General features: G+C 38.9%; 1 long non-coding RNA gene across 1 annotated transcript; it reads right to left on the bottom strand.

Moving 5' to 3' along the window:
- Positions 1-27,307: 27,307 nt before the first annotated feature.
- LOC138356501 (uncharacterized) lies at positions 27,308-33,296 on the bottom strand. The gene is made up of 3 exons (XR_011224483.1): positions 33,221-33,296; positions 27,880-27,986; positions 27,308-27,402 (listed from the first exon to the last, which is right to left on the bottom strand). It is a non-coding gene; the product is annotated as an uncharacterized lncRNA (long non-coding RNA).
- Positions 33,297-70,232: the final 36,936 nt, after the last annotated feature.

Genomic DNA, 70,232 nt, shown 5'->3' with positions numbered 1-70,232 from the left:
CTTAAACATAACACTGAACAATCAATTATGTGCCACCCCACCTTCCTTCATCTGCAAAAAAACTAATCAAAAGACATATGTACAAGGCTAAAAAAATTCAGCAACACTTACCATACTCAGGCTAAAAGAATTAAGCAACACTTACCATACTCTTTTTATATTCACTGTTAACTTTTAGCTCATGTGACAGACTTTCCACCTGCTCAACAGTTTCAAGTGGGGATGGAAGAATGTCTTCCAGGATTGGTATATCTCCATGTGTTTTTGACATATGGGTTTCCGTCATTTTGACAATATTCAGGATATCCCCTGATAAAAATGTCAATTTTGATAATTCCTTCATTATGTATTCCATTTTTTCTGTTACTGCAAAAAAAAAAAAGGCTTACTAGAACAAGCATTTAGTGTTGCACATATATGATATATGTATTGATCCTTAGTGGATCCTATTTTAGTGACAGACACATTGGTGTCAGGTCACTGTCAAATGGGCTACTGTCATGTAGCCTTCAATTATGTAACCTCTCCCATTCTATGATAGGGGTGACACAGGGCAGCATCCTTAGACCCCCTCCTATTTGTTATATACATCAATGATCTGCTTTATGTCTCTAACATGATTAAACCTGTATTGTTTGATGATACTACCATCATCTACTTAGTTGCTTTACAAGAATGTAAAATTTCAAGTCTGTACTCTCCCTCAATGTATTTTCTTGTATGTATAACAAAAAATAATCAACACATAATAAATCGGTACTTACTAGATTTTTCGAAAGGAGAGCTTTCAGTTCTGTCTTGTCTTGGAGTTTGAGGGGAAGGTTTTGTACTCGGCCTGTAGATAGACTTGTTGGTCCCACAAGATTCTGTCAGGGGTGGAAGCGTATTAGCATTGTATAGAAAATATTTACAAAATAGTTTTAAATACATAAAACTACAAATAGAAATTATTGAATTATTACATTAGCTTATAGCTTTTATGAATGCATTAAAAAATTTTGTTTCACACAATGGAGCGACACCATTTAAAGTGTTTCCATCACCCTGAAGGCTGGTAAAAATATATTACATTAAAATCATACACAAGTACGTTACTATCTGTGTATGTAAATGTTTCTCCAGTTACTTAAAGCTTACCAGTTCTGTCTTGTCTAGGAGTTTGAGGGGAAGGTTTTGTACTCGGCCTGTAGATAGACTTGTTGGTCCCACAAGATTCTGTCAGGGGTGGAAGCGTATTAGCATTGTATAGAAAATATTTACAAAATAGTTTTAAATACATAAAACTACAAATAGTAATTATTGAATTATTACATTAGCTTATAGCTTTTATGAATGCATTAAAAAATTTTGTTTCACACAATGGAGCGACACCATTTAAAGTGTTTCCATCACCCTGAAGGCTGGTAAAAATATATTACATTAAAATCATACACAAGTACGTTACTATCTGTGTTTGTAAATGTTTCTCCAGTTACTTAAAGCTTACCAGTTCTGTCTTGTCTAGGAGTTTGAGGGGAAGGTTTTGTACTCGGCCTGTAGATAGACTTGTTGGTCCCACATGATTCTGTCAGGGGTGGAAGCGTATTAGCATTGTATAGAAAATATTTACAAAATAGTTTTAAATACATAAAACTACAAATAGTAATTATTGAATTATTACATTAGCTTATAGCTTTTATGAATGCATTAAAAAATTTTGTTTCACACAATGGAGCGACACCATTTAAAGTGTTTCCATCACCCTGAAGGCTGGTAAAAATATATTACATTGTGACATTACAAACTGTGAACATTGTAGACTAGAAAATCTTTCCCATACAGATCACCACACCTTGATACAAAATTCAGCAAAAGGTCATGAGCATATTTGCCGTATTTTAAGGACATACATGTGGGCGAAACAAGAAAACTTATACCAACACTGAGAGTAAGGAAATGATCATACATCTCTTGGGGTAGAATACCTTTCAATACAAGCTTTCCTGTGTAGAGAAGAAACTGTCTGTATTCAGTTGCCTTCCATCTGTCAATTTCTTCCAAACCTCGTGGTTTACGTGCAAAAATATTGGGCACAAAATCTTTTATGCTCACCAATCTAGCACTAATTTCAGAAATCTGGCGGCTACATAATTTAAATGTGTTTTTCCGTATCCAGGTGACAAGAAGTCGCTTCATAACACCAAGGCACACCTGGTGCATATAGTCAATGGGAAACGCTGCAATTAAGTCTATGTTCAAGTCACAGAATGGTGATTTACCATGATGATGTTGCGAGTTAGATTGATTACGGAAGCGTGTGTCTGTTCTAATGGTTAAATTTGTTACTTCTGGATATGTCATTTTCCCCATCCAAGTACCTTTCTGTTCACATTTGTCACAGCCATAATAACCTGAAAACAGTTTTATGGACTTCACCATAGCCTTAGCAGGTGCATCACAAATTACACATTGTAATTTTATGTTGATAGTTCTGTTACCATACTGAATCCCATGCAACAAAAGGTCATCCATATCAGATATAAAATCATATAAGAAATTTAAATCATTTGGCTTAGAACGTCCATACATGAGGACAACTGGAAAGACTTTCAAAGGTGTAATATTCATTACTGCACAGAGAACTGGCCACAAAGCATCATTTTTGCTTCTAAATATAGGAAGGCCATCAATGTTACATGACAATAATAATTGTCTCAGTCCTTTTATAGTTGCTTTTGGATATCTACTTATGTTTTTTAACAGTTCCTCTTTTAACCCAAAGTAGACATATTTCATTCCAGATTTTTGCTGAGTTTCTATGTACCTTTCAGAACTGATTAGTGTCCGAGCTGTTTTTGGTAAGTAGTCAATTCCCATTTGCCTCAAAATTTTTAATAATTCATCAACAGCATTGTGTGTAACACCATTCTTGTTTACCCACTGAATTAATAAATTCTGTGGGTAAACAAGTGAATGATGATTATCATGGTCATCATTCTCCTCCTCACTTTGAGAATTAGATAATACATCATGAATATCAGTAAGATTCATGTGTAAATCATCAATTTCAGAGCCTAATCCATACTCTTGATTTGACTCAGCTTCAAAAGAACTAATGTCATTGTCTGACGACTCAATCTCTGAACTTGATGCTGCCTCAGTAAGATTAATGGGTTCACTAGTGTGTACAGCTGTATTTGGATGCATTTTGTGTATACGTTTTAGCCTTCTTGATACTTGCATCCATCTGTTGTTGTATTGGAGTCGCTTTTTTCGCTTATACTCGTACATTCTGTTAAAGAGTGTCAAATTTCTACATTAGACTACCATATTACCTATATTATTGTTAATAATGTATTGACAGATGCAATATGTATTAAAATTCTAAAAATAAGTCATTCATTATATACAATGTGTGATAATTAAAGCTGGTGCATATAACATCCTTGTCAGGCACATGCAAAAGTGAACACTTCCAGAATTGGAGACATGCAGAAATGTAACATATGGAAATAGAGGCATGCCAAAACAAAGACATGCATAAATTCAAATTCTTATCGAAATAATTTCTAGTGATTATTATATAAATTATTCCATCAGTACTAGATCAAATATTCAATACCATCCTCCCATTGGAAAGAGTAATCATGTCCTGTTGGACATTAATTATATGTTGAGATATAATCTAAAAGAAAATAGGGACATTGAAATTGTTGTTAAACTCTATTTCAATAAAGGACACTATAGGGAACCTAGAACCCTGTATTACAAGTGTAAGTGATAATTTTGGAAAATTTAATTAAAGCTAATTGTGTAGGACACCTGGAGATATGGTGCCCATATCTAAAGAATCACATCAACTGGTAAAGGTATAGACTTGCCAATAAGTGGCTCCCAGGTTAGAGGCATAAAATGCCAAAACTAGATGGTAGAATAAAAAGAAGATATTGTAAAAGGTAACTAAACAAAGATGCCACAGAAATATTAGAAAATTAACTTTCGCAATGGCTAATGGCTGTTAGTTATGGAGCTAGGTTAGACTATGTATGTTTAAATCTCTGATTTAAACAGAGCCAGTGTTCAGTCAAATAACTGAATTTATCAAATCTTATCCTTGTATAATATACAAGCTGATGTGAGATCCCTGTCTACAGGTGGACTGGAACTATTATCCAGTAGGCAGTCTACTGTATTTTATCAAACCGTTATTAGTATAATAGATCTCGTAATAATTTTGCAAAAATAATGGCATTTACTATTTTTAAAAGATTATTAGCAAATTTACAGAAATGGTGCATTCGGAAGACAAAACCAATTTTTCACTTTTGACAATTGAGCACCTGCTACATCCAGATTCTAGGGAGGAAAGGAAGGACGATCTTACTGGATCCCATAGCCTCTCCGAGGCACAAACCAGGCTTTTACATAACCCCCCCCCCCCTGCACCCGAGCTTTTTAAAATAGTAAATGCCACTATTTTTGCAAAATTATTACGAGATCTATTATTCTAATAAGAGTTTGATAAAATACAAACCCTGGGGCCTTAGAACGGCTATTTAATCCCCTTGAACGGACCTGTGCATGGGCCACTGAGGCATCGAAAAAAAACAGACCGGCTTGGGAAAAAAGCAAAATTGCCGGTCTATGGCCCAGCTGATGGCTGTGCATGAATGGCTAATGGCTGTTAGTTATGGAGCTAGGTTAGACTATGTATGTTTAAATCTCTGATTTAAACAGAGCCAGTGTTCAGTCAAATAACTGAATTTATCAAATCTTATCCTTGTATAATATACAAGCTGATGTGAGATCCCTGTCTACAGGTGGACTGGAACTATTATCCAGTAGGCAGTCTACTGTATTTTATCAAACCGTTATTAGTATAATAGATCTCGTAATAATTTTGCAAAAATAATGGCATTTACTATTTTTAAAAGATTATTAGCAAATTTACAGAAATGGTGCATTCGGAAGACAAAACCAATTTTTCACTTTTGACAATTGAGCACCTGCTACATCCAGATTCTAGGGAGGAAAGGAAGGACGATCTTACTGGATCCCATAGCCTCTCCGAGGCACAAACCAGGCTTTTACATAACCCCCCCCCCCCCCTGCACCCGAGCTTTTTAAAATAGTAAATGCCACTATTTTTGCAAAATTATTACGAGATCTATTATTCTAATAAGAGTTTGATAAAATACAAACCCTGGGGCCATAGAACGGCTATTTAATCCCCTTGAACGGACCTGTGCATGGGCCACTGAGGCATCGAAAAAAAACAGACCGGCTTGGGAAAAAAGCAAAATTGCCGGTCTATGGCCCAGCTGATGGCTGTGCATGAATGGTTAATGGCTAATGGCTGTTAGTTATGGAGCTAGGTTAGACTATGTATGTTTAAATCTCTGATTTAAACAGAGCCAGTGTTCAGTCAAATAACTGAATTTATCAAATCTTATCCTTGTATAATATACAAGCTGATGTGAGATCCCTGTCTACAGGTGGACTGGAACTATTATCCAGTAGGCAGTCTACTGTATTTTATCAAACCGTTATTAGTATAATAGATCTCGTAATAATTTTGCAAAAATAATGGCATTTACTATTTTTAAAAGATTATTAGCAAATTTACACAAATGGTGCATTCGGAAGACAAAACCAATTTTTCACTTTTGACAATTGAGCACCTGCTACATCCAGATTCTAGGGAGGAAAGGAAGGACGATCTTACTGGATCCCATAGCCTCTCCGAGGCACAAACCTGGCTTTTACATAACCCCCCCCCCCCCTGCACCCGAGCTTTTTAAAATAGTAAATGCCACTATTTTTGCAAAATTATTACGAGATCTATTATTCTAATAAGAGTTTGATAAAATACAAACCCTGGGGCCATAGAACGGCTATTTAATCCCCTTGAACGGACCTGTGCATGGGCCACTGAGGCATCGAAAAAAAACAGACCGGCTTGGGAAAAAAGCAAAATTGCCGGTCTATGGCCCAGCTGATGGCTGTGCATGAATGGCTAATGGCTGTTAGTTATGGAGCTAGGTTAGACTATGTATGTTTAAATCTCTGATTTAAACAGAGCCAGTGTTCAGTCAAATAACTGAATTTATCAAATCTTATCCTTGTATAATATACAAGCTGATGTGAGATCCCTGTCTACAGGTGGACTGGAACTATTATCCAGTAGGCAGTCTACTGTATTTTATCAAACCGTTATTAGTATAATAGATCTCGTAATAATTTTGCAAAAATAATGGCATTTACTATTTTTAAAAGATTATTAGCAAATTTACAGAAATGGTGCATTCGGAAGACAAAACCAATTTTTCACTTTTGACAATTGAGCACCTGCTACATCCAGATTCTAGGGAGGAAAGGAAGGACGATCTTACTGGATCCCATAGCCTCTCCGAGGCACAAACCAGGCTTTTACATAACCCCCCCCCCCTGCACCCGAGCTTTTTAAAATAGTAAATGCCACTATTTTTGCAAAATTATTACGAGATCTATTATTCTAATAAGAGTTTGATAAAATACAAACCCTGGGGCCATAGAACGGCTATTTAATCCCCTTGAACGGACCTGTGCATGGGCCACTGAGGCATCGAAAAAAAACAGACCGGCTTGGGATAAAAAGCAAAATAGCCGGTCTATGGCCCGGCTGATGGCTGTGCATGGATGGCTAATGGCTGTTAGTTATGGAGCTAGGTTAGACTATGTATGTTTAAATCTCTGATTTAAACAGAGCCGGCTAATGGCTGTTTGTTATGGAGCTAGGTTAGACTATAGGCTAGGCTAGGTTAGAGCCAGTGTTCAGTCAAATAACTGAATTTATCAAATCTTATCCTTGTATAATATACAAGCTGATGTGAGATCCCTGTCTACAGGTGGACTGGAACTTCTATCAACTAATCCATACATCAAACCTGTCCCTTACAGCCCACAATCTATCATTAGGAAAACCATGTGAGAAATCTTTAAGGAATTCTGATAAAGAAAGAGATCTAGGAGTGATTCTAAATAGAAAACTATCACCTGAGGACCACATAAAGAACATTGTGTGAGGAGCCTATGCCATGCATTCCAAGTTCAACAGCATGTTGTGGGGTGCCGATATTGTGTGCCATCACATGTAAACCAATCAAGCCCACAAATACGTCAACATGGACCAGCATTACACCGTCTAACATACTCTGTCAGATGTAACAACTAAATTTGTGAATTCAAGACCTAATCTATTGCATAACACAGTGTTAGTACGAGAAAAACATTACTTACATTCGAAGCCGTGTTTTAAAATGGCGCGGACCTTGGTCTACTGACGCTCCACACTGTGTGTTCGTTTGCGTATGATGAACGTGTGACAATTTACTACAACAATTATTTAATTATTCTTATTCTTTATTTTACTCTTTTTAGGGTACATGAAATTTCCAAATTATTTGCACACAATAATATAATTGCATTGTCATAACCTTTATATATTACGGAAAATACGATGACATGAAAGAAGTCAAAGTGAAGTTGAAGTCAAAGTCATTCGCCGAACGTATTAGTCATTTTTTTTCTCCCAAACGATAAGGGATAACAAATCCACAGAGCATATAAGTCTAGAGTAAAGTCAATTTTATTCAGGAAAGTACATACATAGTTGATTTACAAACATAATGTTGGATTTATAGATAGAGCTAGTGCATACAATACCTAAAGCCAATATAGTAGGCATATAGCATTTCAGGCAACCGGGCAGTATATATGGACCCCTTACTCAAATCTCTGAATATGTTAGATATTAAGTCCCTGCACATACTCTCATGTGTATTTTATATATATAAAACGCTGCACTGTAATGTCAATCCTGACCTTAAAAGCTTCGTAGAAGGTTGTAACAGATCCCATGAGCACCACACCAGAAACAAATACCTATTTGATATTCCAAGAGTACGACTTAGTCAAACTAGAAATGCTTTACAAATCAAGAGACCTCGAATGTGGAATGACCTTCCCAATTATGTTAAAAACTGTACCTCTCCCAACCAGTTTAAGATAAATAAAGATAAATTTATAAGTTAAGAAAAATTCCACAAATCAACAACCCTGTTACTGACCCTGTATTTACCCAAGTCTTTCCTAAATCTAAACTTATCCAATTTATACCCATTGTTTCGTGTTCTATCTTGTGTTGACAATTTTAATACCCTATTAATATCCCCTTTGTTATATCTATTCAGGAAATTGTGGTTGATCTCGAACCCATTGATAATGTGACGACTTATACAGAATTTTGTAACTATATCATCAAGATTGTAACCAGCTTAGCTAAATGTAGTGTGGGGTTCAGTCCCTAAGCCCATATATGTGCCTCTCTAACCATTTAGGTTACAGGGCAAAAACATAAAAACAAAGGTAACTGCAGAAGGCCTATTGGCCCATACCAGGCAGCTCCTATCTATAACAGATAAACACTAAGTACTACCTAATTAACTCAATGTAACCTACCAACCTAACCCCCAAAATGTCAATCCATATCTTTTATTTTAAACAATGCTGTTTTGTTGACCAAATTGTATTTTTACTCTTTTTCTGTCATGTTTCTCCCACCCCTGTTTTTTCCCTTTTTTCTTATTTTTTCTCAACATAATTCATACTTTAATTATGCGGATCAGGACATCACCTGATCAAACACATCAAACATCGTTTGACCACCATCAAACACACACATTTCGTGTGTGTTTGACGCTCACTGATATGTACCAGCGTTGTTTTATATATGGTGCTATTCTATCTTACGCTTTGTTGCTCTTTTTTACCTACGGGCTCATAGAACATTCTATTGCGAAAACATTGGCACAAAAATGAATGACGTACATACAATAATAATGTCAGGACAGTGATATAATTATAAACTTTCAAAGCACTGTATCGCCCATGTGTCGTCTTGTCACCAATACTGGGTAACAGTTCCGCCACTTCCCACACTCTTGCGGGTGGGCAGCGACCATTATTCTACGTTTATATTCATATCACCGTGTTGGGAATTTCATTGCGAGTACATTGATACCAAAATTAACGCTGTAGGACAAGTGTGGAAGTGATAACAATCCCAAGAGTAAAAACATTTTGTTGCTCTTGGGCACTCACGGCGAGTCATCTACGTAGGTATTTATTGGGTGCTGGTATTCATATAACTTTTGGTGACCGTTTTTGCTGATTTTCTTCTAGAGAATGTTATTGCGAACACGTTGGTACCAAAATGAAATACATAGCTCGAGAACTAAGGTCAGGAGAGTAAAAAGAGTATACACATTTTTGTTTTGACGCTTAATTAAGGTTATTGTGAGTACTCATCGCCTGCCTAGAAACTGGAACTAGTAATTCCATCTATCATACATATCATACAAGAGGAGCCACACATCTATGGATCATCCAATAAAATCAGCAGACTTCTAGATGTTACTACTGCTCGGCTTAGACTCGGTTACAAGTATCTCTGGGAATTCTCATTATCTGCTGATGTAGACCTGACCAAATGTAAACTGTGTCAACAAAATTATTCGCACACCCTCCGTCACTATGTGATGGAGTGCGAAAAGATACATGAATTTAGAGACAATTCTATAACCAATGTTCCAGCGATGTGTCAATATTTCATTCAAAATGATCTGCTACCAGAAATTTTAGCCAAATATCCCCAGTTTGCTAACTGTAGATAACAACTAAGTGATTGTAACCTATCCACCGCTGCCCACTGGATGGGGGACGGTGTGCAGGACAAACATATAAATTTTGATACTAGCTCTCCACATATGTCAGTTGCTTAATTTAGAACCTGTACTTGAGGTCGATCTCGAACCCATTGTTGATGTGATGACTTATATTGAATTTTGTAACTAGCTCATCAAGATTGTAACTTGCTTAGCTAAATGAATTGTGGGGTTCAGTCCCTGAGCCCATTATGTGCCTCTGTAACCCTTTCCACAACCGCCCACAAGATGGGTATGGGGTGCATAATGGGGTGGGGTGTCTTGGCCAAACGTGCCACATCAAAACCACAAGTTGACATTGAATGTGAATTAACAATGAGACAAGTAAGATTTATACTAATACATTTATACTAACTCTGTTGAGCGTTGACCATTTATACATCAAATCTGTTGATGTGAGCACTTTAGTTTAGTCTGCCGTTTAAAGAAAAAAAGAGCATATCAATGGTATATCACAGAAAACGAATTTATCATAAACTCATGTATTTGTCTTATCATATTGAACTGCATTCATATTTTTAATATATAACAATATGAATATACAAATTTCTGTAAATCCCCTACCTTGTTGGAATCTGTGGAAATGAATGAGCAAATGTGCTGGCTGAAGGCGCTGAAGGAAACCACATTGGTTTCATTTTGGATACAAATGTCCATGGAAATTCAAAATGGAAACTAATTATATAGTTGAACCTGCAGAGACGAGTTTAAGAATCTGTGTTGAGAGTGATGGACACAGCCTTCACAATTATACTTCAGAGAATGTAAACATCTAAGAGTCATTAGAAATATGTGTAGAATAATAAACCCTACATTGTTTGAGTTAGGGAAAACACCATTTGTGATATATAGATACTATAGCTGTTCCTAAAGATTCACCCTTTTTTGCACCAGCAAGATAACATATAAGATTTTAAGAGTTGACGAATGTTAATATTCTTGTTTGATAAACTGTGAACTTGAGACATAGTTAATAAGAACATATTAACACAACAAAATGTTTTCAGAATCCTTAACACCACTTTCCAACAACTTATATAATTTATATAAATTATTTTAGAGAATAATACATAAATTATATATTTAAACATGATATAGTGTTTAGTGGAATGTATAAGGAGTCAAATTGTGTTAAAAAGAGCAATTTTTAGAAAATTTGGAAAAATACTTTTTTCTGTTCAAATTATAACTAAATGGATTATAAAGGTTTCACTCAGCCAATATATATCATTCACAATTTATTAATGAATTTTACAAAAAAACACCATAAATTTTATATTTAAACATGTAAAAACTATTTGTTTTACATTTGGAAGAAAATAATTGTAGAAAAACAATTTATAATTAAACCTTTGTGTTTGGATTTTTTGAGTAAAAGTTTCTCAAAGGCTTTCCTGCACCATTCTCAATGCAAATCATTCCCACACCTATGGCAAGAGATAGGCGAACGTTGTGTAGATGATTTGTGTTTGCTGGGTTAGGACAGAACTTGCCCACAAATTTACATGTGTTCTGCAATGCTTCAGGCAAAGCATATGGCGCAGCAGCCTCTCTAGTTAATTTACAACAATCATTTCTACTCACTTCAAAGGCAAGAGTGGCTCTAATGAAAAGGAGGTCCTTATCACAAATGGAGTTAACTGCCTTATAAGTTGGAGTAAGACTGGCTCATTGCCTGACCAAGACACTCGGTAATATTACTACGGGCTCACCATAGCCCGGGTTACTTGGAACTTTTTGTTCCAGGTAGCGAATCTTTAACAACAACAACAACAATGGTAATATTCACTTTGGTGCGATAGTAGTGTGGTCAGACAACGAGACAATCTTACAATGAGTAAGAAACAATAATAACAAAACTTCCTACTTGAGTAATCGAGTTAGGAAAATTCATAAATTACCTGGTGGATATAAATAAAGACATGTCCCCACCAAGGACAACCCAGTCGATTACCTTTCAAGAGGTTTAACATTAAAACAGTTAGTTAAAACCGAGATGTGGTTTTATGGACCCTCATGGGTGGTTAGTGGTCAGTGGCCTAAACAAAAGCCATAAGTCATAGTGACTAACATCACCACACTCACGGTGGATCCAGAACCTTCTCAATATTTAGCTATCAATCCTCATTCATACTCTAGTTTAGACAAGTTACTGAGAGTTACTGGAATCGTCTTTGATTTCCTCAACAAAGTTGGGATCAAATATCGGTTTCCCAGTCCTATCAAATATTGGATCAAACGAGCTCAACAAGAGATTTATGGGAAAAAAAATATGAACATCTTCCAGATAGATTAAGCAAGTCTCTGGGCCTTTGGTGCGACTCAAATAATCACAATATATTAAGGTGTGGAGGGCGTCTGCTTCATGCCGCGCCTCAGGCATTATTCTGTACCTGGGAGCTACGCTGTTGAGAAACAGGGAGATCAGGACTCTGGCCAAAGCCTTGATTCCTCCCCCTATATAAACCTCCAGCCAGCTTAAATCGACCCTACACCATTCCACGTTGCAGTTGCAGAATCCTGTTTCGCTGGAGCGTCACTAGTGGTAAAAATTCAGGAAGATAAAGTGAAGTCTTAGCCGTCACGCGTGACGCCAACAGGTCAACGGGACTATTCAAAGTTATCACGTGTTATGGGCTTCACCTAGAGCAATCCGTCTTTTTATTGCTCTGTCACTGTGAGATATAGGAATCAGGAAACGATTCTAAGTGTTTGAATGAAGATCGTGTGTAAATTTTCAGTACTGTGGGAGTGTGGACTCTGTCAATTTTCCTCGTCCGTGTCATTGTTCTTCCCCATGTTTTTATCTGTTACAGAGGTGCCATCTATATAGTAGGTATATGAAAAGGCACGTCTATTCGAATGCAACGTTGTGTCAAAGATCCAGAGCCTCAAGCGATTTTCTCTGGGCCATTCATTCATTGCAAACAATAAATTTACATTTCTGTAATACTTTTCCCATGCCGGATGCTTTGGAAATGTTGCACATGGGAGTTTCAATGAATTGCATGTTCAATGGCAATTTCAAAGCCGAAGTTGCAGTTCTTCCACCTAGTAGCTGGAGCAGAGCGTGGTGTCGCGGGCACCGGAGCAGAGCGCTGTGTCGATGGCATCGGAGCTGAGTGCTGTGTCGCAAGCCCCAGAGCAGAGCACAGTGTCGGGAACGCCGCAGCAGAGTGCGGGCCCTGGCAAAGGAAAACAAACAAAACAAGGCCCCAATATCTGTTGGTATTACAAATGGGCTACCTGTAAACATGGGATATCGGGAAGAACAAATGGAACATGTAAGTACGATCACCCTAGAAAGTGCAGAAACCCTCCCCAATACAGGTAAATGTACCAAAAGCTGTGAATTATTTCACCCAGAAATTTGCAAGAACTCTTTAGACAGGAAAGAGAGCTTCAATGCTGAACGTCCAGCTTTTCATATAAGAGGTACCAGGCGAATAAAACCGACAGACCGCCACTATGAAAACAGCCACGACTCCATCGACCGAGATAATTTTTTAGCAAGAGGAGGAGAAGAATGGTTAAAAATGACCAGACTCTACCACCAACTCGGTCAAATGCTAGAGAGGACGCAAGCACAGTGGCCTCCTTACCAGAGCCTCAGATATTAACATCAAGTAAAACATCGAACACTTCCACTAACACCATAACATCATTTATATTTGCCAACATCCAGGGTATAAAAACACGCAAATCCAACAAAGTTCATTTTATAGATGGACTCCTTCACGAGGCAAATGCAGTGTTTGCAGCCCTAACGGAAACTCACACAAAAGACTACCATGATGGTTAAATATGGATCTCAGAATACAATCTTTTCAGATGTGATAGGAAACACTAGCTACAGGGTGGGGTCAGTCTCTACATCAAAGACACACTCATCTGTACTGAGCTGCTAAACACCTCAAATGATATGGTGGAAGTGCTGATAATCGAAATAGAGATCCTAAATGTAGTTATTGTCCTTGTATATAAGTCACCGGAGGCAAACCCTCAGCAGTTTAAAGAGCAACTAATGAAAATAGAACACTGCTTGGAAAACCTCACAAATCCAGCCTCGAACATCATCCTGCTTGGGGACTTCAACCTACGGCACCTGAAATGGAAGCACCTGGCTAATACAGTAATATCAGAAAGAATACCAGGAAGTAGCCTAAATGAACAGGCACATGCAAATGACCTGCTACGGATGTTCGATAGGTTTGCCTTAAACCACAAATAGTAGAACCAACTAGGAAGGAGAACACGCTGGACCTCATTTTCACTAATAAGGATGAATTGATCAGAAACATAATGATTACAAATACCTGTTACTCAGATCACAACTTAATTGAAGTTCTGACAAGCATGGGGAATAGACCTTCAAAACCAGTCCAGATTCCCAGTGGAGGAGATTTCAGCAAATTCAACTTCAATAATTAACAGACAAACTGGGAGCAAATAAACCAGGACTTCACAGAAATAAACTGGGAAGAACGGCTAGAAAATGCAAACCTGAACAAGTGTCTGGAAAAAAATAAGCTCAGTAGCACTAGAAATATGTTCAAACCGTTATCCCTAAGAAAAAAGAGAAAGAGATGCAGATTGGAACGGGAACGTCGTTTCCTATATAGGCGAAGAAAACGAATCGCAGAACAACTTGAGAGTCGCATCCTATCTCAAGAACGGCGAAGAAGGTATGGTAGAGAAATAGAAACCATTGAATTCAAGCTACAAGAATCATACAAAATCCAGGAGAGGCAAAAAGAGCAAAAGGCCATCAGTGAAATAGAAAGAAATCCGAAATATTTTTTCTCCTATGCAAAATCAAGATTAAAAACTACATCTAGTGTCGGGTCCCTGCCAAAGGGAGATGACAACTAAGAAATGAACGAGTTACTGAGGATGCAGTACAACTCTGTTTTCAGCGAGTCAATAAACACACTAAAGACTGATAACCCAAATGAAGTTTTCATGGATATGATACCAACATCAAATCATATATCAGACGTCACCCTATCCCCACTGGATTTTGAAGAAGCCATAAACAGTATGCCTATGCACTCTGCACCAGGCCCGGATTCTTGGAACTTCATATTCATCAAGAAGTGTAAAAAAACACTATCGCAGGCCCTTCTCATTCTGTTTAGACAATGCCTAGATACTGGCGTTATCCCTGACATACTAAAAACAGCAGAGATAGTACCACTCTATAAAGGAGGAAATAAGGCAGAGGCAAAAAATTACAGACCGATAGCACTAACATCGCATATCATAAAAATTTCCAAGGTTTATGTGAACGAATGTCTTACCAGATTCAGACAAAATCTCTTATTTAAACTACGTGGAATTCGCAATAGATCCACTGCTATTAAACATTGTTTTGTGCGCGATGGTAAAATAATAGCTAGGAAGACTGACTCTGGAAAAACGTATGTCATAACCACTGAAGCACACCTCACTTCTTTCCTGGATGACTGTGGGATATCAGCTGAATAACCAGAACATAATTTGTAGTCTCACATACAACCAAAGTGTACTTAAGCTCTGCCTTTCCTTTCCAAAGGTGTTTATTTTTATTTTTATTTTAATTTTTACTTTATTTTTTGTTTGTCATCTTTGCCTGTTTTATACTCTTAATTATTTGTTCTTAGTTAATCCCCTTGTCACTAAACCTAGGGCTTTTTATTACCCTGTTAATTAACCATTGCTAAGCTAATTATCTTCAAGATCATTTTTTTTATGATTATTATTTTTCTTATTATTTTTTATTTTACATTTATATTGTCAGTCTCTACTGATTTTTTGTGTTTTATTTTATGTAACTTCTGTGTCCTCCCTGGCTATCTATTGGATCTTTATTTTACTTCTAAATTGTTACTATTTTATTGTATCTGCTCTTATTCTTGTGTTTTGCTTTATCGTGTATCTTGTATCGTGATCCCTCTGCATCTCTATGCACACTGATATTGATCCTGATCAAAATCTTCTGTCTCATATCTATACCAACCAGCACATTGATCATCATTATTGCAAGTATTTCACAGCACACCAGGCTAAAAACAAACTCCAAAATAGCACCTATCTATCAGTTTATAACCACAATGTTAGATCACTTGGTAAACATTTTGACGATTTAAATGCACTACTCACAGCACTAGGTACTAACCTATCGTTCATTATTTTAACAGAAACTTGGCTAAATAAGGACTATACCCAACTCTACAACTTAGCTGGTTATAAAGCCATTCATAACTGTAGGCCTAATAAAAAAGGTGGTGGCACAGCTATATATTACCGAGATACATTTATCTGCAACAGTGTTATTAGTGACAGAGATGACTACTGTGAATATACTTTTGCTCAGTTTACAATTAAATCCCTTAAATCCTCTTTGACTATTGGAGCCATCTATAGATTTCCTAATACTAACATAGCTTCTTTCTCAGACAACCTAAGGAATCTTATTATAAACAACAATCTCAACAAAAACCACATCATTCTGGGAGGAGACTTTAATATTGACCTGGGTCAACAAAATTGCTCTCAAGTTGACTATTTCCTTAACAGCATGAACTCCTGTATGCTAATCCCCACTATCACCAAACCTACCCGAGTCACTCAAACATCAGCCACTACCTTGGACCACATATGGACAAACATAACAGCTTCCCTTGTATCTGGTATAATCTACGACAGAACAACTGACCACTATCCTACCTTTCTCATAGCGAACATGGACATAACACCACCAAAAAGCAAGAAACTTTCATTTAGGCTACACAGTGAATCAGCTTTAGACAATCTTACAGAGGCACTTCACAATATTAACTGGGATTCTGAATTCAATAATACCCATGATATAAATTCATTAGCTAACCTCTTCCTCTCCAAAACTCTAAGCCTCTACAACCTTCATTGTCCCCTTCTTACAAAGCAAGTAACTGACAAAAGATTAAACAATCCATGGCTCACAAGTGGCATTCTCAACTCAATCAACAAGAAACATGAATATGAAAAGAAAGTTAGGATTGGCCTAGTTTCAAAGGAAGTAGCTAAAAGGTACTCATCAATGCTTACCAGTATCATAAGAAAGGCAAAACTTGCATATTATGTGAATAGATTCAATGAAGCAAAAGGCAACATGAAAAACACTTGGAAAACTATCTCTAGTATCCTAGGAACTAAACAACACTCACATAACCAAATAAAACTCTACAAGGATGGGGATATACTGTCAACTGATTTAGAAATGGCAAATGAATTTAATAGTTTCTTTTCATCGGTTGGTGCTAATCTTGCCAGTAAAATCCCACAGACTCAGACACATATTAACACATATCTCTCAGGCAGCTATCCAAACTCTCTTCTCCTTTCACCAATCAGCCCGGCAGATGTTGTGTCCATCATACACTCTCTAAAAACCAAGGCAGGGAACACCAGTGAAATTCCGTCCATTGTGTACAAGAGAGCCTCCCATGCCCTTGCCCCACCCATAGCACTACTGTTCAACAAATCTATAGTGTCACACCTTCCCTGATATCCTCAAAAAAGCAAGAGTAACGCCAGTCCATAAAGGAGGCAATCCGGCAGACATAAACAATTATAGACCAATATCAAATCTACCCATTCTATCAAAAATATTTGAAAAAATTATTTACAAACAGCTCTATTCCTACCTCGTAAAATTCGACATACTCAGCCCCTGCCAGTTTGGCTTCCGGTCCCAAAAGAGCACCAACGATGCAATCATTAGTCTCCTTGACGTCATCTACTCAGCCCTTGACAAAAATGAGTTTCCGATTGGACTCTTCATTGACCTAAGAAAAGCCTTTGATACTGTTAATCACAACTACCTCTTACTTAAACTCCAGCATTATGGAATCCGAGGCCTTGCCCTTGACTACATCCGATCCAATCTTAGTGACAGACACCAATATGTAACCATCAATGATACAACTTCGTCCACTCTACCAATTACCGTTGGAGTGCCACAGGGCAGCATCTTAGGACCTCTTCTATTTCTTATATATATAAACGATCTGCCTAATGTCTCTAATATTCTCAAACCTATACTGTTTGCAGACGATACTACTCTTATCTATTCAAACCTCAACCCACATACACTAAATAATGTTGTGAATAATGAATTAAAAAAAATCCACTTATGGATGTCAACGAACAAACTAACATTAAACATCGAAAAGACTTACTACATCTTATTTGGAAGCAAATCATCAAATGCAATTCAACTACAGATAGACAACATTAACATCAGTAATAAAGATGATGGCAAGTTTCTTGGCCTATTCCTAGACAGGAGACTCAACTTCAGCACCCACATTCAACACATAACTAAGAAAGTCTCTAAGACAGTTGGTATACTCTCCAAAATCAGATATTATGTTCCTAACTCTGCTCTCCTCTCACTATATTATGCACTAATTTACCCCTATCTTAATTATGGTATCTGTGCATGGGGGTCTACCACTGCAAACCACCTTAAGCCCATCATCACACAGCAAAAATCTGCTATCAGAATGATAACTAACTCAGCTTTCAGACAACACTCAGCTCCCTTGTTTAAATCCCTAAACTTGCTAAATATTAACTCCCTCCACACATTCTCTTGTGTCAACTACATTTACAAAACCCTGTTCTTAAATGCAAACCATGCTCTGAAACTCTCCCTGGACAGATGTAATAGGACCCATTATCACCACACCAGAAATAAATATCTCTTTGATATCCCCAGGGTCAAACTTAATCTGTGTAAACACTCTATGCAAATTAAGGGACCTAGTTTATGGAACTCACTCCCTAGTGAATTGAAAAACTGTAAAACTTTTGCCTTATTTAAAAGCAAAACCAAAAAGTACCTAACTTCATCTTCTTAGTTTCCTACACTGAGCTTTAAATTTGCTCTGTACCTAGTGTTACCCAATCTCCTAATTCTTATGTAATTTCAAACAACCTTATCATTGTGTTCATTGCTGTCTTCTTTTATGTGCTAGCCATATGCTGTATTGTGACTACCAATTTTTGTCAACTACCATTCAAGCTGTCATTGCAACCAATCTTATATTGTTTCTGCTGTATTATGTCTACCAATTTTTTTGTCAACTACCATTCAAGCTGTCATTGCAATCAATCTTAGCTACCTATGTGCTTTAATATACTGTACCTACAATTTTCTTTCATCTTTTTTTCATTTCATGTAATCTGTTATCATTTTTTGTCTATAATTTTGCAAGTATTTACCTCCTTAAAATTTTCTTAGATTAAGGACCTGCCCGAAACGCTGCGCGTGCTAGTGGCTTTACAAGACTGTAATTACCATATTTGTATCCTCACATTCCTTATGTACATTCTTGTATATGCATAAATAAATAAATAAATAAATAAATAAATAAATAAAATAATTTGAGAGAGTGCTAAAAAGTAATTTCACAAAATACATGGAATCACAGCATTTCCATAACCCTGGACAGCATGGTTTCAGAACAGGGCGCTCTTGCTTGTCGCAGTTGCTGGACCACTATCATATGGCATTAGATGCTATGGAAGACAAACAAAACGCTGATGTAATTTACACAGATTTCGCAAAAGCCTTTGATAAATGTGACCATGGTGTTATTGCACATAAAATGCATTCAAAAGAAATTACCGGAAATATAGGCAGATGGATCTACAATTTCCTGACTAACAGAACCCAATGTGTAATAGGCAACAAAATATAATCCAGCCCATCAACCGTGAAGAGCTCAGTCCCCCAGGGTACTGTTCTTGCTCCAGTACGTTTTCTCATCTTCATATCAGACATAGATAAGAACACAACCTATAGCACTGTATCATCCTTTGCAGATGACACTAGGAACTTCATGAGAGTAGGCAACATAGAGGACACGGTAAACCTCCAATCAGATGTAGATCAGGTCTTTCTATGGGCTACAGAAAATATTATGGTGTTTAACGAAGATAAGTTCCAGATCATGCGCTAGCTACGGAAAAAATTAAAATATAAAAACGGAAACCACGTACAAAACTCAGGCAAATCATAACATTGAAAGAAAAGGCAATGTAAAGGATCTGGGTGTACTCATGCCGGAAGATCTTATATTTAAAGAACACAATACAGTAGCCGTCACAATTGCAAGAAAAATGACAGGTTGGATAACAAAAACTTTTCACACTAGAGATGCTGTACCGATGATGATACTTTTCAAAATGCTTGTGCTCTCTAGAGTGGAGTACTGCTACATAATGACAGCCCCTTTCAAAGCTGGAGAAATTGCTGACCTGGAGAGCGTGCAGAGATCCTTTACTGCTAGAATCAACTCAGTAAAACATCTAAACTACTGGGACCGACTAAAGAGCCTAAATCTATATTCTCTATATAATCGGGAGAGATACATAATAATCTATACGTGGAAAATAATTGAGGGGCTGGTCCCAAACCTGCACACAGAAATAACATCACATGAGACCAGAAGGCATGGCAGGATGTGCAAAATACCCCCGTTGAAAAGCAGAGGTGCAACAGGTACTCTGAGAGAGAACTCTATCAACATCAGAGGCTCGGGATTGTTCAACACCCTTCCACTACACATAAGGGGCATAACTGACAGATCCCTCACAGTGTTCAAGAGAGAACTTGACAAACACCTCCAAAGGATACCTGATCAACCAGGCTGTGACTCATACGTCAGGCTGCGAGCAGCCGTGTCCAACAGCCTGGTTGATCAGTCCAGCAACCAGGAGGCCTGGTCGACGACCGGGCCGCGGGGACGCCAAGCCCCGGAAGCACCTCAAGGTAACCTCAAGGTAAGGTAGTAGCAATGTCGCAGCTACTCCGGACGATGCAAGAGCTAAAGTTTTGCCATTTTGGGATCGAAATGCTGCCAGAATCAATCTAATTAGAAAGGTTTTACAGTTCCTCTCCTAGTGCATCTAAGAAGATTTCTCCAAACCCGTTATCGACAGTTTGAATTATTGGATTTTGAATGCCTTTTCGCTCAAGCGTTAGCTTATGCATATTTGATAGCACATACGATAACAGATCACCCGTGTTGTAATTTTGTTCACGATGCAATTCTACATAGAACGAAGCAGCAGCAGATCGATTCGGTGTTAGCATTTCCAATTGATGCAGAACTTTGTTCACGATTTCTAAGCACAAATCTTCAATCATTATCAACGCTTCGTTGTAGATGTCTGCTGTGAAATCCATGTTAATATTTTAATTTTCCTTGCGTATTCGATGGGTAATATCTTCACCCATGTGCGATTTATATTTCTCCCAAAACTGTTGGAGACGAAGGAGAGCAGGTTGTCAGTATGACTGCAAACAATGCACGAATTTGATTTGGATGTGACATGTTGGACGCATCATTAATGCATACATCCCAGTGTCGGTCGTTCTCCAACAAATTCAGAGTTTGACATGCACTACAGAAAGTGGCATATGTAACGCCGTTGACAAATCTCATTGGCTGGAAAGACGTTGGACCAGGCACATTTACCAACAACATGCGAAGAAAGAAGCATTCATCGTGATTGGGATGGACGGTGTACAGTCTGCCTATTGTAGTTTGTTTGAATATGCCAGGTTGTCCATCGACTCGTTGTTTGCGTCGTTCAAATGATTTTCTACTGGCATTCCATTTGTAATATGTAGGCACTTCAGAATACAGCATTGTTTTTGCAAACGCGTCATTTTGACATAACGTGAAGAAAGCAGCTGTTGTAGCAGGTGGATTCATAGCTATTTGTTGCACATTTACAACTGTGAAATAAACGTGTTGTCCATTTTTTTGTTTTCAAAACAAAAACAAAAATACTAACGAAATATTTAAATTCAAATGCAGAACAATCAACACAGCTCAATTTCACCACAAATTGCAGTGAAAAATAAGAACAGTACAAAAAAAACGAAATGAAAAACAATGAAAAAAGAAACAAATAAGCTATACACACGAAATGAACAGAATGGTAAACAACACAGCTCAATTCCAATGCATCGTCACACAAAATAACTATCAAAATGATAATATATCAAAATCTATGAAAATTTAATATATCAATGCAATTGGAAACATTGAAATGGAATCGTAACATATATTGTGTATTGTGCATTGCTCTTACGTGCAACAGATGGCGCTGTTTAAAAAAACATGTTTTTACCTGTCACAGGTGAGGCATGTATGTAGGAGGTGTATAAAAACACTCACCTATTCGAATGCAATGTTGTGTAAAAATTTTAATGCAATCGGTAAAGAGGTTGTGAAGATTTCCCTCACATGAAAAAAACACAAAAAACACAGCTTTAAACAAAAAAAAAAACATTTTTTTTCCCCGTCACCGACGTGACATCTATATAGTATGTACATAAAAACTTGCTCGGATGCGCATGGAACGTTATTTGAAAATTTCTAGGCAATCGGTGAAGAACTTTCGGAGATTAGCGATTTTGAACAATTTAGAATAACAAGCGATTTAGAATAATGCTAGGGATGTATTAATCTTTTAGCATGTAACCTCCAGATTTATGTGTTAAGTCAGCTCTATATTAATTATAACTACAGCCCATTTAATGCTCTCTTAATATTTTATTGAATTAATCTAGATCCATAGGACAGTGATTCCTGGATTATATTTTCATCTTCACTTATTTATTTTTCCTCTTTTTTTGTATAAAAAGTGGTGGTCCTTCGAAGCTATTGTTGTATCCAATTAACATGATTATTATTAATTTTTAGGGCTAGGCTTTTCCCACACCTAACTGTACTCACCTAGTTGTGATTGCAGAGATTGAGCTTTGGCTCTTTGGCCTTGCCTCTCAACTGTCAATCTATTAGTGTATAGATTCCTGAGCTTCTCGAGCTCTATCATATCTACATTTGAAACTATGTATGGAGTCTGCCTCCACCACATCACTTCCTAGTGCATACAATTTGTCTACTACTCTAACACTAAACAAATTCTTTCTAATGTCTCTAAGGCTCATTTGGGCACTCAGTTTCCACCTGTATCCCCTAGTGCGTGTGCCCATGGTGTTAAATAGTCTGTCTTTATCTACCCTATCAATTCCCCTGTGAATCTTGTATGTGGTGATCATTTCCTCCCTAACCCTTCTGTCTCCCAGTGACATGAGGTTTAATTCCCGTCGTCTCTCCTCGCAGCTCATACCTCTCAGTTCCTCGATTAGTCCGTGAATTACTATTGTACTTTTCATGTGTAGTTCCTTGTCATCATCCGTCTTATCACTCTGCTACATTGTCTCATGATTAATTATGACCCCTGCTTTCTCTTCCCTGTTTCTAATTGCCATATTGTTCCCTTTATTTTTCCATATTTGAGAGACGCTTGGTAATTTTTCCAATTGTTCCTCAAGCTGTTGCAGTCTCGCCTCGCCATCCCTCCCCAGCTTGCTCGCTACCCCAGTGGTTAATCCTTCCTCTGCTCCGTTGGCTGGGCTCATTTCTCCCCCAACCCCTACTGTGGTTGATTCTAAGTTACTTATCCTTATATTCTATATTTCAACTGCTGTCCCCACTCTTATTCCCTCTTCCTAATTTCCCCTTTTTAATATCCCTCTATCCACTGCTTATGTTTGGTCATCGCACATTCCCATTTTGTGTCCAAGTACTTTTTCTGTTACAAGATAATCTCCTCGATGCAAAGTGTATCCGTCTCTTCACATTTCGACATAGCTATCTCTACAATCATATCTACACCTCCCATTGTGAGTTCCTCCATGCTGCGCCTTGATCTATTTCTCTTTCCTGTCAGTCATTGCAAAGTACTACCGTAAGAATAATGCGTGCCAATGACCTTTTCCCTCCTGCTAGTTCAATAGCTGAGTAATTCCCGGTTCCTCAGTCCTGCGAATCCCATTTTTTATTCACATATCATCAATGTTGTCAGCTCAATTTTCATTTTTTAAATCACAATATCCCTTTACTATCTAAAGTATCCCTACGCCTCACAGTCTCAGAGCACGTGTGACCCGGTCGGCGATCAGCACATAAATGTGTGTGCGTGTGGATAGTGTGTGTGGGTGTGCTGGTTGTCTGTGTGTACTTACCTAGTTGTGCTTGCGAGGGTTGAGTTCTGGCTCTTTAGTTCCGCCTCTCTACTGTCAATCAAATGATGTACAGGTTCCTGAGTCTAGTGGGCTCTATCATATCTACACTTCAAACTGTGTATGGAGTTTGCGTCAACCACATCACTTCTTAATTCATTTCATTAGTCTACTACTCTAGCCCAGCAAACAATTTTAGGTTGCCACAACATATCTGGAAAGTATTTGAAAGGATTGGAAACGTTTGTTTTATCGTATCAGATACGATATTGTGTGTGTACTTAAATAGGTTTCCAAAACTTATAACCAAGACATATGTATCTAACACTAATTTGAGATGTGGCAACTTTACACTCCTAACATGAGTCATTCATAATCCATTCATACACCAATATGAATCTCTTGTGAAAGGTTTGAGCCTTATCTGAACCCTTTTCACATCTTTGTGTTTAAAGTTAAATTTCTTGAAATTAAATTATATTATTTTATATTATAATATATTATTTTTATTATATTTTATTTTATAATGTATTATTATTTTTCTTATATTTTTTTATATTATATTATTGTTTTCAATTTAAATATTAAAACCAATTTAAGGGTAAAAAAATCAAATAATTTATATTTCTTTTATTATTTACTAACAAATCAGCAAAAATACAAAAACATATGACCTATATAATTATATATATAATACATATATATATAATATATATATAAATAATTTATATAATATATATTATATATATATATATATATATATATATATATATATATATATATATATATATATATAAATATATATATATATATATATATATATATATATATATATATATATATATATATATATATATATATATATATATATATAAGAATGTAGTGTAATAGTATATATATTATATATATTATATATATATATATATATATATATATATAAGAATGTAGTGTAATAGTATATATATTATATATTATATATTATATATATATATATATATATTATATATATATATATATATATATATATATATTATATATATATATATATATATATATATATATATATATATATATATATATATATATATATATATATATATATATATATATATATATATATATATATTTCATCAACACAAGACAGAATAAGAGTATTAATAGGGTATTAATATATATATATATTAAGGTATTAATATATAGAAGAATCATTTCATTTCAAATATATATATATATTCAAATATATATATAAATATATATACATCATTTCAAATATATATATATATATATATATATATATATATATATATATATATATATATATATATATATATATATATATATATATATATATATTTCATCAACACAAGACAGTACAAGAGTATTAATAGGGTATTAATATATATATAGGGTATTAATATATATATATATATATATATATATATATATATATATATATATATATATATATATATATATATATATATATATATATATATATATATATATATATATATATATATATATATATATATATATATATATATATATATATCATTCGCATATAGTCCTGGGGACCATTCAGGCTTGTTTGCATATATATATATATATATATATAAATATTATATATATTTATATATAAATAATATATTTATATATAAATAATGTATTTATATATAAATAATATATTTATATATAAATAATATATTTATATATAAATAATATATTTATATATAAATAATATATTTATATATAAATAATATATTTATATATAAATAATAAATTTACATATAAATAATATATATATATAAATAATATATATATATAAATAATATATATATAAATAATATATATATATAAATAATATATATATAAATTATATATATATATAAATAATATATATATGATAACCATCTTTGTAACCTATATGTAACTCCCTCTTTGTAACAAAGTTCAAATAAAGCAAATATATATGTGTACATACAAAAGAATGGGGGTGGTAGAAGATAATATTAGTGTTTAGTGAGTGACCACAAGGTCTCCTCTGAATACTTTTTATTTTCTTCTCCGAGGCTATGGGTCCCCACATTGGCACCAGAGGTCTTGTAGCGAGTAGATTATCCCAATAATATACTCGCTCCAAATATAGTGTTAATGTTCCTGTCAACCTTTGGAGATGAATGAGGTGAGGCGTTGCCCGGGCAACACGGTGAGATGCCCGAGCAATATAAGCAGCGGTGTAGCGAACATTAACTAGTCTACTTTCAAGTGTGGTCTAGAGCAGACACTTGCGAGATACTGTACCAACGCTCAGTGCGCTCAACTCACACCAGCGTATCACCTGTGTACTTCTGTATATTCGACCAAATATATATATAGTATCTTAGTGTCTGTGTTTATTTGTCACCATACTTTACGTAACAATAGAACCGTTACATTGGTGACCCAGTGAGTGACAAAGAACACCTAGTCACAAACTAGATCTTCACCATTGAACGCCGAGGACAGCGGGTAAACATCTCCATCGATCGCCTTAAACCAGCACACTGTGACGCTGCCCCAGACATCCCTCCAGAGACACATCCGCCGACTACGCAGTTCACTTTTCGACCACAGTTACCAGCAGCACCGCCACCTACGACAACGGACGATCCTGTACGACCTCTCACCCTACAACCCCAGTTACCAGCCGCACCACAACCTGATCCTGCGACGACGGACGATCCTGTGCGACCTCCCACCCTACGACCCCAGTTAGATGACATCAGCGAAGAGGAGGAAGTTAACTTTGATGGTTATGTAACGCGAGCAGGGCGTACAATTCGCCGACCAGCTAAGTTCCTTGATCAAGTATTTTTCCTTTCATCCCCTGGGAGGGGGAGTTCTGTAGCGAGTAGATTATCCCAATAATATACTCGCTCCAAATATAGTGTTAATGTTCCTGTCAACCTTTGGAGATGAATGAGGTGAGGCGTTGCCCGGGCAACACGGTGAGATGCCCGAGCAATATAAGCAGCGGTGTAGCGAACATTAACTAGTCTACTTTCAAGTGTGGTCTAGAGCAGACACTTGCGAGATACTGTACCAACGCTCAGTGCGCTCAACTCACACCAGCGTATCACCTGTGTACTTCTGTATATTCGACCAAATATATATATAGTATCTTAGTGTCTGTGTTTATTTGTCACCATACTTTACGTAACAATAGAACCGTTACAGTCTTCCTCACAAACTTTTTATATAATATATATATATATATATATATATATATATATATATATATATATATATATATATATATATATATATAAATATATATATATATATATATATATATATATATATATATATATATATATATATATATATATATATATATATATATATATATTATAATATATATACACACATATATATATATAGGTTATATATAGGAATCTATATGTGTCTATATATAGACACATATAGATTCTTCTATATAGATATTAGAGAAGATTCAGCGGTACGCCATGCACCAGGCTCGCCACCATTTTCAGTATTCGTCATATCCAAGTCTGCTGTGTGATGCACATGTCTTCTTGCTTCACCACCCTGTAATGAAATATTGTTTGTTACTAATTGTTTTCAATAATACATTATTTTATTATATAATATTTAATTTATTAATTAAAAACCGTTTCCATATTAAAGAAAAAAAAACTAAAACAAGAATCTATATAAAACTATAGAATAGAATAGAATAGAATAATAGAAAAGAATAATAGAAAAGAATCTATATAGAATCTATATATCATATATGTATTTATATAAATAAATATATATATATAAATATTTATATATATATTTATATATATATATTATTATATCCTGCATTATTCCAGCCCATTATTAGAGATAGTAGCCACCTCTTATTTTGGTTTTCTTTCATTATTAGTGCTCAGAAAATTAAATATATCTACATATTTAGTCAAAATCAGTTACATTATTTTATCTTATTCATAGCATAAATGTTCTCAAAGATTACTAAAAAGAAATTGAATTAGACTACAGCAAATTGGCAAACTTTACCTTGTATCTGTTTCCACCGAGTTTGTTTGGGGCGTTCTTCAACATATCAGCAATACTTGTCTCAACATCTCTTTCAGTTGCATTAGTGTGGGTGTTGATACAGGCTTCTGGAAATTTATAAGAATTAATTAATATATATAATTATAATTCACTTTGCCATTCCTCATTCCACAGTCCTCTCGTCCTTCCCACTTCCCCGTCCCCACATCCTCCCCACTATTCCCACTTCCCTGTCCCATCGTCCTCCTTACCATTTTCCCCTCCCCTGTCCCTTCTTCCTCCCCCACCATCTCCCATTCACCTGTCCCTTTGTCCTCCCCAGCATTCCCCTGTCCCCACCATCCCCAACTCCCCAGTCCCCTCGTCCTCCCCACCATTACCCTCTCCTCTGTCCCCTCGTCTTCCCCACCATCCCCCCCCTCTCGTCCTCCCCACCATTCCAAACTACCTCATCCGATGCATTCTATAATGGTCTGATGCTTCCATCAGAAAATTGGGAACATCAAATGATCTGATATTCCCATCACTGAAAAATAAGAACAGCTAAAAAAATGAAATGAAAAAAATAAAAAAATAAACTATACTCATGAAATGAACAGTATGGTAAACAACACAGCTCAATTTCAATGCAATGTCACAAAATTATTAAATCGAAATGAAAATAAATTGAAATCTATGAAAATTCAAATTATCAATGCAATCGGAAATATTGAAATAATATCGCAACATAATATAGTGTGGGTTGCTCTTACGTGCAACAGACGGTGCTGTTTTTCAAAAAAGGCATGGTTTTACCTGTCACAAGTGTGGCATCTATACTTATACTCACGAAATGAACGGTATGGTAAACAACATAGCTCAATTGCAATGCAATGTCACAATAACATTTAATAACAATAATAACAATAACATTTAAATATACTTTAAGATATAATCTAGAAGAAAATAAGAACATTGAAACGGTTCATGAACTCGATTTCAATAAAGGACACTATGGGGAACTTTGAAAAACAGTTAATGAGTATAATTAGACAGACTTGCTGCTAGGCAGAGGAGTAAATAATGAGATATATGGCAAATTTTGCAAAATATACGGCACACAAACATTCATACCCAAACAAAGCAAAATGCTAGGTAAGAACAAAGCAGTTGGCCCGTAGGGGAAAGGAGATACCCACAAGACTGGAATACAAGTCATTAACAAGCACACAAGTACTACACCACACAACAACCGCACTACTACCAGAACTGGACGAATCACTACCAAAACCACACATTGCACATCACTACCAAAACAACACAACACAACACAAGCATTGGCAAAGAATTATAGACCAGTTGCACTAACATCCCACATAATAAAATTATTTGAGAGTGATCAGGAGTCAGGTTACTAGTTTTATAGAGACCAATGACCTCCACAATCCAGGCCAACATGGATTTAGAGCAGGAAGATATTGAAATACCTCTTACAGCTATCTCTCATGTCCTCTACTTGTACAGTACAGCTACTTGACCATTACGACAAAATCACTGAGATATGAGATAATGATGACACTAACCTCATCTACTCAGACTCCAACCCACTCATATTAAATAATGATGTAAACAATAAATTAAAAAAAATCCACTTATTAATGTCAACCAACAAACTCACACTAAACATAGAAAGGACCTACAACATCTTACTTGGGAGCAAATCAACAAATGCAATTCATCTACAGTTACACAATGTTAACATCAGAAATAAAAAAGATGGTAAGTTCCTTGGTCTATACTTAGATCTGCCCGAAACGCTATGAGTGCTAGTTGCTTTACAAGAATGTATAACTTCAAGTCATTGTACTCTCCCCCAATGTACCTTCTTGTATATAAAGAAAAAATAAATAAATAAACAAACACATAATAAATCAATACTTACTAAATTTTGTCTATTATGTAGCAAAGAAGCAGGTCTACGGAAGGCTTTTCTGTTGAGTTCGAAGCCCAGATTACTCGTGGTCTCTGAAATAAGTTAAGATTATAAGTATAAAATTTATAAAACCAAATAATAAATCCGGTATTGCTCAATTTCAGATGCAGACGTACTGAATGATATATCAGACTGTCAGCATGGTATTCGATCTGGAAGGTCCAGTGTAACGAATTTACTCAGTTTCTATGATCGAGCCACAGAGATCTATAAATAATTCTGATCAAGAAAGAGATCTAGGGGTGGTTTTAGATAGAAAACTATAACCTGAGGATCATATTAAGAACATTCTGCGAGGGGCCTATGCTACACTTTTTAACTTTAGAATTGCTTTTAAATACATAGGTCAAAAAGTTTTAAAAGTTTTAAAAGTTTTTTAAACCTCTCGTGTATCATGAGTGTGGAAAAGCTTCAGATGGTGCATTCAGATGATGAATATTACCTAGTTCCTTCATCTGGGAAGAATGAACACATATTGGTGCATTCGGATGATAAAAACTAACTACTGTAGTTCAATTGATCAACAGACTGTATATCATATGCAGACTGTATGTGGATCTGCGGGCCACTCCAAACAACAGCCTGGTGGACCAAGCTCCACCAGGCCTAAAGCACAAAGTGATATAGATGTGATAGAGAAACTAGGTCAAATGGAGGAGTAGGTCTGTATATTAAACAGCACCTGACGTGCACAGAGCTACTAAACTCAATGTGGTGGTAGAGTGGTGGGGGGGGGGTAAACATTGCAGAAAAAACAAAAATACAATTTGGTCAACAAAACAGCATTGTTTAAAATAGAAGACATGGGTTGACATTTTGGGGGTAAGGTAGGTTACATTGAGTTAATTAGTTAGTACTTAGTTTTTATCTTAAAATGGTTGGGAGAGGTACAGTGTTGCTGTGCTGGTGAAAGAACACCTAAAGGTAAATTAAATAATGATTGCGAATCCACAAGAAGTTGACATAATAGCGCTAGAGGTCTGCAATCAGGATGATAAACTTTCCTTAAAGAATTTGACAAACACTTGCTGATAGGACATGAAGTAAATGAAATGTATGTCAAGTTTTGTGAAATATATGATAAAAGCACAACAAAATTTGTACCAAAGGAGAGATGCAGAACTAGGAAAAGGGGTTTGTTCAACAGAAATTGCGAGAGGGCCTGAGACCCAAACACACACAAATGGAATCAATATATAGCAAGAGGCCAAACCCCCAAACATACAAGCGATGCAAAGATGCGAGAAACAGCAGCAGCAGTAAGGAGAGGGACTTAAGGACCATAAATAAAGTGTGAAAATAAACTCGAGTAAATTTTTTTAACTACTCTCGACAGTGAAGAAAAACAAATATTCAGACGATTTGTGTTAGAATCATTAATCTTACACTTTCGGTCATATTCAACAACACAAATACATACACACACATTCCTGTTGCTGTAGCAGGTGAAGAATTACACACACAGATCACAATAACGTGATGCATCAAATGAACAAATCCACAAGGGCCGTGACGAGGATTCGAACCTGCGTCCGGGAGCATCCCAGACACTGCCTTAATCGACTGAGCTACAACAGGGTAAAAGGGTTGAAACCGAAGTTCTACTGAACTTACTGGATCCCATAGCCTCTCTGAGGCACAAACCAGGCTTTTACACAACCCCCCCCCTGCACCCGAGCTATGTCAACAGGCCGTTCTCCCTCTTCGCCCTTACATCATCACACACAGATCACAATAACGTGATGCATCAAATGAACAAATCCACAAGGGCCGTGATGAGGATTCAAACCTGTGTCCGGGAGCATCCCAGACACTGCCTTAAACGACTGAGCTACGACAGGGTAAAAGGGTTGAAACCAAACTTCTACTGAACTTCCTGGATCCTTTTACCCTGTTGTAGCTCAGTCGATTTAGGCAGTGTCTGGGAAGCTCCCGGACGCAGGTTCAAATCCTCATCACGGCCCTTGTGGATTTGTTCATTTGATGCATCACGTTATTGTGATCTCTGTGTGTGATGATGTAAGGGCGAAGAGAAAGAACGACCTGTTGACATAGCTCGGGTGCAGGGGGAGGGTTGTGTACAAGCCTGGTTTGTGCCTCGGAGAGGCTATGGGATCCAGTAAGATTGTCCTTCCTTTCCTCCCTAGAATCTGGATGTAGCAGGTGCTCAATTGTCAAAAGTGAAAAAAATTGGTTTGTCTTCCGAATGCACCATATCGGTAAATTTTTACAAGATCTATTATTCTAATAAGGGTTTGATAAAATACAGTAGACTGCCTACTGGTTTTTGGTTGCCAGTTTCCTCAAGTTAATTTCCGGAATTTACACACAAATTTATATACATACAAATACATATACACACATGAATAATATATATATATATATATATATATATATATATATATATATATATATATATATATATATATATATATAAATAAAAAAACAAGTAAATGTAAATAATTTTACCTTGCACCTAGATCCACCAAGCCTGTACGGCGCGCGTTTCAGTACTTTGGAAATCTAGAACTAGCTAGAATCTCTAATCTGCAATGAAACAATACATATTATTGCACTTACCAAAACATGGATGAATGTAGAAAATACAGAACTATTAGCTGAATATCAAATAAATGGATTTAATCTATTTCACACAGATAGATATATTAGATATTATATTATATTCCTTTCCTCCCTAGAATCTGGATGTAGCAGGTGCTCAATTGTCAAAAGTGAAAAATTTGGTTTATTTAACATACACGCCATAGACCGGCTTGGGAAAAAAAAGTTCGTAAAACCCAGGGGCCATAGACCGGCTATGAAAGAAAATTTGAGAAAACCCTGGGGCCATAGAACGGCTATTTAATCCCCTTGAACGGATAATCATCTGTATCAAACCTTATTACAGGTAAAACCAGTAGGCAGTCTACTGTATTTTATCAAACCCTTATTAGAATAATAGATCTCGTAATAATTTTGCAAAAATAGTGGCATTTACTATTTTTAAAAGATTATTAAAAAATTTACCGATATGGTGCATTCGGAAGACAAACCCAATTTTTCACTTTTGACAATTGAGCACCTGCTACATCCAGATTCTAGGGAGGAAAGGAAGGACGATCTTACTGGATCCCATAGCCTCTCCTAGGCACAAACCAGGCTTTTACACAACCCCCCCCCCCCTGCACCCGAGCTCAATTGTCAAAAGTGAAAAATGGGGTTTGTCTTCCGAATGCACCATATCGGTAAATTTGTTAATAATCTTTTAAAAATAGTAAATGCCACTATTTTTGCAAAATTATTACGAGATCTATTATTCTATAGAATAATGCATATAAATAAAAAACAAGTAAATGTAAATAATTTTACCTTGCACCTAGATCCACCAAGCCTGTATGGCGCGCGTTTCAGTACTTCGGAAATCTAGAACTATCTAGAATCTCTAATCTACAATGAAACAATACATATTATTGCACTTACCAAAACATGGATGAATGTAGAAAATACAGAACTATTAGCTGAATATCAAATAAATGGATTTAATCTATTTCACACAGATAGATATATTAGATATTATATTATATTCCTTTCCTCCCTAGAATCTGGATGTAGCAGGTGCTCAATTGTCAAAAGTGAAAAATTTGGTTTATTTAACATACACGCCATAGACCGGCTTGGGAAAAAAAAGTTCGTAAAACCCAGGGGCAATAGATCGGCTTGGGAAAAAAAAGTTTGTAAAACCCAGGGGCCATAGACCGGCTATGAAAGAAAATTTGAGAAAACCCTGGCGCCATAGAACGGCTATTTAATCCCCTTGAACAGACCTGTGCATGGACCACTGAGGCATCGAAAAAAAAACACGGGCCATAGACCGGCTTGGGAAAAAAAAGTTCGTAAAACCCAGGAGCCATAGACCGGCTTGGGAAAAAAAAGTTCTTAAAACCCAGGGGCCATACATAGACCGGCTATGAAAGAAAATTTGAGAAAACCCTGGCGCCATAGAACGGCTATTTAATCCCCTTGAACAGACCTGTGCATGGACCACTGAGGCATCGAAAAAAAAACACGGGCCATAGACCGGCTTGGGAAAAAAAAGTTCGTAAAACCCAGGAGCCATAGACCGGCTATTTAGTCCCCTTGAACGGACATGTGCATGGACCATTGAGGCATCGAAAAAAAACACGGGCCATAGACCGGCTTGGGAAAAAAAAGTTCGTAAAACCCACGGGCCATAGACCAGCTATTTAATCCCCTTGAACGGACATGTGCATGGACCACTGAGGCATCGAAAAAAAACACGGGCCATAGACCGGCTTGGGAAAAAAAAGATCGTAAAACCCAGGGGCCATAGACCGGCTTGGGAAAAAAAGTTTGTAAAACCCAGGGGCCATAGACCGGCTATGAAAGAAAATTTGAGAAAACCCTGGGGCCATAGAACGGCTATTTAATCCCCTTGAACGGACCTGTGCATAGACCACTGAGGCATCGGTTAATAATGTATTGACAGATGCAATATGTATTAAAATTCTAAAAATAAGTCATTCATTATATACAATGTGTGATAATTTAAGCTGGTGCATATAACATCCTTGTCAGGCACATGCAAAAGTGAACACTTCCAGAATTGGAGACATGCAGAAATGTAACATGTGGAAATAGAGGCATGCCAAAACAAAGACATGCATAAATTCAAATTCTTATCTAAATAATTTCTAGTGATTATTATATAAATTATTCCATCAGTACTAGATCAAATATTCAATACCATCCTCCCTTTGGAAAGAGTAATCATGTCCTGTTGGACATTAATTATATGTTGAGATATAATCTAAAAGAAAATAGGGACATTGAAATTGTTGTTAAACTCTATTTCAATAAAGGACACTATAGGGAACCTCGAACCCTGTATTACAAGAGTAAGTGAAAATATTGGAAAAAATAATTAAAGCTAAATGTGAAGAACACCTGGAGATATGGTGCCCATATCTAAAGAATCACATCAACTGGAAAAGGTATAGACATGCCAATAAGTGGCTCCCAGGTTAGAGGCATAAAATGCCAAAACTAGATGGTAGAATAAAAAGAAGATATTGTAAAAGGTAACCAAACAAAGATGCCACAGAAATATTAGAAAATTAACTTTCGCAAGCAGCGTGGTAGACACGGTTGGAACAAGTTAGGTGAGAGGGTGGTGGAGGCCAAAACCATAATCATAATCATCTGTATCAAACCTTATTACAGGTAAAACCAGTAGGCAGTCTACTGTATTTTATCAAACCCTTATTAGAATAATCGATCTCGTAATAATTTTGCAAAAATAGTGGCATTTACTATTTTTAAAAGATTATTAAAAAATTTACCGATATGGTGCATTCGGAAGACAAACCCAATTTTTTACTTTTGACAATTGAGCACCTGCTACATCCAGATTCTAGGGAGGAAAGGAAGGACGATCTTACTGGATCCCATAGCCTCTCCGAGGCAGAAACCAGGCTTTTACACAACCCCGCCCCCCCTGCACCCGAGCTAAATTGTCAAATGTGAAAAATTGGGTTTGTCTTCCGAATGCACCATATCGGTAAATTTTTTAATAATCTTTTAAAAATAGTAAATGCCACTATTTTTGCAAAATTATTACGAGATCTATTATTCTATAGAATAATGCATATAAATAAAAAACAAGTAAATGTAAATAATTTTACCTTGCACCTAGATCCACCAAGCCTGTATGGCGTGCGTTTCAGTACTTCGGAAATCTAGAACTATCTAGAATCTCTAATCTGCAATGAAACAATACATATTATTGCACTTACCAAAACATGGATGAATGTAGAAAATACAGAACTATTAGCTGAATATCAAATAAATGGATTTAATCTATTTCACACAGATAGATGCAGGCGATGAGTCACAATAACGTGGCTGAAGTTTGTTGACCAGACCACACACTAGAAATTGAAGGGACGACGACGTTTCGGTCCGTCCTGGACCATTCTCAAGTCGATTGTGATGAGGAGGTAGGGACAGGCAATAAATAGGCAAGGGAGAGCTGAGGAGGAAAGTCAGGTGTAGGGGATAGTAGTAATGAGAACTGCAGCAGGCCTATTGGCCCATACGAGGCAGCTCCTATTATAACCACCGAAGGAGATAGAAATAGGAAAAAGAAGAGGATAGCAAGGGAGCGTAGGAGAAGACAATAAACAGAAAAAGGGAGAAGAAAAGGAAAGAGAAAGAAAGAAATGGAAGGGGGAAAGCTTATGTTAAGTCACGTTTGTTAGAAAGATTAGAGCATTTGAGTATATACTGTGAAAGGGAAGAGTCCACAGCAACAAAGCCAGGACTCAAGTTCATGTTGGGTACATTGTTTATAAGAGCCGATTCTACAAGACGGCATCTGTGTAGAGTAGAGGCAGGAAAGATTATTTTGGAGGAAGACCAATCAATGGGATGATTAGAATCCCTCACATGGCAGAAGAGAGCATTGTTAGTGTCTGCAGACTTAACACTTCTCTTGTGTTCTTTAAGTCTGTCATTCAGTGTACGGCCAGTTTCGCCAAAGTATTGGAGAGGACAAGATGAACAGGAAATAGAGTAGACACCAGCAGCATTAGAAGCAGGAGGAGCAGTGTGAACTAGATTGCTACGAAGTGTGTTAGTTTGTCGAAAGGCGAGTTTAATGTCAAGAGGACGAAAGGTATTGGTAAAAGTTTTGAGTTCAGATATGAAGGGAAGGCATAGTACAGTGCTACTAGTGTTGGAAGCAGGTTTAGGATGAAAGAAATTTCGTTTAGCTTGAGAGTGGGCACAGTTGATGAAATGCAAAGGATAACCAAAGCGAGAGAATGATTTGTAGATAAAGGCAATTTCAGAATCAAGAAACTGAGGGTCGCTGATGCGTAGAGCGCGGAGGAAGAGAGAGACGAGGACACTTTTCTTAACAGAAGGAGGATGGTAGGAAAAGAAGTGAATGTACATGCCACTATGCATGGGTTTACGGTAGACAGAGAAAGAGAACCCAGACACAGAGCTGTGAACATGAACATCAAGAAAAGGAAGGAGGGAATTAGATTCCCACTCAACTTTGAAATGGATAGAAGGAGCCAGATTGTTAAGAGAGGCGAGGAAAGGCTGGAAAAGATTAAGGTCATGAGGCCATAAAGCAAAAATGTCATCAACATATCGAAGCCAGAGAGAGGGACGAGTATCAATAGAAGGAAGAAGAACAGTTTCGAAGTATTCCATGTAGAAATTAGCAAGAACAGGGGAGAGAGGGGAACCCATAGCGACGCCGAAAGTTTGAGTGTAATATTTACCGTTGAAAGAGAAAGAATTAGATTCAACACAGAGTCTAATGAGATCGAGGAAAACGTCAGTGGGAAGTGGGAGAGGAAGGAGGCCCTCTGACGCCTTCTGTCTGAGGAAAGAGAGAACGTCATCGAGCGGAACATTAGTGAACAGAGAGTCGACATCAAGACTAAGCATCTTACAAGAGGGTTGCAGGCGCAGTCTTTCTATGAAGTCCTGAGAGTGACGAAGGTGGGCAGGGGAAAAAGTGCCAAGGTAAGGTGTCAGGGTTTTAGCGAGCCAGGAGGCAAGAGGATAGCTGACAGAGTCCCGTGAAGAAATGATAGGGCGAAGAGGAACACCAGGTTTATGAGTCTTAGGAAGACCATAGAAATAAGGAAGAGAAGGGCAGATGACACGGAAACGTTTAATGAGATCAAAGTCAGGAGGGCAAAGACTAGAGAGCTGTCTTAGTTTGCGGTTAAAGGAAGTTTTGAGGCGATCCAAAGGGTTAGAAGTCAGAGGAGCATAAGTGCGAGAGTCAGAGAGCAAGACATCTGCTTTTCGGAGGTAGTCCTCACGGTCAAGGACAACACCGAATTGCTTTTGTCGGAAGGAAGGATAAGAATAGAGTTGTTAGATTTCAGGGAGGCAAGGGCAAGCTGGAAGCGACGAGGAAGGTGGTTATTTTTAGAAAACAAGATGTCAAGAACGGGGATAAGGGCCCCTCTAAAGGCAGACAGGTCCGAAAGAGTACTAGAGTTAGAATTGACAAACCTGTCAAAGGAACTAATGAGATCAATGCCACAGCGTGGGCCAGGGGAAGTAGCAAAAGACAGACCAAGACCAAGAAGTTCTTGCTGGTGCTTAGAAAGAGAGTAGGACGAAAGGTTGGTAACACAGTCAGAGAGAGAGTATTTGGCCCAAGGACTGTTGGAGATCGACGAAACGTCGTCGTCCCTTCAATTTCTAGTGTGTGGTCTGGTCAACACAGATAGATATATTAGATATTATATTATATTCCTTTCCTCCCTAGAATCTGGATGTATCAGGTGCTCAATTGTCAAAAGTGAAAAATTTGGTTTATTTAACATACACGCCATAGACCGGCTTGGGAAAAAAAAGTTCGTAAAACCCAGGGGCCATAGACCGGCTATGAAAGAAAATTTGAGAAAACCCTGGGGCCATAGAACGGCTATTTAATCCCCTTGAACGGACCTGTGCATGGACCACTGAGGTATCGAAAAAAAAACACGGGCCATAGACCGGCTTGGGAAAAAAAAGTTTGTAAAACCCAGGGGCCATAGACCGGCTATTTAATCCCCTTGAACGGACATGTGCATGGACCACTGAGGCATCGAAAAAAAACACGGGCCATAGACCGGCTTGGGAAAAAAAAGTTTGTAAAACCCAGGGGCCATATAGACCGGCTATTTAATCCCCTTGAACGGACCTGTGCATGGGCCAATGAGGCATTGAAAAAAAACACGGGCCATAGACCGGCTTGGGAAAAAAGCAAAATAGCTGGTCTATGGCCCGGCTGATGGCTGTGCATGGATGGCTAATGGCTGTTAGTTATGGAGCTAGGTTAGACTATGTATGTTTAAATCTCTGATTTAAACAGAGCCGGCTAATGGCAGTTAGTTATGGAGCTAGGTTAGACTATGTATGTTTAAATCTCTGATTTAAACAGAGCCAGTGTTCAGTCAAATAATTGAATTTATCAAATCTTATCCTTGTATAATATACAAGCTAATGTGAGATCCCTGTCTACAGGTGGACTGGAACTTCTATCAACTAATCCATATATCCCACCTGTCCCTTACAGCCCACAATCTATCATTAGGAAAACCATGTGAGAAATCTTTAAGGAATTCTGATAAAGAAAGAGATCTAGGGGTGGTTCTAAATAGAAAACTATCACCTGAGGACCACATAAAGAACATTGTGTGAGGAGCCTATGCCATGCATTCCAACTTCAACAGCATGTTGTGGGGTGCCCATATTGTGTGCCATCACATGTAAACCAACCAAGCCCACAAATACGTCAACATGGACCAACATTACACCGTCTAACATACTCTGTCAGATGTAACAACTAAATTTGTGAATTCAAGACCTAATCTATTGCATAACACAGTGTTAGTACGAGAAAAACATTACTTACATTCGAAGCCGTGTTTTAAAATGGCACGGACCTTGGTCTACTGACGCTCCAAACTGTGTGTTCGTTTGCGTATGATGAACGTGTGACAATTTACTACAACAATTATTTAATTTTTCTTATTCTTTATTTTACTATTTTTAGGGTACATGAAATTTCCAACTTATTTGCACACAATAATATAATTGCATTGTCATAACCTTTATATATTACGGAAAATACGATGACATGAACGAAGTCAAAGTGAAGTTGAAGTCAAAGTCATTCGCCGAACGTATTAGTCAATTTTTTTTCTCCCAAACGATAGGGGATAACAAATCCACAGAGAATATAAGTGTACAGTAAAGTCAATTTTATTCAGGAAAGTACATACATAGTTGATTTACAAACATAATGTTGGATTTATAGATAGAGCTAGTGCATACAATACCTAAAGCCACTATTGTAGGCATATAGCATTTCAGGCAACCGGGCAGTATATATGGACCCCTTACTCAAATCTCTGAATATGTTAGATATTAAGTCCCTGCACATACTCTCATGTGTATTTTATATATATAAAACGCTGCACTGTAATGTCAATCCTGACCTTAAAAGCTTCCTAGAAGGTTGTAACAGATCCCATGAGCACCACACCAGAAACAAATACCTATTTGATATTCCAAGAGTACGACTTAGTCAAACTAGAAATGCTTTACAAATCATGGGACCTCGAATGTGGAATGACCTTCCCAATTATGTTAAAAACTGTACCTCTCCCAACCAGTTTAAGATAAATAAAGATAAATTTATAAGTTAAGAAAAATTCCACAAATCAACAACCCTGTTACTGACCCAGTATTTACCCAAGTCTTTCCTAAATCTAAACTTATCCAATTTATACCCATTGTTTCGTGTTCTATCGTGTGTTGACAATTTTAATACCCTATTAATATCCCCTTTGTTATATCCATTCAGGAAATTGTGGTTGATCTCGAACCCATTGATAATGTGACGACTTATACAGAATTTTGTAACTATATCATCTAGATTGTAACCAGCTTAGCTAAATGTAGTGTGGGGTTCAGTCCCTAAGCCCATATATGTGCCTCTCTAACCATTTAGGTTACAGGGCAAAAACATAAAAACAAAGGTAACTGCAGAAGGCCTATTGGCCCATACCAGGCATGCAGCTCCTATCTATAACAGATAAACACTAAGTACTACCTAATTAACTCAATGTAACCTACCTAACCACCAAAATGTCAATCCATATCTTTTATTTTAAACAATGCTGTTTTGTTGACCAAATTGTATTTTTACTCTTTTTCTGTCATGTTTCTCCCACCCCTGTTTTTTCCCTTTTTTCTTTTTTTTTCTCAACATAATTCATACTTTAATTAGGCAGATCAGGACATCACCTGATCAAACACATCAAACATCGTTTGACCACCATCAAACACACACATTTCGTGTGTGTTTGACGCTCACTGATATGTACCAGCATTGTTTTATATATGGTGCTATTCTATCTTACGCTTTGTTGCTCTTTTTTACCTACGGGCTCATAGAACATTCTATTGCGAAAACATTGGCACAAAAATGAATGACGTACATACAATAATAATGTCAGGACAGTGAAATAATTATAAATTTTCAAAGCGCTGTATCGCCCATGTGTCGTCCTGTCACCAACACTGGGTAACAGTTCCGCCACTTCCCACACTCTTGCGGGTGGGCAGCGACCATTATTCTACGTTTATATTCATATCACCGTGTTGGGAATTTCATTGCGAGTACATTGATACCAAAATTAACGCTGTAGGACAAGTGTGGAAGTGATAACAATCCCAAGAGTAAAAACATTTTGTTGCTCTTGGGCACTCACGGGATTCATCTACGTAGGTATTTATTGGGTGCTGGTATTCATATAACTTTTGGTGACCGTTTTTACTGATGTTCTTCTAGAGAATGTTATTGCGAACACGTTGGTACCAAAATGAAATACATAGCTCGAGAACTAAGGTCAGGAGAGTAAAAAGAGTATACACATTTTTGTTTTGACGCTTAATTAAGGTTATTGTGAGTACTCATCGCCTGCCTAGAAACTGGAACTAGTAATTCCATCTAACATCATACTATCATACAAGAGGAGCCACACATCTATGGATCATCCAATAAAATCAGCAGACTTCTAGATGTTACTACTGCTCGGCTTAGACTCGGTTACAAGTATCTCTGGGAATTCTCATTGTCTGCTGATGTAGACCTGACCAAATGTAAACTGTGTCAACAAAATTATTCGCACACCCTCCGTCACTATGTGAAGGAGTGCGAAAAGATACATGAATTTAGAGACAATTCTATAACCAATGTTCCAGCGATGTGTCAATATTTCATTCAAAATGATCTGCTACCAGAAATTTTAGCCAAATATCCCCAGTTTGCTAACTGTAGATAACAACTAAGTGATTGTAACCTATCCACCGCTGCCCACTGGATGGGGGGCGGTGTGCAGGACAAACATATAAATTTTGATACTAGCTCTCCACATATGTCAGTTGCTTAATTTAGAACCTGTACTTGAGGTCGATCTCGAACCCATTGTTGATGTGATGACTTATATTGAATTTTGTAATTAGCTCATCAAGATTGTAACTTGCTTAGCTAAATGAATTGTGGGGTTCAGTCCCTGAGCCCATTATGTGCCTCTGTAACCCTTTCCACAACTGCCCACAAGATGGGTATGGGGTGCATAATGGGGTGGGGTGACTTGGCCAAACGTGCCACATCAAAACCACAAGTTGACATTGAATGTGAATTAACAATGAGACAAGTAAGATTTATACTAATACATTTATACTAACTCTGTTGAGCGTTGACCATTTATACATCAAATCTGTTGATGTGAGCACTTTAGTTTAGTCTGCCGTTTAAAGAAAAAAAGAGCATATCAATGGTATATCACAGAAAACGAATTTATCATAAACTCATGTATTTGTCTTATCATATTGAACTGCATTCATATTTTTAATATATAACAATATGAATATACAAATTTCTGTAAATCCCCTACCATGTTGGAATCTGTGGAAATGAATGAGCAAATGTGCTGGCTAAAGGCGCTCAAGGAAACCACATTGGTTTCATTTTGGATACAAATGTCCATGGAGATTCAAAATGGAAACTAATTATATAGTTGAACCTGCAGAGAGGAGTTTAAGAATCTGTGTTGAGAGTGATGGACACAGCCTTCACAATTATACTTCAGAGAATGTAAACATCTAAGAGTCATTAGAAATATGTGTAGAATAATAAACCCTACATTGTTTGAGTTAGGGAAAACACCATTTGTGATATATAGATACTAGCTGTTCCTAAAGATTCACCCATTTTGCACCAGCAAGATAACATATAAGATTTTAAGAGTTGACGAATGTTAATATTCTTGTTTGATAAACTGTGAACTTGAGACATAGTTAATAAGAACATTCCAATTATAACACAACAAAAAGTTTTCAGATTCTTTCACACCACTTTCCAGCAACTTATATAATTTATATAAATTATTTTAGGGAATAATACATAAATTATATATTTAAACATGATATAGTGTTTAGTGGAATGCATAAGGAGTCAAATTGTGTTAAAGAGAGCAATTTTTAGAAAATTTGGAAAACTACTTTTTTTCTGTTCATATTATAACTAAATGGATTTTAAAGGCTTCACTCAGCCAATATATATCATTCACAATTTATTAATGAATTTTACAAAAAAACACCATAAATTTTATATTTAAACATGTAAAAACTATTTGTTTTACATTTGGAAGAAAATAATTGTAGAAAAACAATTTATAATTAAACCTTTGTGTTTGGATTTTTTGAGTAAAAGTTTCTCAAAGGCTCTCCTGCACCATTCTCAATGCAAATCATTCCCACACCTATGGGAAGAGATAGGCGAACGTTGTGTAGATGATTTGTGTTTGCTGGGCTGACACTAAAAAAAAGTGTAATGTGTCTATGGCTCATTTGGACACTCAATTTCCACCTGTGTCCCCTAGTGCCTGTGCCCCTTGTGTTAATAGTCTGTCTTTATCTACATTATTGATTCCTTTGAGAATCTTGTATGTGGTGATCATGTTCCCTCTAACCCTTCTATCTTCCAGCGACGTAAGGTTTCATTCACGTAGTCTCTTCTTGTAGCTCATGGACTACAGACTCCATGTTGGAACTGCATATCCAGGAACCAATCCAGGATTGGTCTGCCATATGTGGTATATAAAGATTTGAATGAGTCCTTACACAAGTTTCTAAAGGCCGTTCTTATGTTGGCCAACCTGGCATATGCCGCTGATGTTATCCTCTTCACATGGGCTTCAAGGGACAGGTATGACATGATATCAACCCCCCCTAGGTAATTCTCTCTCTCTGATTCTTGAAAAATTTCATGACCCAAATTATACCTTGTATCTGGCCTCCTGCTCTCTACAGCTATCTTCATTACGTTACATTTGCTTGGGTTAAACATTAACAACCATTTGTTCGACCATTCCTGCAGCTTGTCCAATTCTTCTTGAAGCCTCAAGCTATCCTCCTCTTTCTTAATCCTTCTCATAATTTTGGCATCGTCAGCAAACATTGAGAGGAATGAGTTTATACCCTTATGGGAGATCATTTACGTATATCAAAAACAGGATCGGTCCCAAGCCTTGTGGGACTCCACTGGTGACTCCACACCAATCTGAGGTCTCACCCTTCACTATAATTATCTGCTTCCTATTGGTTAGGCATTCTCTCTTATCCACTGGAGTACCCTACCAGTTACTCCTGCCTGTTTCTCCATCTTATGCACCTGCCTCATATGGGGTATTGTGCCAAAGGATTTCCAAACAGATTTACCGTCCCTGAACCTATGCCAGTGGTGTGTCGCGAAGTCCCTTCTTTCCAGATGAGTTACTAGGATTTTTCTCACAATCTTCTCCATCACATTGCATGGTATACAAGTTAAGGACACTGGCCAGTAGTTCAGTGCCTCTTGTCTGTCACCCTTTTTGTATATTGGGACTACATTGGCCGTCATTCATATTTCTGGTAGGTTTCCCATCTGCAGTAACCTACTATACACTATGGTGAGTGGCAAGCACGAGTGGAGAGAGTATGTGTGTGTGTGTGAGAAGGTGTGTTGAATGTTTGTGTGTTTATTGTTTGTGATTGCTTGTGAGTGTGTGTTGATTGTTTGTGTGTGTGGGTTTGTGTGTGCTAACATATTTGTTCCTGCAATATCGAGCTCTAGTTCATAGTCCCGCTTTTCGTGGGACTAATGCAGTGACTCTCTCTAATGCAGTGACTCCTGACATATTCACCTATCATACCTGTCTTTAAAGTTGTGAATTGAGTTTGCCTTTACAATCTCCTCCTTTAGGTCTGCTCCAATTTACTCACTATCCTTTCGATAAAAGAAAAATTAAAGCATTTCTGTGACATTTCCGAGACTCAAGCTTCCATCCGTGCTCACTTGTTCCATTGTTAACATTTACTCCTTTCCCCCTTATGAATCCCACTAGGTATTTTAATCGTCTGTGTCATGTTCTGCTTTTCTCTCCTTGTTTCTAGTATCGTCAGGTTTAGTTTCTTCAGTCTCTCTTCAGGCCTCATCCCTCGCAACTCTAGGACGAGTTTCACTGCGAGCTTATGCATCATTTCGAGCGTCCTTATGTTTTCTTTATGAAGCCTCCACGATAGGCTGGCCTACTCTAAAACTGGGCTCACGTGGGCAGTATATAGTGATCTCAAAGCCTTCTAATTCAAGTTTCAGAAGGATGTTTTGACTTTTGATAGTATACAGTATGAAGATGAGCTTAATCCATTTACATGAGCCTCTAGAGTTGTTTGGTGTTATGTTCACTCCCAGGTCTTTTTTCCAGTCATTATAAGGAAGTAGTTTCCCCATCATTGTGTATTAGTCTTTCTGTTCCTTGGCTCCTGATCCCATTTCCCATCACCTTGCACTTGTTGGTGTTGAACTCAAGCAGTCATTTCTAGGGTCAGGCCTGCAGCTTGCTTAAGTCATCTTGAAGAATCTTACAATTCTTTTTTGTGTTAAACCTTCTCATTAGTTTTACATCGTCTGCAAATATCAACATATGTTGATGTTGCAGACCATGCAGTCAGCTCCTGCAATCAAGCCTTTTGCATAAATGAGGAATAGTATGGGTTCCAGCTCCTATCCTTGAGGCACTCTGCATGTTACTGTACACCAGTCGGACTCGTCACTCCTCACTTTCACTCTCTATTTCCTGTCTGTTAGTTAATTCCTTACCTATGTTAGTGCGTTTCCATTTGCTCTGCCTGTCTGTCGAGTTTGTATATTAACCTCCTATGTGGTACTGGCTCAAGGTTTTTTTGCCAGTCTTGAAATGTGCAATCTGCCCAGTCTTCTCTCTCTCGCTCTTGCATTATTTTTTTTACATTATCAAAAAATCCATTAGGAGGTTCGTCAGGCATGATTTACCTTCTCTAAAGTCGTGCTGATGTTTGCTTATAAAGCAAATTTTTTCTAGGTTTGCAACTAGTCTTGACCTTATAATTCTTTCAAGCACTTTGCAACAGATGCGTTTGAGTGACACTGGTCTATAGTTAAGTGTCACTTCTCTATCTTCTTTCTTGTAGAATGGCACCACATTTGCCTTCTTCCAGCATCAAGGCAATTTCCCCTTTGTAAATAACTTATTAAAGATTAGTGCTAGAGGTATGCTGAGGGCCTATGCTGCTTCTTTTAACATCCATGGTATTAATTTATCTGGCCAAATACATACAATAACACCTAATGATGCTGGTTGTATCTTTACTTCCTTCGGTGTTTCCTCAATATTTAATAATCTCTTGTCAGAGGCTATCTTCTCATCTAGCTCTGGGAGCTTTTCAGGCTCATTAGTGAACTCATTAGAAGCTGGCATTGAGCACCTCGCAAATTTCTTTATCATTTACTGTATACTCGCCTCCCGTTTGTTGTAACCTGGTCACTTCGTCATTCACAAACATTTTCCTTCTTAGAGGGAGTTTCGGTTGTTTCTTGGCTTTGAAAGCAATTTCATTCTTATTGTTTCTTTCTGCCAATCTTCTAATTTTACTTTATTCATTTCTAACCCTGTTGCATCTTTTCAGGATTTCCTTTGTCCATTGCTCTGTGTAATTCCACACCTCCCTGTTTTTGCTTCCCAGAACTGTTCATTGAACTACAGGATATTATATGCTCTCCAGACAAAATAAAAGACCAATTGAAACCTGAGTTTAACTTTATCCATCGTTTCCTGAACTGTCTTCTTTCTTAGTTCCTCCTCCCATTGGATACTTTTCAGGTACTCACTTAATTTCATGTAGTCTACTTTATTATAGTCTATTCTCCGTTCCCTGACTCCTTGCCCTATGGGCATTGTTTTAAGTCCAGTTATATAATCAAATACCAGGACACAATGGTCACCTGCTCCTGCTGGTATTTCGTGCTCCAAGTTCTCGTTACCTTCCTCATTCATGATAAAGAACAGGTCCAGTAGGCTTCTTGCATCACTTGGACATTATGAGACAAATTGCAAATTGATTTTGGCAGTAATTGTGCAGTGCCGTCCCCCCTCACCCCCCCTCGCCCACCCCCGTCAACACCGAGGAACAAAAAATGCAAAAATTGTGTGCCATGTTGGTTCCTGGGTGTAATTTTTCATTGAGTCATGGTTTTGGCGATTGAGTGACATTGCAGGAACGTTTGTTGCATGTTGCAATGTTTCTTGCAACATGTTGTTGAGTTCCATTGGTCTTTGGATGGGTGATGTTGGTGCAATTGAGCTCAAATGTTTAAAAAGTTAGTGTGGCTGGAAGAACCGTGACTCAATAGTTTAGGATGTTGTCACCATAATCTTTTTTCTGTAATTCCCTTCAAAATACTAGGGATTCCAATTTCGTCGAGGCTGGATTCGAAATCCCAAGGGATTCTGAATTTGTCACGAGGATATCACGTGACTGGATGGGGATCATCTAGCTGTGGTTACCCCAGTTGTGCCTGGTATTACACCTATAACTAATGCATATATATGTAGAATGTACCTAACTTACGGGATGTGTGTTACTGTTAGGTTCCTACCTATAGCAAGCAATCAATACAGCAGTGTTTGTATTAGTTATTCAAATGTTAGAGCTGTAAAAAAAAATATTAATGACTATGCAAAGCATCTGTGTTTTTATGCAATAAATTCACTATCAAAACTTCCTGCAAATGTAATCGAAATGAGCCACCCTAGTATACTTCCCGAAAATAAAAGAAGTCCCATACTTTATTCCCCAAGGATAATGAACCCACAATAAAATAAATAATTTAAAATTAGCACAAGAATCGTCTTTATATTATGTGAGGGGGGGGGGGGGGGGGGGTCGCGTAGTTATAGAATTCAGATTTCATTTTTGCTGAAAATTTATTTGTTAAAATAGTTGGGTGTATGAGCCATCCATCAATCATTCAACAATATAATTTCTGCCATATTGAAATCGGCCCCCAAGCTAAAATATTTTAATTGTGAAAAAAAAATTCTTCGGTAGGATCTGGGCCATTGTACGACAAATAGCATTGGCCTGTGTGGGGTAATGGTCTGTTTGTGGGAGAGAGCAAACTGCAATTAAAGGAGTTGGTATTTAAAAGATGTAGATAAATATAATTTAATGATTTAATTTTTTCTTCAATTTTTTTTAATTTTCTTCAATTCTTTTTTAATTTTTCTTCTTCTAATTTTTTAAATGATTTTCTTCAATTCAAAAAGCAATGCAGTATTTTATAATTATTAGTGAAATATATAATAATTTTTGAGGCATAAATAATTTTTTTGTTGAAGAATATCACAAAACAATGTTAATCTTTGATTTAAATGTCAAAACATAGTGGATGTTAAACCCTTTTTAGAATTGAAAAGTGGTTCACATCAAAGCCTAGCAATTTTTTGTGGTGTAAAGCCAAAGACCTGTTAGACTTTGCACTTGTAAACCTATATAATATTAGTGTTTGTTCCTAACACTATAATATTGTCGTGGTACAAAAGTTTGTTAATACATTGGAATATGTGTATATTCCTTCAATCTTCAATCTGAAACATAGTAAGGCATTTTCTATGTTACTTTGAAGGAGGCCCTATAAATTTATAAATAATTTGATGACATGGCTTTAATATGCAATGTTCATTTTCTTCCAGCCTTTAAATGGATCTTCAAAAAATTGAATTTGAAGAAATAGTTAGGAATAGTTACCTTTGATTGTAATGGGTGTACAAATGTTAAGCAAAAAGAAGTGTCAGAATGCTGGGAGTCTGTGTCCAGGGCGATATCGCTTCTCAGTGAATTATTACACCGCAGCAAAGCTAATAGTCTGAGAACATTGAGGGAAAAATGACTTGAAAATGGCTATGCCAATGCAATGCATTCTTGAAGAACTTCATGCTTTTGTAATATTAGAACATAAGGATCTTATTATAATTTAACATGCATTGTTCATCTCTTCCCCACCTTTTGTAGTGAGAGGATTAATTCGTTAGATTCCTTGCCTCTTACTGATATAATCGGCGATGCTACGTATATTTCTGAGGCTGTCTCCAATGCTTTTTTGCATCCTCATTCTCATTATTAATACCTTTAATAGTTGTGTACTGGATGAAGTTGTGAGCCCCTAGAGGGAACCGAAAATTGGTGAGCGAAGAAATAACCTAAGCTACTCTAACCTTTTGAGATGTATTTCATTGTCTCAATTAACTTTAGCTTGAACTTGAATAAAAATTCATTGGAAATTTGGGGCTGACATCAGAATCCACTCCAATCCTGCATTCGCTAAATCCCCCCATCTTCGAGGATGAAGTCTCGATCACAAAAAAATTATATTCTATTTAATGAACACATCCACAAGGGACTGGATGAGGGTTAACTCATCATGTAAGTAGGGTAAATTGAGACAACGACCGTGTGCAACACCTAGGCAGGTGAGCCAGTTTGGGCCATGCATAGGTGTTGCACGCATCCGTACTCTCAAGGGGTTCTGGGGGGACCTCGGGGATGCGCATGCGGTGTCGCACGTGGCGTTTGTGGGTCGCGGAGGGTGGCTCATCACTGGGTCGTTGTCTGGTGGAGGATTTGTGAGTGGTTGTGGTAAAAGCGTAAGTATAGGAACAGGTGAGCATGAGTAGTAGTTGTAATATGAATGTGTGTATTAGTATGTAACACAGAGTTAAGCACGTGGAGATATATAGTTAAATAAAACTATGAAGAAAATAGAAGGATACGTTGAGTGCTGAGAGGGGGGGCCCCTTCCATCATGGGACAAGCCTAGCAGATGGAGTTTTTTAGGGGAATGGTTAGGCAAGGGCATGTGAAGCAGGATATGCGGGAGGGGAGGGATAGGAGGGGAGGGTGGTGTCAGCCTCTGATGTCTTCATCAGCGGGTGTAAGAACCACCATTAGTTTCATGTCAAACAGGACTGAGTGTTCACAGTAGGAGGTCCTGCCGGCAAGTAAGCTGATAGGCAATGACCCATAATATTTTTACAAAGAAGGTCCCCTTCACCCCACCCTCCCCTCCCTTCCCCTCCCCCAGCCTACAGCCTAGAGAGTAAGGAGTTGGTGCATAGCGACCACATGGCCCCTGTTAAACCTCATAAGCATGAGGTACACCACCACCACATGGCAGTGCGGAGCGAGCGTTTGGGTGGGCTAACCTCTTTTGTTGGTGAGCTGTGACTGACTGACTGAGGTAGATGAGGTGTGAGCGAGGGAGTATAATATTTTTGTAAACAAGGGGTGGGACTCTTCACTCCCCATCCATTACATCCTGCTCCTTCAGCCTTCACACAACTACCACATGGCTTACCGTATCACACGTCTCATAACAGACGAGGGTAGACCGCATAGTACATAGATGGAGCGCGAGCGAGCATTCGGGCGGGTCACCTCTTTGATGTCTGTCGTATGACTGAGGTAAATAACCACAATACCCTCCACCATAGCCTCCTACTCGAGAGACAGGTGCGGCCGCTCCTGCATGCGCCCTTCTCCCTACACTTAGCACACTCTGTTCACTTGTCACCACACTGGTTTTGTCACATACATGCGTGTGTCTCTGTTTTCAAAGCAAATAGTAGTTAAGGGTGGGAACCCATTTTTATATAAATTTTATTCTTTATTAAACACTAAGACATTTACAATGACAAAAAGAATAATAATAATATTTAAAAGTGTGCAAACATCGTTCTTTCCCCAAATATCTTTTAAGAGTAACGAGCCTCGTCGTATACCAGTCTTCAATTTTCTTATAACAAATCAAATCAATGCTAGTGTATGTTTTCACCTCGTAACGTAACGGAACCAACATGCAAACAGCGTTCCGCAACCTCGAAGGATTCCGCAACCCTCCGCGACCCACAAACACCCCGCGTGACAACGCATGTGCGCCCCCAGCGGTCCCCCAAGAACCCCTCGGGACTACGGACATGTGCAACACCTATGCAGGGCACTAATTGGATAACTTGCACAGGTGTTGCGCACGGTCGAAGTCTAAATTTACCCTACTGGCAATGAGGTAGAACATCTGGTTGACAGGACCCAAGTGCATAGGATAGCTGTGTGAAACCCTGGTTAAGCTTCGGAGAAGCTTCAGGATCCTCGTGAGGGCAGTAGCACTCCAGGTTGCAATTCTTTTGACCATGTCGTCGCACAGTTGACTAAGGCGCATCTGGGAACATCCCATGCATAGGTTTGAACCCTCATCAAGGCCCTTGTGGATTTGTTCATTTGATATATAACTTTATTGTGATTTTTGTGTGTATTTTTTTTAAATAATAATAAAAATATAAAGAGATTTATTTTGTCATTATATTCATTATGTAAAGCACGTCTAATATAATGAAGAATAATCATATATTTTTAATGGTTTATAGTAAATAATATAAATAAATACTTTAGTGCATTTAATGAAAAATATATTTTTAATGAAACACTCAAGTGGCTGTCATAATAAAAGTACTACAAATCTCTTTTAATACAGTTACAGCCACCATTTCTGTGCTAGATAAGTCCTCTACAGGCTCACCATAGCTCATGCAACTTGTAACTCCTTGTTCCAAGCACCTGAATCTAAAACAACAACATTTTGAATTAATATAGACAAGGTGTCATTAGCCACAATACATGTTATTCTATAAAACCTGTATACATTCCAGTTAAGAGATTTATGCTCAAATAAAAATTTTGAGCATTACTCAGAGATTTCTTTCTCTTCTATCCCATCCCTAATTTCTGTCTCCACCTTTTCTTGTCTCTTTCTGTACCCCCTCATTTACACTGCACTGCAGAGTCACCATCATGCAGGACTGCGTTCAATTCCCGACGTCCAAGCTGTTGGACTTTGTAAATTTATCCCTCACATCTCTCTCCCTATATTTCTGTAATATCGTAACTTGATAGAGCCATATTTTTCCTGCTAGACATATTCGGGTAGGCTTATTGTCTTTAAAGTAATTTTAAACAAAAACTGCATAGTCTGCATAATAATAATTTTTTGTTTACCATCTCTGTTTTTCTTTGAGCAAGTTCATTAATTTTCCCAGATTTCTTTTTATACTATCTCATCCCTTATTTCTCTATCTCCCCCGTCTCCTTTCTCTTTCTGTACCCCCTCTCATTTACACTGGACTGCAAAGCGACAATTATGCAGATCCGCGTTCAGTTCCCGACGTGCAAGCTGTTGGACATAGTAAATTTCTCCTTCACATCTCCTCCCTCCTTATATTTCTGTAATATCGTATCTTGCTAGAGCTCTTTTAATTTTTTTCTGATGATAAGCGGGTAGGCTTATCGTCTTTAAACTAATCTAAATAAAAACTGCATAGTCTGCATAATAATATTTTTTTACCACCTCTCTTCTTCTTTGAGCAAGTTCATTCATGCAGTTTCAAACTACTGACGGAAGTGTGCATAACTGATTCATGTATTTTTACCCCATCAAATCAACAGGGGTTTTTAAAACATGTTTTTCTTTGCCAAGAAATAAGCAAGCACTCGCTGGCCAGGCCTTGGACTGAGGGGATGTGCGCGCCTCCTCTCCCTCTTTGGGTTAAGTCCCTTGTCCCAAGCCTTGTGCTGTGATAACCAGGGCGGTATCGTCACAATACTACTGTGCTGCTGAGTGTTCCAACACTGTTGCATAAGTCATTAGTATCAAAGGAACCCTAGAGTGAACTAGTGAGTGGCACTTGAGGCTTGGAGGCAGGCTAGCCAGCCCCCTCCGCTTCCTTCGGGGAAGCCTTCCAAACATTAGTGTTTGATGCATTGCTGGTGCTAATAACACAGCATCACCTGTACAGTGTACCTGGGACTCACTGTAAGACTCTAGCAAGAACCACAGGGCATCTACAGCTTCAGGCACCAAACAGCAAGGAGAGTTGTGGGATCGTAATCTGACCCCCATGGACCTCTGACCCATGCGGTTAGAGCGCTGACCCAACGGTCCCCCCTATCCCTTCCCTGGCGGGAGGTTGACAGCCGTCAACACTTCAATGATGCCAGCTTTGTACAGAGCAACTGTACATTCCTAGTTATAAGACTTATCTTCCCCACTTTCTCTTATTCTTCTCATTTCGCCATTTCAACAGGTCAAGTGGAACGGTCCAGTGGCCCATGCGGTTACCTGTAAAATCTGGGGGGCCACTTGACTTGGGCATCTGTTCACCCTTGTAACAGGGTTAGGCTGTCTTAGGGGACATTCTGTCCGCACATAGGAGAATAAGTCACTGAGGGCTACCCTCAGCGAGTCCCAACCAACCAAGTTGAATATCCAAGTGTTTATCCAAGTGGTCTGAGCACTCTCAGACCCACAGAGTGCTCTACCCCTCAGAACGGGTTTATGACTGTTGGCGCTGATGACTGGTAAGGTATGCTGCTTGCCCTGCCATTTGTCATGTTATTCATCATCACATGGTTATAAATGGTATTAACCAGGTATCGGGCGATATTATTTCAAATTAATGTCGCCTAAAGAAGCAGTAATGGAGGAGGTAGCTGCCGGGCCATCAGGGCTCCCATCCCCCCCCCACCATGACCAGTGACACTGTCAACCCACCATCCAGTGATGGGTTTATGACCGTGTTAAGTAAAAATCAGAGAAGGAAACAAAAGCATGGTGAACAACAGGGTGGACGACGTCCACTAGCACCAAAGACAAAGTACACGCGCCTGGCCTTCCCTAAAGGCACGAGTGTAGCTGACAAGATTGTTTGGAGCAGGGAACTGAGCAAGGCGTACGAACCTGGCTCTGTAGACCTCCTACATCCACATGTCAACTCCCCATATGTGTACGTTTCAAGACAAAATAAGCATGTTGTGGGTGCTCTTCAGCAAGGAACAATAGGTGGTATAAAGTTCTCTCTTCAAGATAATCCATTGTGAAACAAGATAATGGATGAATACCTGGTCTACAGATGCCATCACGAGTATTCACTAGAGTGGGTCTATGAATTAGACGGGATTCACAAAGCAAGAAGATTGACCAAAAATGGTAAACCCACCAATCAAATAGTCATAGTCTGGAAGAAGTCTGATCCGCCACCTAAAAAGTATTGGTTTGGTGGGGTGTATGCGCCCCCAGCACTTTCAGGGTGTGGGAGCCGAACCCTGTGGAGTGTTACGAGTGCTGTGGCAGTGGCCACATAGCTAAGCACTGCTGGTGCTCCACACCCAAGTGTGCTCTCTGTTCCGGTGATCACCCACTGAAGAACTGTCCGTATAAGAAGACCAGAGACCAAAGAAAACTGGAACAGGAGCAACAAAACACTGTAACAGAAGCAGGTCAACAACCTGAAACTGTGACTCCAACGTAAAACCGCCGCTGAAGTGTTTCAGATGTGGTACGGAAGGAGTACCCATCTGGCACTCAGACTGTATCAAACGGCCAGCCTCCCTTGGCAAAAGGAGGCAAGTGCCCGAGACTCAACAAGTACCTACTGATGCCGGCTCTAGCACTGTTGACCCACCCCATAACGGTGACAGTACCAGCAACGCCCCTGACAACACACAACAGCCTGAGATAACAGTTAAAGGACAGTTGACAGCCTTGCAAGCACAGGTAGCAGAACTGGCTGAAATTATACAGACGCTACGTCAGGCTCCTTCACAAGAGATACAGCAGCCTCCATGCTGCTGTGTCACAGCCGTGGCCCGCGCTGGTAAAGGTACCTGCGGTGGTGGTGGTGGCGGCGGCGGCGGCGGCGGCGGCGGCGACGGCGGCGGCAGCGGCAGCAGCAGCAGCAGCGGCGACAACAGAGATGAGAGCGACAACGGAGGCGGTGGCAGCGACGTCGTCAGTCAACTCAGGGATGACAGCAATGTTAGTGACACAGAAACATTAACTGGAAAAGGAAGTCGATCTGCATCAGCATATTTTAAAAGGATTCATGACCTTAAGGAACGCGCTCAAGCCAAGTACGAGAATGAAAAAGATAATACTCTGAGTGACAGTAATTATGCCATACGACTTACAGATAACATTCACTCGCGGACCATCCCGAGTTGCTCAGTGATCAAGAAACTGATGATGTCACCAGATGTTCCTGACGATACCAAACGCCAGGTTGGTGTGGCTCTTTACGTCGTAGAGGCACTTATTGAAACATTGTGTAAGTGAGACGGGGACAACACTGGGACCACCAGTCCCAGGGAGGAACAACACCAAGACGATGGCTGCTGTTGACACAAGAACCATTAGGTTTCTCAGTTGGAACATTCGTAGCATCAACAAAAGACTGAATGACCTAATTGCATATGTTACCAGTAACAACATAGATATAATTGCTTTACAGGAGCCCTACACGTCCAATATGATAAACAAAATCCCACCAAAGATCAGAGGGTATGCATCCTATAATAACAGTAACGCCACAGGCCTATTAACATACATCAGAAGTGATTTACCACACACTCTTGTGAGCACGTCACACAATGTACACACACAATACCATCACTGTCAGGAGACATATTTTTCCTGTTCACTCGTGCACTGAATTAAGTACGAAATTGCACAGTGCACCAGTGATGTGCACCGTGATTCAACTTTCTGAATATAACTTTTCCACAGTCGTGTTGGGTGTCGTTGGACAGCCCATGACATTTACTAGCCATTGATGTCATTCTGATCGCTGTATCAGGTCTGTGTAGGAAATTACAGGAGGGAGTTGATTTCAGGGAAATTTTGTACAAGTCAAGTGTAGAGAGGGAGGTATGGGGGGTTAACGGCCGTAGACCACCCCCCCTATCACGTGTCCACCTCGTGTGAGAGGGGGTAGCGTCATGGGGCAGGTGCGCCATTGGCCAAAGGCTCCTGGGCCTCAGGAATGCTGAACCGTGATTGGCCAAGACGCTGAGGGGTACAGCATGGTACCCAAGAGGCAGCCTTGGCGGGAAAAGACATTCCTACCTAAAACGTTGCTTGGAGAGGTCGTAATTTCCCGTGCTAGGCCAAGCATCGGGAAATACCGCCTGCAACGTTACTAAAGTCACGCCTATCATCTTGCTATCTTTCCGTGTGCCGTGCGTAAGAATCCGGTAATCGGAAAGGTGCTTGTACCGAACCGGGTGAACTTGTCATCTAGCCGCGTAATTGTGGGACGCCATCTAAGAGCAACTGGACTGAGTGAGGCGTTAATTATCGGGCTACGAAAGTGACATCCGCCGTCTATCGTATCTGTGCTTGAAGGTACTGTTGTGAGACGTGCTAGAGAAGGTTTCAGTGTTATGAGAGAAACCTTAAAAGTTTTAATTCTGAGGAACAGTGAAGGACTCCGTCTCGGGTCTCGTGTACCGTGTAACACCGTGTACCGTCGTATCCTGGGGTACCGTGTCAAGTGAAAGGGCGTGGTACCGCAGCGCTCACCCTGACCTGCCTAAGCCGGTGTGTCGCGCCACCCTGGTCTCTGTGTGTGGAGCTAACCCCGTGGTCTAGGACCCTGTGCTCCACCTGACCACGTGTAGGAAGTGAGGACGCCTACGTCATCATCCAACAGCAGCAGCGTGAGTGTGATTTGGACGTGTGTATGAGTGAGTGCGAGAAGGTTGCGGGCCCGCATGATTGATGTAAGTACACTGTTTCCGTTTGGGTAATAAAACTCTGAAGCTGGGTTCGCCCCCAGTGTTCCGTCTGTCCTTTGTCTCTGTGACCACCTGGTGAGGTAAATGGGAATTGGAGACGTGTGAGTCTACCCTGTTTGCCGTCATCAAGTTGAGGTTGGGCCCAACTGTGATTTTTGATGTGTGTGAGGACACCTAGTGACACATTCAGAGGTAGAGTAAAGTGAGTTATTTGCTTCTATTTTATCTATGTGCCGTGTATGTATTCCTGTAATTTGATTCCCTTTTTCAGCAGTGAAAGTTGTAACAGGGAGATTTCCCTTGGTTATAAATTTTACTGTTGTGTTGTGGTAAAGTGTGAGTTATTGGTGGATAATTTACTGGGGGAAGTCATTTACAAGTTTTGCCGTGAATGGCAAGGATGTACTGTGTTGTACTGTGATGTACTGTGTTGTACCGTGTGTAAACCGTAGACAAGTTTGTCCTTGGTGGAAGGCGTTGTGTACTGTGAAGGATTCCGTGAGAATTAAAGTCAGTTAACGTCACCGGGGGTCACGATTTACTTAACGAGGTCACTTGTTCGTTGAACATTGTTGTGATTAACGTAGGGACGTGTAAAGGCAATAGTCACAGTGAAGTTCACGCAGTGGAGGAATTGTCAAGTGAAGACTAACGTAGTGTTAACGATTTAACGAGCTGTCGTTAATTGATTGATTAACGTAAAGGGATGACGGTCTGTTATGATCGGAGTCAATTGCGCTGTAATTAAGCTGCTGTAATTCGTTGTACTGATCAGCTCTGTCTGCGGACAGGGTGATTAAGCACTCGTAGCTAATTAAAGATAATTAGTAACCGCCACTTAGTGAATTCACCAGGTGTTGATGTTGTTGTTTACACGGAGTGTCGTAACCTTGTGTGTGGTACAGTAGTCTACCCTCGTTAAGGTAATCTTGTCGTAAGACCGGAAGAGAACTGTCAGTTGAGAGACAGTAGGCTTTATCAATACTCGTCTGAATTAATAGGCTGTTGTATTCAGTAATTAATTGGGAATTACTCACCGAATGCTTGACTTTCAAGTTGATGTAATTAATTGACTTACGAGTTATTACTGCCATTTAAGTGTCGTTGAGACATGTGTGTATTAACGTAATTGTTTAAATTCAATTAGAGTAACTTTTGTTTTTGATTGTCCTGAGAGACCAGTGTTAATGTAAGATTTTTATAAGGGGTTATCATTCTTGGATTAACCGCCTTGTTACTTGGTACCTCGTTGTGGGCAGCGAGCGCCAGTCAAGTTTTTGTGATTATAGTATTGATCACCATGAAGCCGTGACAATATTGATTGCAAGCATGCGTCACCAATGGGCATCACTGTGTTCAGTTAGTGTTATTGTTCAGTCAGCGACAACGGGATAAGGATACCGTGGGTCCATCAGGCTGTTGATTAGCTGTTCTTGAATGTGCCACTGGAGTGACAGTAAAGTAACGTAAATTCACTGTGTAGTAGTCTTAGTCTTGTTTTGTGAATAAATTGTTTTGTTATAGAAAACGGTCGTTTACGTCAAACCTTCCAATATTACTGCCCCACATTTCATGTTCTGCAACGCTTTGCCTGCTTATGTTCATATTAAGTCTGTATCTAAAGCTCGAGTCCATTGCACAGCACCACACTTCTATAAATACGAAGTGAGAATCCGTCGGCTACCCTTTATTAGTTGTCAACTAGGAGGAGCCAGCGACCTAAGTGACAGGTGTTACCCGTGTGGTTTCGCCTGGCGGTTTGCTCCCACGGTCCTATGATCTTAGGCTTTAAGATTAAATATCTGCCACTGGCAGCTCTTGCTGTTTAAGGTCTGCCTCTCTTGCCAGGTAGTTACGATTAACGTAACATCAATAGGACTTAATTCTTTTGATACTTGTCAAAGAAAAAAAAATCTCACATTCACTTTCATGTACAAACTACAGCAGGCCACTTCTCATTCCTCAACGTATATGCCAGAAGCCACAAACTCAATGTAGCATTGTTCCCGGATGTAAACAATCATGGGACAATATACATGGGAGATTTTAATGCTAGACATATTTCGCTGGGAGACAGTACTAACAACGATAATGGATGCAAATTTATCAAATATGTTTATGACAACAGATTAACCGTGTATACTACGGATACCCAAACTCATTTATTGGGAGGCAGACTTGATTATGTAATGGGTAGAAACCTTGTGCAAGATAGGATGGAATGTTCGTTGGTAAATCACTTGGTTAGTGATCACTTTGCAGTTTCTGCTTCCTATGAGGTACAGTATGATGTACCTAATAGACATCAGAGACGGAAAATGAATATTCCATATGGCTTGCATGACTACTTTATTAATTGTATATCAAAATGGTATCAAGATTACACAATAACGAAGGTACAAGCCTTCTCCATAGATCTCGTTGATACGATTACTACCTACTACGACACATGGGTGTGTTGGGGAACAGGTCGTAAGCCTAGCAGAAGTGGGCAACACCTACCACCACCCAAGTGGGTCCTTGACCCCGTATTTGTTAAAGAACATGAACGAGTAAAGCAACTTGGAGATACATACAAACGAACCAAAGCACAAGGTGACTTGCATGCATTTCTACTTGCAAACAGAGAGGTGAGAAACATGAGCAACGTTATACGTAATATACATTGGGAAGAGTTCCTACAAAGTATAAATGAGCAAACAACACTTGTTGAAGTTTGGGAAAAGATACGAAAAATCCTTAGAAGCAGCCCAACCAAACCACTGCACCACAGCCCACTAGAACAAGCAAACATTCTCCTTGATCAATGGGCACTAACATCGAGCTACGACTCACTCCCAATTAACATACAGCACAAACATAATGACACACGCCCCAACAGACAATGAACCATCAATCTTGCCTGTACAGCTATCGACGTGTCGGACTTTAATGATGTAACTGAATGGGAATTAAATCATGCACTAAAGATGGGAAAATCAACTGCTCCTGGAAAGGATGGTATTACTTACAGTCTACTGAGATTAGTCTCACACGTACTAGGTAATCCACTATTAGTGTTGTACAGAATGAGTTTACGTGAAGGAGTATTACCTGATGCTTGGACAAAGAGTGTCATTGTTCCCATCCCCAAACCACACTCACATAATTATAGACCCATATCTCTAACATCGTGTGTTTGCAAAGTGCTTGAATGTATTGTTCTTAACCGACTCATGTATCGTATACAGGGGCACCTGTCACCCCAACTGTTTTGATTTATGCCTGGGCTCAGTACACAACACTGTTTTGCTGAGTACTGCGCACATATTGAAGCTTCCCCTCAAACAGTCTTCATCGACCTAGCAGCAGCTTTTGATACAGAAAACAGAGAAATCATACTGGAACAGCTTGCTGAGCTGGGAATACAAGGAACATTACTGAAATGGATAAAGGGCTATTTGTCTAATCGAACAGCATATGTTTTGTTTAATGGTGTTAAAAGCACAGAGAGCAAACACTTTGAACTGGGAACTCCACAAGGAGGGGTCCTCAGTCCCTTGTTGTTCAACGTTCTGATGCATAAACTTATTAAAGATCTTCCAATTAATAATGAAGACACTGTCATTTGTTATGCTGATGATATATGTTTACAGGCTGCCACCGAGCCTAGAATGCAAGTTCTGCTCGATGCTTTTGCTACTAGAGCTGAGGAATGTGGCCTCCTTATCTCTGTACAGAAAACTCGTGCCCTCATTCCATGTGGTATTCCACCACCCAATTATCATATAGATGGGCGAGCACTTGAGAACTGCGAGACTTACAGATACCTTGGTGTCGCCATTAACGACCCTGGGTACCTTTCTTCTCTCAAGAGGAGACTTTGGAAGAGATTAAAGCCCTTGCGAGTCCTTGTTGGTGTCAATCATGGACTTAACGTGAGACTTGCTAGAATGTTTTATGTATCATTTATACACTCTGTGATTGACTACAATGCTCTACATCTCACACTGTATACTGACAAAGAGCTGAAATCTCTTGAAACCTTGCAAAATGAAGCTATGCATCTCATCCTTGGGGCTCCAAAGTCCACGAGAATAGTTAATATGAGAGCAGAGTTAAAATTACCTACCATAAGTGAGAGAATTTTGTCTATTAGCACAGTTTTCGGCGTGAAGGCATTGAGTAGATTTAGACAACACATGAAGTTTCAAGCTAAACTTTCTAATATGCTGCAGTCACCTGAGGTCTATAGAAGAAGAACGAAATCTGATTATGTATGTTGGTTCTACAGGGTAGCCAACTCCATCAAAATATTAATTATGTACCCAACTCAACTAATGATTAATCAGCCAATTACTCCATGGGATATCTATCAGTTGATTTTGTAAATGCTGCCAAGAAAGATAGTGTGCACACTACATTATTAAAACAGTTAACACTGAAAAGCATCACTGAAAGTACTCAGAGTATGGGTAACGATGTGTAACAGTGCTATACCGACGGCTCTGTAGAAGAAGGTGGACGATGTACCGAATGTGCATGTAACATATTTGAACAATCTTCTCTCGTACATAGAGCAATGAAGTGCGTCAATGACTGGCAAGTACAACTCAAACCGAACTTGCAGGCATATACCTTGCCACTGAATTTTTAAAAGGCAAAGGCAGTGGACTTATATACTGTGACTCGCAGAGTGCACTCCTGGCATTGAACGCACATAGTAGTGACACCCAGAAAATAGTCAGTGATATTCGAATGAATGTTTAAGCTGCTAAAGAAAACAGATTTGAGGTTAAATTCCTATGGATACCATCATATGTTGGCATCTCAAGGCATGACACTGTTGGTATGCTTGCGAAGACAGCCTGCAGAAAACCAGTGGTAGAAATTGATATGGGTGTTTCATTAGCAGTGACAAAGAGAATACTTAAACAAATATCTAATGAAAATCTCACCGACCTAACAAATTCACAAAGACCTGAAAGTTGTAGCATTAAATATTATGATAGATATCGTGAGGAGACATTCACATATGGGTCTAATAGAACAAGAACCCGGCAATGTGATGTTATAGTGGCCCGAATACGCCTGGGATATAGACGTATCTGGCAGCTTTCTCAAAACCCAAATGTCGAGTACACAACGTGTCAACTTTGTGAAAGAGAAAACATGCACTCTCTTGAACATTATATTGTAGAATGTCCCATACTGACTGACTTTCGCCCTCCTGGGCTAAGGTATACTGAACTCTGTAATTACTATATGAGTACTGGAACACTTGATGATATATTGGACTTGTATCCAAGATTGACCATGTAATATATCAATCATACAATGTATATATATGATGTAACTATATAACCTGAGCTTGTAAAAGCACCTTCATCACCTTCAGTGATTAAGTGCTTAATTGCACACAAGTTTCTTTATCAGCTATCTCACCCTGTCAGAGTAAATGAGACAAATGTATGTGAATGCATGTGTGTGTATATATGTATGTATATGTGTGTGTATGTATATGTATGGATATAAAGTATATATGGAAGCTGATCAGAATTACATTTCACTTTTGTAAAGGCACATTAATGCACTATGTAAAAGACACATCAAACACTTTATGTAGGGCATACGTAAATCTGTGCATCTATGTATTTACGTATGTAGGTTAGCTTAGCATTTTAAAAGCACCGAATCACCTTCTGTGGTTGATTGTTCAATAAACCCTTGAACTATATGTTTAACACTTCTCTAACCCTGTCCATGGAGGACAGAAGAAAATGTATATATGCTGGTTAGCATTGTAAATGTGTGGCCACATCTGTGATAGAAAATAATAAAAAAAAAAAACAAAAAAAAATAAGCGAGCATACTTTTTCCCTTGAACAATATTTTTTGGCAATCTCAATGTGTTAATACATGTTTTTAAAACCCCATAATGAGTTGATGGGATAAAAATACATGCATCAGTCATGCGCACTTTTTTCGATTGTTTGAAAGTGCATGAATGAACTTGGTCAATGAAGAAGAGAGGTGGTAAAAAAAATATTATTATGCAGACTATGCAGTTTTTGTTTAGATTAGTTTAAAGACGATAAGCCTACCCGCTTATCATCAGAAAAAAAATAAAAGAGCTCTAGCAAGATACGATATTACAGAAATATAAGGAGGAAGGAGATGTGAAGGAGAAATTTACTATGCCCAACAGCTTGCACGTCGGGAACTGAACGCGGATCTGCATGATGGTCGCTTTGCAGTCCAGTGTAAATGAGAGGGGGTACAAAAAAAGAAAGGAGAAGGGGGAGATAGAGAAATAAGGGATGAGATAGTATAAAAAGAAATCTGGGAAAATTAATAACTGTTTTTTACACCCCCTAAAATTTGACTAATACAAATATCCTTTTACTGATTACTTGCTATAAGCAAGAACCTAATAGTAACACACATTCCATAAGTCAGGTACACCCTACAAATTTATGCAGTTGTTATAATAGGCGGGGTAAATAAATAGAAGGGATACAGAAAACATATACAGCATACATAGACAAGATAAATCACTTAAATTGTTGGGATCGTCTCGAAGCTCTCCAAATGTACTCACTAGAAAGGAGACGAGAGAGATATCAAATAATATACACGTGGAAGAAGGTACCAGGTACCAAACCAACACAGTAAAATAACAACATACTGGAGTGAACGATATGGAAGAAGATACAGAATAGAACCAGTGTAGAGCAGGGGTACCATAGGCACAGTCAGAGAGTACTGTATAAACATCAGAGGACCACGGCTGTTTAACATCTTCCCAGCGAGCAAAAGAAATATTGCGAGAACAACCGTGGACTCCTTCAAGAGAAAATTAGATCATTTACTTCAAGTAGTGCCGGACCAACCGAGCTGTGGTGGGTATGTGGGGCGGCGGGCCGCTCCAAGTAACAGTCTGGCGGTGCAAGCTCTCACAAGTCAATCCTAGTCTTGGGCCGGGCTTGAACTGGTTCTTTTGCTTGGGGAGTAGAAGAACCCCATCAAGCAGGTATACGTGCAAGACCAGGAACAGCTGGGGTGAGCACAGCTAGATGATCCCCGTCCAGTCACGAGATACCCTCGTAACAAATGTAGAATCCCTTGAGACATCGAATCCAACCACAGTATTGGCCTCGACGAAATTGGAATCCCTAGAGCTTTGAAGAGAATTACAGAAGAAAAGACTATGGTGACCATACCCAAAACTATTGAGTCACGGTTCTTCCAACCACACTAACTTTTTCAGACTTTTAAGCTCTATAGCACCAATATCATCCATCTACAGACGAGTGGAACACAAGAACATGTTGCAAGGAACATGGCAACATGCAACAAACATTCCTGCAATGCCATACAATGCCAAAAACCACAACTCAATGACAACTTATATCCAGGAACCAACATGTCACATAATTCTTGCACGTTATGGCCCTCAGTGTTGACAGAGAGGGTGAGGTTGGCACTGCACAATCACTGCCAAAATTAATTTGCAATTTGTCTCATATTTGTGGGAGAAAACCTGACTCCAATAACTAATAATTAGATATATACTTCGATAGCTATTAAGGACCACCACTTTTTGAGAAAAAGTGGAAAACAAAATAAAGCAATGAAAAAACTGATCCCAAGAACTAGTGTCCTATGGATCTTAGTGAAACTGTATTTCTGATATAAATGGAGTCAAATTAACTTACACAAAAATGGGGGGTTACATGCTAAAAGATTAATACATCCCTAGCATTATTCTGGTGCTGGTTCTTCACCAGAGTAAATAAAATATAAAAGTAAATAAGGTTGATTATATAACATTAATTGGAGGTAAATGCTCCTCAATATACTACTGAAATGTTGAACAGTGTCAGTAAATCAATGGGTTAGTATAATTGATCTCTTTTAGAAATTACTACTGTAATTACAGTTATTGCTATAGATAAAAGGGGACAGCTTAGCTGTAAATCTAGTGAGGTGTAATCAGTTGCTACGCTCTACCGACGACATGTTGCATAAGGTAAATTGTTGCACGGAACGGTGGAGAAGCCTAACACCTCGGTTGGCGTCGCCTTGGTACTGAAAGGCAATTACATTGTAGAAATCTTCTACATAATAAGTAACTACAAATAAATCCTAAATCATGAGGATAACTAGGAAATTTCAGCCAATATCTGTGCAATTTATATTCAAGCACTATAAATTTCTTCAAGAGAGAAATAATGCAAATAATCATCTATTTAGATTGTAAAATTACTCAAGACACGTACGGGAATTGTTTGTTTGTTCTATTGCCTAACGACAACTAGCCTAAATGTTAATTGTGGCCACATAATAACAAAAAGGTAAACCAAGCTGCCGAGCCGCGTGTCCGTTGATGTAGAGACTTAAGCAATTCTTCGTCCTCCAGCTGCTGCTTGAAAGGTGTTGACTTTGGAATTGTTCATATGCTAGTCGGGGACACGGCTATTGTGCCAGATAACGTGGCACCGCTCTACTGGTCGTGGGAGCGAAATAAATGGGATCAAGACGTAGCTCTGCTACACGCTGTCAATGGCGTCCACGTCGTCCTCTCTCGTTCTCTCGTGTCTAGTGTCGCTCTCCCGTCTTCCTCCTCTTCCTTATTGCGCATGCGCGGCTCTCGATAGACATCTCGAGCGTAAATGGATATGTATATACCGCAATTGACTAAGCAAGGAAGAGGTAATGACGAGTATTAATATCACATTAAATTCTTCTGTGATAAAATAGAATTTCTCGTAACATAAATTGGCTTATTAAAGTTCTGCAGCCAATCGAGAAAATTTAAAGTAAAATCATTTACATCAAAGTAATTTCCTCTAGAATGTTTGATATCAACTAAATAAGGGAGTTCCAGTAAGTAGTATACTACGAAATTAAACTTATTAGTAAGTAACTATTTTTAGTAAAGGAAATGATAAACTGGACTCTTGTTATAAATCCAACTTCTGGCAATATGAGTAAATAAATCATGATAATGATTAAATCTACAAGTCAGTAATTTTAGTAACTACTTGTGGTTAATACAAAGGTTGTATAAAATACAAAGATGTATAAAACTGTTGGTTATTTCCCAACTTGCACCTCACTTCCTTTCACTTGTGTTCCCTTATGCATGAAGTATAATGAAGTTTCTTTCTACAATTTCTACAAATTTCACTCCCCACGTTTCTTCCCTACAATGGTGACTTCGAAAATCCCAATCAATCTCTTCATGAATTACGTCAACCATAACTAGAATTTTAGCACTCATTCTGTGTGCATGCTTTGTTTCCACCAAACATTTTCGCGTTATCGAAATGTTTAAAAAACGACATTCTACGGTTTTCGTAACATTTAAATTATATTTTATCTACGTGTTTTGAGAATTTGTAAAGACGGGTATAAAACGTGAGGTCAAAAAGTTTTAATAAAACGTGTTTTATATGTTACGATATAACGTTATGGAGCAAAGGTTTTTAAAATGTTAATTCTAATTATTACTTATTGGATTCATTAGGTATTATTATCTCTATTGCATTTGAAAGATAGAGAAAGTGAGAGGAGAGAGAGACGAGATGAGGGGGAAAGAGAAAAAGAGAGAGAGAATGTGAGAGAGAGAGCAAAAGAGAGAGAAGAGAGATAGCGAGAGATAGAAGAAGAGAAAGAGAAGAAGAGAGAGAGAGAAGAAGAAGAGAAAGAGAAGTGAGAGAGAAGGATAAAGAGAGCGAGAGAAGAGAGAGGGAATAGAGATTGAGACAGATAGAGAAGGAGAGAGAGAGAGAGAGAGATACAGAGATAGAGAGAGATACAGAGAGAGAGAGAGAGAGAGAGAGAGAGAGAGAGAGAGAGAGAGAGAGAGAGAGAGAGAGAGAGAGAGAGAGAGAGAGAGAGAGAGAGAGAGAGAGAGAGAGATACACACACAGAGAGAGAGAGAGAGAGAGAGAGAGAGAGAGAGAGAGAGAGAGAGAGAGAGAGAGAGACAGAGAGACAGAGAGAGAGACAGAGAGAGACAGAGAGAGACAGAGAGAGACAGAGAGAGAGAGAGAGAGAGAGAGAGAGAGAGAGAGAGAGAGAGAGAGAGAGAGAGAGAGAGAGAGAGAGAGAGAGAGAGAGAGATGAGAGAGAGAGAGAGAGAGAGAGAGAGAGAGAGAGAGAGAGAGAGAGAGAGAGAGAGAGAGAGAGAGAGAGAGAGAGAGAGAGAGAGAGAGAGAGAGAGAGAGAGAGAGAGAGAGAGAGATGAGAGAGAGAGAGAGAGAGATGAGAGAGGGGAGAGAGGAGATAGGGAAAGAGAGAGAGAGGGAAGACAGAAACGGAGGGGGGGGGGGGAGAGAAAAGAAAGAGAGAGAGGAGGGATGGAGAGAGAGGAGAGAAAGAAGTGGGCCTGGAGAGAGAGGGGAGGGAGAGGGGAGAGAGAGAGAGAGAGAGAGAGAGAGAGAGAGAGAGAGAGAGAGAGAGAGAGAGAGAGAGAGAGAGAGAGAGAGAGAGAGAGAGAGAGAGAGAGAGAGAGAGAGAGAGAGAGAGAGAGAGAGAGAGAGAGAGAGAGAGAGAGAGAGAGAGAGAGAGAGAGAGAGAGAGAGAGAGAGAGAGAGAGAGAGAGAGAGAGAGAGAGGAGAGAGAGAGAGAGAGAGAGAGAGAGAGAGAGAGAGAGAGAGAGAGAGAGAGAGAGAGAGAGAGAGAGAGAGAGAGAGAGAGAGAGAGGAGAGAGAGAGAGAGAGAGAGAGAGAGAGAGAGAGAGAGAGAGAGAGAGAGAGAGAGAGAGAGAGATGAGAGAGAGAGATAGAGAGAGAGAGAGAGAGAGAGAGAGAGAGAGAGAGAGAGAGAGAGAGAGAGAGAGAGAGAGAGAGAGAGAGAGAGAGAGAGAGAGAGAGAGAGAGAGAGAGAGAGAGAGAGAGAGAGAGAGAGAGAGAGAGAGAGAGAGAGAGAGAGAGAGAGAGAGAGAGAGAGAGAGAGAGAGAGAGAGAGAGAGAGAGAGAGAGAGACAGACAGACAGACAGACAGACAGACAGACAGACACACAGACAGAGACAGACAGACAGGCAGAGACAGAAAGAGAGAGAAAGGGAAGAGAGAGGGAAGAAGAAGAGAGAGAGAAGAAGAAAGAAGAGAGAGAAGTGAAGTGAAGAGAAGATAAGAGAGAAGAGAGACAGAGTCAGAGGGGCAGAGACAGAAAGGCAGAGACAGGAGGGCAGAGGCAGATGCAGAGAGGCATAGGCAGAAAGGCAGAGGCAGAAAGGCTGAGACAGAGAGGCAGAAACAGAGAAGCAGAGAGATAGGGACTGAGAGGAAGAGGCAGAGACGCAAAGACACGCAGAGGCAATACAAAAAGGACATCGCAAACAAGGCAAAGATTCAACCTAAGTTGTTGTACAGCCACTTCATGAGAAAAACAATAGTACAGGAACTAGTAATCCTCTCTCGCCCTTGCCCTCTCCCCGTCTCTCGCCCTCTCCCCCTCCCTCGCCTCACCCCCCTACCTCGCCCTCCCCCTCCCTAGTCCACTACCCTTCCTTCACCCTCTGCCTCTCTCTCGCCCTCTTCCCCTCTCCCCCTCCCTCGCCTCCCCCCCATCTCTCCCTCCCTCGCCCTCCCCCTCCCTTGCCCTCTCCCCCCTTCCTCGCCCACTCCCTATCTCCCCTCTCTCGCCCTCTCCCCCTATCTCGCTCCCCCCCTCTCTCTCTCTCTCTCTCTCTCTCTCTCTCTCTCTCTCTCTCTCTCTCTCTCTCTCTCTCTCTCTCTCTCTCTCTCTCTCTCTCTCTCTCTCTCTCTCTCTCTCTCTCTCTCTTTTCCTCTACCCCCCCTCCTGCCTAACCCTATCAAAACATATCAGGAAATGGGACAAAGATGGCAGGAGGGTGCACCAGGGACATAGGGAATAGTCAAATTGACCAAATGAAGGAAATGTTAGCCCAAGTTTTGGAGGAATTCAGGAGGGAGATGCATGAAATGAGGATTACAATTAACAACCTGCAAAATGAGCTGACAGCAGCAAGGGAGGAGATCAAATCCTTCACAGAGAAAAATAATAAGACTTAGCAATCAGATAATCATCCAAAGGGAAGATGGAATTATCACATTGGAAGGAAATGGCTCTGTACCTGTAACATTTGCGGAAATACTGAGAAAGAGCTCAAAAGCAATCGACACAATGAGGGAGGTAGCAATGCAAGCAGCTACCTCACAGGAAGCAGGAAGGTGCACTAGTCAGCTGCTGGAAAGAAAAAGGTCAATCATAGCTGTAGTCATCAAAGAACAGGAAGGATCCAACAGGCAAGAATGGAATAGCAAGGACAGAGAGGCAGTAAATGGGTTACTAAAAGGGTTAAGGATGGAAGGGGTTGAACAAAATATTGAAAAGGTTTTCAGGTTGGGCTGGTACAACAAGGACAAAGACCGCCTGGTGAAGATAGTGTTTGCAAAGGAGACCACAAGGGAGGATATTCTAGAAAGGAAGAGTCATTTGCAGTATGTGGAAGAATACAAAAAAGTATTCCTCCAGAGGGGCAGGGCGAAGGAGGAGAGAACTAGGGCGACAGAGGCATGGAGGAAGCGCAGGGAGAGGAGAGCAAACCAGGAAATCACAGCCCCTAACACAACAGTCCTAGAGACAAGAGGGGAACTCACAACAAGCATCTCAGCAACACCAAAGGGGAGGGCAACACCACCACCCTCATCTGCATAGAAACCCTCCCTTCCCCTCACCTGACCAGCTGCCCCCACCCAAATGCTCACTCAATCCTCCCTCCTCCCCCCACCCCATTCTGACCATGTAACCCCTCCCCCATCCCCACCATGTCCCCCCTTCCCCCTTCCCCCCTGTCCCCCTTCCCCATTCATCTTATACCCTCCCTATCTCTCCTCCCTCCCTCACCCCATATTCAAAAAAAAAGAACCAGACAAATCCTCATCTGCTATGTAACATTCCACAGATGCATATAGAAGCAAACATGGCATCCAACAGCTTCACTTACTTCTCAGCTGGATCAGTAGACCAACAAAGACAAGAAACCGGAGCTGCAGTTAAAGCAGGAAAATCTGTAAATAGTTGGAGGCTCTCAAAAGGGTGTTTGACTTTACAAACACAGATGCTAGCTATTCAAATGGCTTTGGAACATGCTCTTGCTGAGCACCAACAACATGTTATCATACATACAGATTCGAGAACCGCCTTTGAAATCTTGCAACAAGAACACAAATACACAAATGTCATATCATTAATGCAAACACTCAAACGACAAGGCCGACAGGTACTTATCAACTGGGTGCCAAGTCATGTGGGAATAATAGGAAATGACATTGCAGACGAAGCTGCAAAACTTGCAACTAAGAGAAGAAATGTAGACATTTACATACCACAGAGTCGATCACAGTTTAAGAAAGTAATTAGAAACAGAGCAATGCAAAAGATGTACAGTGACCACAACACAGCAGTTGCAACATCAGGATCTATGGGTTAGTACAAGAATTCAACCAACTACGAACCACTTAGTTTGATGAAAGGGAGCAGTAGAGCAACAGAAGTACACTTACATCGCATCAGGCTTGGATACCCATGTGCATGGAGAATAGGCTTACAGGTTTCAGAAGATGAGAGGAAATGTCAACACTGTGGAGAAATGCCTGACAGACCACTGGAACATTATCTAACACAGTACACAGTTACAAACCCATTAAGATTTCAACTTAGATTCAACAGAGCAGAAGATGTTGTTAAACACATATGGCAAAATCTTACTGAAGCGACCATACAAGTAATAAATACTCATACTACGCCCAAGTAAAACAGAAACAAGCAAAACTTAGT

The sequence above is a fragment of the Procambarus clarkii genome, chromosome 72 (genome assembly GCF_040958095.1).
Source record: "Procambarus clarkii isolate CNS0578487 chromosome 72, FALCON_Pclarkii_2.0, whole genome shotgun sequence".
Taxonomy (NCBI): domain Eukaryota; kingdom Metazoa; phylum Arthropoda; class Malacostraca; order Decapoda; family Cambaridae; genus Procambarus; species Procambarus clarkii.
Note: the sequence above shows the minus strand (reverse complement) of the source record. Positions and strands in the feature narration are given on the sequence as shown.